This window comes from Lissotriton vulgaris, chromosome 1_1 (genome assembly GCF_964263255.1).
Source record: "Lissotriton vulgaris chromosome 1_1, aLisVul1.2, whole genome shotgun sequence".
NCBI lineage: Eukaryota > Metazoa > Chordata > Amphibia > Caudata > Salamandridae > Lissotriton > Lissotriton vulgaris.
Genome location: NC_141685.1, coordinates 377,496,960 through 377,569,048, shown reverse-complemented (window position 1 = coordinate 377,569,048; position 72,089 = coordinate 377,496,960). Strand labels below are relative to the sequence as shown.

Below are 72,089 nucleotides of genomic sequence, written 5' to 3'. Positions count from 1 at the left end.
GAGATACCCAAGATGGCCACTTCGATGGAGGAAGCAGCCCCCGTACTATGGGAGACATTGGAGCCTTTGACCAGTGTGTTGGGTGTAGAGAGCAAGCTTGATGCCGCATATAGCCATGTCTGAACTGGGGTGGCAGAGTGGGATAAAGAATGGTGATGGATCAAACCCAGATCTTTTGACTGGGTGGAGTGTTTGATTGGTTCAGATGCTCCGTCCATTACCACCCCCTTTTGTACCGCTTTTGGCCGCCATAAGTATGGCAGGGTATGCTCAGACGTGAGTCCCTTGCTCACTTTGCCACTGGATTCAAGCAAGCCAGGCTGAAGACGGCTGGAATGCCAGAAACCGATCCTCGGAAGCTTGTTTCTCAGCCAGGGAAGGCATGGCTTGGCAGTTCGGGCTGGACTGTTCCCATGAGGCACAGGGTCAGACTGATTTGCATATAGCCATGTCCGAACTGGGGTGGCAGAGTGGGCTAAAGAATGGTGATGGATCAAACCCAGATCTTTTGACTGGGTGTGAGTGTTTGATTGGTTCAGATGCTCCGTCCATTACCACCCCCTTTTGTTGACCAATTGGATTGTCAGGCCTACGATCGTTGCAGACTATGGAAGGACTACCTGATGCTCCCTTTCCTGAGACTTTTGATGGGAACTGTTGTCGGTTTGGAACTGCGTCACTCCCCTATACATCAGCACCTCTAAGATGGCGGACGAAACAACTTTGGGAATCCATGACGGTGTGGGGAGTCTTTGAACTTAGCGGAGTTCTCAACACACTCTGCTTCGGTTTGAACTTTGCTGCAGCTTTTCTGTGCATTGACTATCCTGCGGAAGCGACAGTTTGTCCGGAAGGGGCGCACATGTTTGATCGGAAGGGTCAAGGATGAGACTGTGTGATTGAGTTTGCCATCCGGTATTACTGGACACGGGTTTGCAACCACGATGCGTTCAGGAGGTGGGGCGGTGTTTGGAGTTTCCCCTGTTGCGCTACTTATTTGCAGTTTAATAGATTGAGACCTTAATCTGGGGAATTCTTGGCTTTGGCGGGGGGAGCGGAGACAGGTGGCATGTATGAAGATGCCCTCCTCCATTTTTCTACTTTTAGTACTTAGTTGGGGCGACAGGCACACTGCTAGTTGGGGTTAGGCGACAGCCATATGCAGGGGTGCAGGGTGGGGGGGATGGGTTTATTGTTTTGTCTTTGTTTTTATGGTTTCTTTTCTTCACTCTTTCACTTTCCTTTTTAGGTCGAGCCTAGACGAAAGCTTTTGCTGTCTAGGGCTCGACAACTTCGGGGGGAATGTGGACAGCAGACTGACACACGCTTCTCCTGCAGGAGATTTTACCTCGTGGGCGCGCACGGCGCCGTGCCCCTCTCGTGCCTCATTCCCGTGCGCAAATACTCACACAGCCACACTCACGCATGCGCACAGCCACACACATACACAGACCCACACACACACTGCATACACACACGCACCCCCCCTTAAACAGACCCACGCGCACAGAGACCCACGCACAGACACCCTTGAACACAGACACATGCGTACACGACCCCCCCCCCCACCACTCACCGGGCTCTTTCAGCGTGTTCCGTGTCTCCTCCGCAGCGCTGGCAGCCCCCACCCTCTCACTTAGCCCGGGCTGCTTTCTGTTTCTGTTCTGTTCTATCTTGGTTTTCTGTCAGGCTTCTTTAGAAGTGGGGTTGGTGCATGCCTGGTCTCCCTTAGGTCCCGCCCACCCATCGCCTGTTGCTCGTCACGTGTGCGTTGTGTCCTTGCTTCACACGAGACCCACTTCTCTCAGAGGCTTCCGTCGTGTCTCACCACCGCAGCTAGCCGCTTCAGTGCAGCTTTTGTGCATTTGGGTGTTTTCGGGTAGCGCTAGCCTGCTGCTTTGATGGCTTCGGTGTGCTTAGAGACATTATAGGGAAAAGAGCATGGCAAAGGCAGCTCATATGGTGTGTCTGCCGTGACCCCGAGCAGGCTGCAAACCACTCTCAGTCCTGCAAAGTATCCTGTATCAGACATTTGCGTGCGCTGTTCCGCTTCACCGCACTTAGATGTCAGTCACGCATTTGTAGCGCCTCCTTGACACCACCGTAGGTCACGGTGCAGAGGAAGAGGCAAGCAGTACCAAAATTGACGCCCTGGGCAAACACTTCTGATGAGCATGCAGCGGACCACCTGCTGCTCTAGGAGAGTTTCTTGAATAGTCTCAAGTGTGCTAAGTCTATATGGTAGGTCAAGAGTGTTGTGCCGAACCGGTGGCTCATTGCTGTGACCTATGAGCTTTCATTAGAGCACAGCTACTGCGGGCCGGCCAGGGGCATGGCAATCACGTTGACACAGTTGAGGTCACATGATTGCAACAAACAATGTATCTATAACTGAGTGTGCGGCAGGGCAAGCGGCAGTTATGTTATTTTTTTGTTTGACGCCGCAATCATTATTTAGGTGCCTCTTCCACAATGCGCGCCGGCGTTCAACTGGACAGTGAAATTGGTTGTTGAGTCATGGCAGAGGCAGCTGAGGGGTATGTGCAAGCCACTGTGTGACCGCTTGCACCACCGCAGTCTTGCCTCGGCCTCTTTGAGGCTCACCCAACCCAACCAGTGTTGGGGGCAGCTGACTCAGTGGTGAGTCTGCTACCGCCCTGTAGCAGAGCTAGGTGCTGCTTGCCACTTTTGACCCGCTGTCTGCTCTGTGCAGTGTACGGAGTGGTACAATCATGGTCCCGTGGTGGACAAGGGATCAACCAACTCCGGCCCGACCAAAGCCGTGCTGCCTGCATTGCAGCTGTGAGAGCATGTACCAGCCCGGGGGGGGGGGGGGGGGGGGAGAGACACCTGTTGCTGTCTTCGTTTGTCGCCTGCCTCAAATCCAAGTAAGTGAATTTATAAACTGTGAACTCAAAAAAATCTTTTAAATAAAAGTGATACCCATTTTACTGGCCAGATTTATAGCGGCCGAGTAGTCAAGAAAGCGATTAGGTAAACCTTGTTATTTTTACGTTTGTCAGAGCAAAACAAGAAATTAAAGAACACCTGCTGAAAATTTCTGTAGTGGAGTCTGCACCGTGGCTACATTCCGTTCCCCAGCGAGCGATGATGTGTGCTTGCATGTGAGGAGACCAAATCTGGAAAACAGACCCGCCTCTTTCTCTTCTTATCCCCCACTATAGCAGTCATTATTTATTCTCTGTACTTGAGATGAGCTAGTGGCAAGAACACTGCGCCAGATTTTGCAATAGATAATCTGACCGTAACACCGCAAAAGTTTACAGAAACATTCTTTTGTTTGCAGTGGCACGGCGCACACTGTCAATGAGTGGTGCAGATCGGAGTCCTCGTTTTGTTTAACAGTATGATCAGCTTAGAAGAGAACTAAAGTGCTTCAGTTTCTGGTGCTTTCCAGCAGTTTAAACATCTTATTATGGGTGTGACAGCTGATATTTATGTTTTCCTGGTTTTCATTGCCTGATTTTGGTTGCGAGAAAGTGTCACTCATAGTTGTTTAAATGTCACACATAATTACACTAAATTTATGAAAATGTCACACATGGCAATCTGAAATCTTGGAAGCTATGCACTCTTCACTGGGGAAGGAAGGGTTAGGTCCTCGCGCACCTTTTGCCCTAGTTTTGAAGTGCGATGCGGTTACCCACATACCAACAGTTTAGCGCTGGATTTTGTTCTTTGAGGCACTTTGCTACTGTCTGCATTTGATCACTTTGAATTTTCTTTAATGTAATGTTTCAAAAACTTTCCCTTAAGTTTAATTACGCAACCCCTGCAGATAACACACGCCAAGGGTTTAAATCACAAACCAGTTACGTGAAATAATGGATGTATTTACTCTGCAATTTCAGTTTTTCGCGCTGACATTACAGTAGTATTTATTCTACCCCCCAACCTTGTAACATATTCTTGTTGTCCTTTCTCTCCTAGAGCCTCTGATAACAACCCGCTGTACAATCAAAGAACACCCACATCACTCTAATGTTTACCAACACAGTGCCTTACTTGCCCAGCTCATAGAGGCTGCTTTCCCAAATGTTCTGTGCTGTTGGGGCAGTGGGTCCTCAATCTGGGAACGATTTACAAATAAAAGAATGAGCACATGTACTCACCAAAGACCACAGAATCTCCGTCTACCTGGGCAGCACCAGGGTCGCCGCCCAAGGCCCCGGCCTGGTCATAGGGAGACCGGTCCTGAGGCGGCGAGTGGGGGGCGCTGACGTGCGCCATGGGATAAGCTTTGGATCCTACACCCGTAGTTGTAGATCATTAAACAAGCATTTGCAATGCAATAGGTCTCGCATTAGGAAAGTTTGAGCTATTGGTATTGTAAATGACAAATTTTTTATTTATGTGTTGGTTTTGAAAGTCGCGAAATTAATAACTTTGTCATTTACAATGCCAATACTTTTAACTTTTGCAAATGTGACACCTATAGCATTTGTAATGCAATATGTGTTGTATTTACGTGACTTAGATGTATTGATATTACAAATAACAATGGCTTTTAATGTTTTAAAATAATTAATACTTAAATAAAAGTAGAGGGAGGGCGATAGATAGAGGGAGGGAGGGCGATAGATAGATGGAGGGAGGGAGGGCGATAGATAGAGGGCGATAGATAGAGGGAGGACGATAGATAGAGGGAGGGCGAGGTAAATTGGGTAAATGCGGACCCAGGGGCTATTTTAAGATGTTCTTGTATGCAAATGAGCCGTTTGAATGTGGTGCAGCATAGGTAGTACATTATATGATCATTGTTGGTAGCCATGGGATAAGCATGTGGCCAGCCAAAGGGTAATGCTGTCAGATTTCCTTTACCCTAATAATAATGAAGTGCGATGGCCTTTAAGCAAAATAAGAGGTGAAATAACTAGATATTAGTACTGTCCCCACTAATGTCTGAAAGTACTAATGCATGCATGACATGGCAAACAAAACCTATTCTGTGGTATGAAAACATTAATCTTTCTTGTTTTTTCCAAAAAGCATATTTAATGCACCTTTACTATGCCGCTCTGGACACGGAGGCTGAGATTTAGAGTGGCTTGGGGCACTAGAAGAAGCACCAATGAGCCACGGTTTAAGTGAGGGAATTCTAGTTTCTGAAAAGCAGAAGAAATCCACTGGTGTATTCTTGTGAGGCAGGCCTGCAAAGAGGCAATTAATAACAGATGGGTGTAATCCACACAAATAGTGAACTACAACACAGTGAGAGGTGACAGTGAGGTGAAAGCTCACAGAGATGTCATGCACAGGGTTAAATAGCACTGATGATGGGGTGGTACCGTTAAGAATCCTGCAAGTACGGGGCTGGGGGGAGGGTCGTAGTTTCAGTGAATAATAAATTGAGATCTTTCCAAAGGGAAGGCTAGCAGTAAAAACGCCACTATAGAGAAAAGGAGTGTTGTTAAAGCTCTAGGAATCTTTCAGGGCCTTAAGTATAGTTAATTTTATAGTTAATAACCTAATGCGGGTTTGCATGTTGTGCAAACATTATGTCACTGCGTTTTGCTTCCTCAAACCCAACCGTGATTTTTACTTAGGGTAATGTCGGAAGAGCAGCGAGGGAGGATAATATGGCATTGGCAAAATGGAGGGAGCCTTGGCTTCCATCAAAGTATATAAGGAAAATGAAAAGCAAAAAATTACACTCGACTCCTGTCAAAAACGTTGCATGGTGAGTTTGCTGTCCTTTTAAATCTGATTTCGCCACCCCTAACATGGCTGCTTCAAAGGGATGGGAGCCGAGCAGGGACGCGGTCTGAATGGAGGCAAATGGCGGTGAGACAGCCATCCTGGGAAAGAGACTGGCTATCCTAGGAACCTGGACAGTGGGCAGAAAAGAGGGACAATATAGGTACCTGCGAGTCATCATCTTGAAAATAAATAAAACACATCTACGCCTACGGAGCAGTGGATGAATCATTAAAGCGCGCTCCTTCAAACGTAGTTGTTATTATGTCCCGGGCGGAAGTCAGGCAGGCCGGGGGCGGGACGTGAAGACACACCGGAAGCCCGGGCGGGCTCCCGTGAGGTGAGAGCCTCGCACGCACAGAAGGATGAGACCGCCGCCGCCTGCAACGAGCCCTCGCCTGGAGACAAGTACCGGTGAGTGGGGGCCTTTGCCTAGCTGCCAGGGCGGGGGGGCATGTGTGTGCGCGTGGGGCGGCGGGGGGCTCTGTATGTGTGTGAGCGTGCGTGTGTGTATGTGTCTTGGAGTCTGTGTGTATGCGTGTGTGATGACTGCGGGGGGGCGGAGTGTGTGAGCGAGCGAGTGTCTGTGTGTATGCGCATGCATGTGTGTATGTGTGGGGATGTGCACGGTGAATGTGGACGGAGCCGACGTGCGCGTGCGCGAGGTCAAATCCACAGGCTAAAGCGCGTGGCACCCTCTTGTCCTAATCCCCCTGAAGTCGATGACTATAGTTCTCGAACTGGACTGGAGCATCCTACGGATGCTAGTCCAGCTCGGCCTAAAAAGAGATAACTTGTTGCTTGGCTTCTGTGTCATACATACAAAAGCTAGCCAATTTGGCAAGTGTGAAGGTTGTTGTGCCAGTGTTTTGGTTAGCCCTGAGAGCGAGACACACTGGAGTAGTTACTGCAAGCGTCTGTCCAACTGAGCAGGATAGGATATCTGGGGTCAGCTGTTCCAGAGTCATTGCAGGGCTCACTACTGGTAGAACTACACAAGCATTTGCAATGCAATAGCTCTCGCTTTTGCGAGAGTTTAAGCTATCGGCATTGTAAATTACATATCTTTTATTTATTGGTTTTAAAAATAAAGACATAACTAAGACATTGTCAATTACAATGCCAATAGCTCAAACTCTCGCAAATGCGAGACCTATTGCATTGCAAATGCTTGTATAAGTATAGTTGATGGATTATCCTGACTTTGTTGGCATTCCAGTATCTGGTGCTCATGCTTCTCCTATTATCCTGATTTTATGGGTGGGCAGACTCTGGGAGCTTGCACTTAATGTGAATTGTATATTGTACTGTGGCACATCCTGTTTCTCATACATTTGCGTAGGCGTCTCAGCCATTTCCTCTCTGCTTAGTATCCATCCTGTATCTACATTGGTTCGCCGTTTTATTATGTCTGAATGTATGGCACCCGATAGGTCTATTATTTTCTTTGTTTTGAAACTAATAAAAAGATTTTAAAAAAATGTATACACTAGACTTTATACAAGAATGGCAATCTTTGGTTCTGCAAAATATATGGCCATGCCACCCACTCCAGAAGTCCTTCAAGCAAGGACTCTTGAGAATTAAGTTCTCAAAACTGTGTAAAATCATCCTCACAAAAAGGAGCAGACACAAGGGGGCGGCTTTTGTAATACGGGTGGCTTTTATATTTACCATTCTTTAGCCAATCTATGGCCATGGCCAGGGATGAGAGAGCTCCTTTGCTTTCAGGAAGCACCAATTGAATTTAAAGTGATTGCAAGGGACTCGCAATTTCAGTTTCATGCATTTTTGTTTTTACAAATACGTGATGGATAACAGTCACAGGCTCTACTATAAATAGGCCTGATCCCCTAACACTACAGGAGCTCCAAAACATGGCAAGTGGAATGATTGCCATTGATCAACCAAGGCACACACTAGAAAAGCAGCTGGACACAGCTGGGAATAGAAACAAATCGAGCCACCACATGCAAGGAATGTAACCGACTGACCCTAGACACAGTGGTGTTCCCATTCCAATTATCAGACCAGCAGCACTTCAGCCACGAGCCTTTAAGCTCCAATGTGCTTAGGCTGTTGTATGGACAAATCTCAGCCATTCAAAGCAAACACCATTGCTGCGGTTATTTGCAATGGTGAGGGTAGGCGGAGCCCTTATTGACCAGAGAAGCCACCAGAGTGTATTCCACCTGTACATGTGGCGAATGTCTTGCCTGTCTTTGGAATTGGAAGGCTGCAGCTGTAGTCCACCAGTTACAAAGAAGCCCTTTCATAAAAAGCAGCAGCATATAGTCTTGCTTAATCTGCTTTACTCCGATTTGGTTTGGAACCAACACAACCATGATGATACACTTAGTCACCCTCCACCACTCTGTAAAACAAGCAAGCACAGTGAAACCTCGCAGAACCAGTGTCTGCAGGAGAAACCAGAGTCCCAGTCCCTCAAAATAAAGGTGCTGGTGGGGGTCACGAGTATTAATTAAAAGCTATGTCAATACTTAATAGATAATGATCACAGTGAGAGCTTAGGAGTGTTTACCATGTGGTGTACAGCAAGTGGCCCAGCGGACATTATGAATGGGGCAGTAGAGGCGCTCCGAGTGCTTGCATAGTAAGCTACAATTAAAAATAATTTGAGCATCAGAGGCATTGGCACGAGCAGGCATAAGGAAGGTTTATCTACTCTGCAGTAAGTGAGGTGATCTAATCACAATAGAAGCATAGGGCTGCACAGAGGCAGGGAGGCAGTTGAATTAAATCCCTGAAATTGACACCTGCCTACAATCAGTGTGTAATGAAGGCAGTGTGAGGAGCTGGGGGGTGTCACAACTTGCTCGAAGGACATTCTGCCTTTGCAGGAGTAACACAGCAGCAGTATGGGGACGGTCTCAAAGTTGCTTGCCAGGTGCAATGTTTTTACAGGACCAGGCAGCGGCAACTCTTGCTACAGTAGAGAAAGCATACGAGAAGCAAGCAAGGCCAAGGAATAAAGAGGACATGGTGTCCTCTTGCTGAAGCACATCACTGTTAGACGGTGGTTCTGACACAAGGGGCCGCCTGGATTTTTCGCTTTTTGAGCACCTAATTGTTGAGCTTTTACTGTGGGGGAGCCTCATAATCTGGGACTCATCCGCAGTGAACTCATAACGAAGAAGACTGCATGGGATGTTACTGGTTCCTAGCGTGCGCAGTACTGGAGCAGCTATAGAGTGAATGGTGTGGCAGGACTTATGCAGAATTGGGTGGTGACATGGAATAGGCTTTATACCCTGGGAAGGAACATGCCAGGGAAAGTCAGTGTGTTTTACTGTGTTTTCACTTCATTATTTCCCTATGGGGATGTGGGGCCCATGGCTAAAATGACTTCCACAAGGCCTACAGATTCCAGACACGCACTACAGTCCATTTTAGAGTAGGTGAAAATAAGTATTCTGCAGAGTCCAAAGTCATATGTACTGCTATTTCTGAGCCAGCCATGACCAGACCCAGGCTGAGGGTTGACCTCAGCTGGATGGATCGAGAACCTTTCTTCCACAAGCTAGGGCCTCCTCTCCACAAAGAAGAAGATGGGTGGAGCTACAGGCTCATCCATTAGCAGCTGTCACTGGGTGCCAGGCACCAGGCTGCACCAAGAAGGAAAGAGTTGGGTTTCAGAGGCCATATGACCAGAGACACTGGACGACTCCATTTTGAGCAAACCCAGAGGCTGGACAAGGAGGGTTCGAAGTGATGTGTCGCTGTTTGATTGGACCCACAGAGACTTTCTGCCAGCCCCTACACATCTTTTAAAAAGTACTTGCGCACAGTAAGAGAAGCTCTCTGGGGTGTGGTCTGCGGAGGCGAAAGGTGCTGGAGCCTGATGCAATGGGCAGTTGGGAAGACACCCCTGACTGCCCCCAAGCCCCTAACAGCGCCAGAAGAAGAGCCCAGGACCGGGGCGCAGAAGAGGCCTCTGCACAGGGAGAAGAGGCGCAGGAGGAGAGCCAGGCGAAAGGCTGGCGCAGGGAGCCAGTGTAGACCGCTCCCTGCAGAAGGCACCCTCTTGGAGACCCGGAGGGTGAAGGAGAATGCTCCCAGTGGCTGTGGGGCACCGCCAGGAGCAAGAAGACACGAAAATGGCGCAGATCTGACCTCCAGTGGCTGAGATATGGCCCCCAGAAGGTGAGCGACCTTTGACTTGTGGCCCCCTGATGGCCAAGCGCGTGATGCTCCGCTGCCAGTCTAGAAAAGGCACCCGGGGTGGGTCAGGTCCCAGGGACTGCCCTCCAAGGAGGAGCCAGGGGTCTGGGTGGGACCGGGACCCCCACCGAGGCCCGAGAAAGCGTCAGGAACTTGAAGTGCCCCATGATGCCTTGCAAGGCATGAGGAATGGATTTTGTTTGGCGTTTTGGTTGCCCCCAGAGGAGAGGGGTCACCCTTGAGTGTGAAAAGGTGCTGGGGGAGCTGCTGGAGCAGCGCAGTCTCGCCCCCAGCAGAAACCAAAGTCCCACCCTAAGTTTGAGGATTTAAAAAGAATAACCCCTCAAAACTCAGCAAAGATTGCATCACCTCCTAGGCTGGAACTTTTGTTCTACAGCTGGGGGTTCATTGAGAAGTGCATCAAAGATTGAAGGGCTAAGTTGGAGATGTCTCGAGAAGGGCATCCCCTGGAGGTGAAATGGCTTAATTGCACTGAAATGCATTAATTAATGGTTATTTCTTTTAGAGGGGCTGATGTTCAATGTGAAGTACTGGTGTAAGATGATGTCACAAGCAAAGTGGATTTAAGTGGCTAGACACTCCTGCTAGGGTGTCTGACGGTATTTACAACTTAATCCTGTGATCATCTGTGATGCCTTTAGGGGCTGCAATTGCAATGCATTTTTAATGATATCCAAATGTGCTGAGTACAGTCATTCTAAAGTGTGCGTAAACATGTAGTCTTGCTGCTGCGCTTAGGTGAAGACCCCAGACTGTTAGCCCTTAAGACGTAGAGGGGTATACTTTAGGGTCAGTAGTAGAGGCTTGGTCAGGGTCATGTGTCACCAAGGCAGATGTATCCCTGTTTAATGCTTGTTGAGGTAATAAGAGGGGAACGCCACTGGGATGGTGCCAGTGCGCAGGGGCCTCGCTCCAGGATAGGTTCAACTAATTTCATTGGGGGCAAGATGATGTGCATACATGGGAGTGGTACTAGACTACACCAGCCCCCCTGCAGGAGGGGTGGAGATGTTATGCAATGTCACAAAGTAATTTAACAGCTTATGTATATTTGTAAATTGGTGTATAGTATTGAGTGGTGCGCGTGTTTAATAAATGTACTCTTACTTTTATAAAGCAAAGTACAGACTGGACAATCAATTATTGAGTGTTATTTTTGCGCACCTGCAAATGGCGATTACTAGCTCACACCACCTCCCTTGAGTAAGCCTCAGACTGCTCTGCAAAGCTACCCTCTGAGAGTCAGGCGCTGCCCTAGGGTGTTTAGTTCCCAGTGAAGGACAAATGTGTCATGTTATTTGTGCAGGCCTCACAGATGCTGCCTCGTTTTCCAACAATCACCAAAACAGGAACAGTAAATAATGCAACTTTCCACGAAATGCCACAGGGGGGGTCAAAGCTCACCCAAGTAATGGCAAGCAATCAAACACACAAGAGCCAAACGGCTGAAGGGATTAACCAAACCCCACTCTGTACTATTGGTTACATGTACATACTGCCTAAAGTATTGGTAGAACAGTCTTCCTAATCACCATAGCAGCTTAGTTATGCTTAAAAAGACCCAGAATTGGGTGAACTGTAGTTCATAGCATCTGGAACAAAAGGCACAAAATTAAGTCTATACAGAGACCTACTGTGACACCCAGAAACCCATTGATGGATCTAAGAGAAAATTAGCGAGAAAGGCCTTGGTGGCCACGTTAAGTGCCAACAACTTATTGTGTACTGTGGGTGTGTACTGATCTCTCTATCCCTATACACAAGTCATTCTAAAGCATGATTCCTCACTGCACTCTTCATTTCAGCATTGATATATCGCACATTTAAGCTGTGGAAAAAACACAAAAATCAGCTTAAAATGTCCCCAGAAAGAACATACTCACTAAAGAAATTCTACAAAGAACCAGACAATCACCGGCACCACAATGAGAACACAGAGACAAGGCTAAAGAGATACCAAGTAGAAATACAAAGATATCACCAAATTTCCTGTACAGTATCCATGATCAAAAAAGTCACATACTACTTCCAGAACGACGACGAACAAGTTACTCACATTTGACACGACAGGGATAATGAAGCTGAACAGTCCGGATTTACACTAAGTGGTGAGTTACAGGCTCAAATATAGCAGTATATTGTAAATAAAAGAAACTGAATGATCAGTCCCTGCTAAAACTTTAAAGATTATTAGGACTTTATTCACAAATAGGTAAATAAAAATAAAATTACAATAAATCAGGTGGTGCTAGCACCTTCTGGGCCAATGATACATATCACACTATTTGATTATGTTCAGGCATTACATTCATGTTAAGCTCTATGGCCAGAGACTGCCAAGTTTGTACTTCACGCGGCCAAAGTGGGATTTCTTGGCACAGGGATAATCCAAAACACTATACTAAACGTTTAAGTCTTTTAAGGCCAGCTGAGGAAAGTTGTGAAGCTTAACAAGGAGCTCAACCTACATCTGAACAAGAAATCAATTCCCTTGAACCTTACATATCTTTGATCATGGCAGGTTTAAAGAGGGCTGCCAAGCTCAGTGTGCTTGTGAGGTTATGGTGACCTAATCTATTACCCTGATACTGGAGTAACGTCCCCTAAAGTTTTTAGGAACCAAAGAGCTGCAAAAGAGATCGAGGCAATTGGAAGAGAATGTAGACATTTTAATAAAAGCAAGGCTTGACTATCTTGAGGCTTTAGTCATTTATCTAGCTGCAGCAGTCGGCGTCTTAATACTGTCCACTTAAGTGCATATAAACATGTCGGAGGTGCGACCCATTGATAAACCATGAACTGAGATGAATGATGGGGTCTGGCTGCTGCCCGTATGTACCTGCCTGCCTTTCAGAGTGCAAGGCTAGGCATATCAGTGTTGCAATTCCTGAAATATATATTTCTCAGCAAAAACAGTTGCAATAAAGTGGTAAACCTAAAAACTTTGTTTTGTAACATTACCAGGGAAGTTGGTTGGTGGGGGTGGTGTTCAAATACACTGCATTCAACTGGACCCTGTTGAGTAAGTCCAGGACCCAACTGGTCTCCTCAAAGTTTTGAGTAATGCAAGTAACCACAAAGGCATTCCCAGAGTTACAAAAATCCAGGGACCCGTATCTTTTTCAATTGGCTGGGGGGCACTCATAGGCTTTATCACTCCCTACATGGAACCAGGGGCCCAAACATTAAGATGCTTATTTGCACGTAAAGTAAGAGCTACTGACTAGCGTAAAACAGTTGGGAACTGGTTTGATCATCTGCAGGCAACATGCTGCAGCCCTAGAACAAGGGACGAAGAGAGAACATCTCTTGACCATTCTGGGGCTGGATGAGGGTAGATTGAATCAGTCTGGGTACTCCGCATGCCCAGAATGGTGCAAGCTCACAAATATTTCACTCTCAAAATGTGTTCTACTGCTCCTTGAGCCCAGAATGCCCTTGATACTTCATGGATAGCTGTAGTCCACTTTGGGGCATGGAGCTAGGGCTTCCTGCCTGCTCACTCACCCCAACTAACTATGCAGATTCAGTGGGCTTGGTCTCACTCTCTTCTCAGTGGTCTTCTTGTCACTCCTCAAAATATTTCTTCAAAATAAAGGTTATACAACCTGATTAAGGGTCACAAAAAATACAGATCTATAAACATTCCTGTGTGGTAACTGGAGTAGCAAGAGAACTTTCAGCGAGAAAGGCACAATTGTTATGCTTTACCTGGACATAGGTATATGCACTGGATCACCAACGTCCTATAAAATCCATGGCTCACCCTCCAGCCCCCTTCCTCAAAAGGTCTTACTGAGCATGCGCTCGGCCTGATTTTGATGTTGCCGAATGGTTGTTGGTCTTAACACTGGGTGGTCTCTTTGCAGAAACAAAACCAGATGACTGAGGTAGCATCCGTTCACATCTTTGGTATATGTTGATAAAAACATCTCAAACACTCAATTGCTCCAAAACAAGAAATAACAAATGTCAGATCTTTTCCCTACCACGTTACGCTCTGTCCCCAAAGGCAGAATTCTTTGTGAAGTATTTTCAAGATGCAATTGTTACAATAGTAGGCTTTTATTAAAGCCAACAAAAATTCTTAATGTAAAAAAAAAAATGACTAAGCAAAATGCAATGACCAATGTAATCAAGTGATCAAATCTAGTTATAAAAAAATGAATATTTTATTTTCCGTTTGCCCAAGCGCAAAATTAAAAGGTACAGAAATTGCACTGTTTGAGATGCTGAAAATTGTTAAAATACCTTTTAACGGGAAAAAGAAAACAAAGTCGTGAATGTCTTATTATGAGTTTATGATCGTTTTTACAAGCCTGTAACAAAGTAAAACACAATTTATCTCTGTTAAGGCCACTGCATTCAAAAAGGTACAATATGTTGGGAGGTAAGTAAAGTTAAGATCCGTTAATGTATGCAAGGGGAAAAGTTCAATGCAACCCAATTTATATCCAAACAGCTCTCCACTGAAGACAAAACTCAAGCATTACCAGCATTTCTCACTTTGACCAAAAAAAGTATCCTGGGAGTAAGTGCAAAATGCAAAATCAATAGACAGAAAAAATGCTGACCAAACAGCATCTTTAAAAATACAAAATATTTATATTACTGAACTATTAACATGTGATGTTTATGTTTGAAAAACTTTGAAACCACACAGATGATTATAAAAATCAAGTCCATGGCTTCCAAGTAAGATTACTAATTTAGTTCGCTTCATTCTTTGATGCTTCATCGAAGTTTTCTACGAGATCTGGGGAGAGAAACAAAAGGGCAATCAATACGGTTGTAAAATATTCTTGCACCTTGCAAGATGACAGTTTGTGTAAACCCATGCACGCAACAAATAATCACCCATAAAACTCCTGCATAATGAAATTTAAAGGAAGACTACAAACAAATGGGACTGAAGTGAAAAATAGAAACAAGTTTGCAACTATCTACTAATTAATTAGGACCAGTACTCCTTCAATGTCTTTTCAGATTATTGTGGAAGGTAGAGAATAGCTCACTGTGCCTGTGAAATACAAGATACCTGCAAAAAGGGTGACAACTAATGTAGTAAATGGATGGGTGAACAGTACAACAACTGGACTCCATATTGCTGGGATCAGGGACCAAATTAATGAAGGGAGCACCTGGAGGATCAGACCATTTCAAAAGCAGATGTGCTGGTGGAAAACATAGCATTTCTGTTAGAAGGTGCAATAAGGTAAGTGTCTAAAATAGTGGATAAAAGGTGATCGTTGTACAGTGTTCAACAACGCAAGTCCCGATCCCTTGGATTTTAAACAAAGGCTGCCACTGAGAAAGCTGTATGGTGTGCGACAATAGTAGTTTACCAAGCAATCAATCCACTTGTAGAGCACGCTACTCACCCGTGGGGGTCTCAAGGCGCTGGGGGCGGTCCGCTACTGCTCGAAGAGCCAGGTCTTTAGGTGTTTCCTGAATGTGAGGTAGTCCTAGGTCAGTCGCAGGTGGGCGGGGAGGTAGTTCCATGTCTTGGCCGCCAGGTAGGAGAAGGATCTCCCTCCGGCGGTGGTTCTGCGGATCCGTGGGACCTGGCGACGATTGTGGAGCGGAGTTTGCATGTTGGAGTGTAGAACGTGAGGCGGTTGTTTAGGTATTCGGGACCTTTCTCGTGGAGTGCTTTGTGGGTGAGGAGCCTGAACGTGATCCTTTTGTTGATGGGGAGCCAGTGCAGGTCTCTAAGGTGGGCTGATATGTGGCTGTGGCGGGGGATGTCGAGGATGAGTTCTGTATGCGTTGGAGTATTTTCTGAAGTTTGACTGTGGTTCCTGCGTATAGGGCATTCCCGTAGTCTAGTTGGCTGGTGACGAGGGCCTGGGCGACCGTCTTTCTGGTTCCGGTAGGGATCCACCCGAAGATCTTAAGGAGCATGCGCAGGGTGTTGAAGCATGAAAATGAGATGGCGTTGACTTGCTTGGTCATCTTGAGGAGTCCAGGATGAATCCCAGGTTGCGTGCGTGGTCAGTGGGTGTCTGTGCGGTGCCCAGTTCTGTGGGCCACCAGGAGTAGTCCCAGGCGGATGGGGATGGTCCAAGGATGAGGACCTCCGTCTTGTCTGAGGTCAGTTTCAGACGGCGAGTTTCATCCATTCAGCGACGTTTTTCATTCCTTCCTGTTGAAAGGTTGTCGGCGTAAGAGATGATGTTGAGGTTGTGTTTGCGTGCAATGGTGGAGGGGGGGCTCATGTAGATATTGAAGAGGGTTGGGCTGAGCGATGAGCCTTGGGGTTCGCCGCAGATTTGGGTGGCCGCGGAGCGGAAGGGAGGGAGGCAGACTCTCTGGGTTCTGTCTGAGAGGAACGAGGTGATCCAGTCCAGGGCTTTACCTTGGATTCCGGCGTTGTGGAGGCGGGTTATTGGGGTGCGATGGCAGACTATCAAAGGCAGCTGAGAGGTCTAGGAGGATGAGGGTGTTGGTTTCCCAGTTTTCGAGTAGGGTCCTGATGTAGTCTGTGGCTGCGTTGAGGGAGATATCGTGCAGTGGCTGGCTCGAAATCTGGACTGGGATGGGTCGAGGGATCCATTGGCCTCGAGGAATGCGGTCAGCTGTTTGACGATCTTCTCAAATCCCTTTCGCCAGGAAGGGAAGAAGAGAGATGGGGCGGAAGTTTGAGGTCTTTAGGGTCCGCTGTGGTTTTCTTCAGTAGGGCGTTGATCTCTGCGTGCTTCCAGCTCTCTGGGAAGGTAGCAGACGCGAGAGAGTGGTTTATGACGTTCCATAGGTGGGGAGCGATGATGGTGTCAGCTTTGTTGAAGAGGTGGTGAGGGCATGGGTCGGAAGGTGAGCCGGAGTAGATGGTGTTCATAGCGTGGGCAGTGTCTTCTGTGCTGATGGGAGTCCAAGTGCCGAGGGTGGTTGTAGGGGCGTTGGTTCGGTGGCTGGGGGCAGAGTCTGGGCGCCGAAGCCGTTTTGGATATCTGCGATCTTGCGGTGAAAGTATGTGGCGAGGGAGTTGCAGAGGTCTTGCGACGGTGTGATGTTGTTGCTGTTGTCGTTGGGACTGGAGATCTCTTTTACGATGCTGAAGAGTTCCTTGCTGCTGTGTGTTGTCCAGCCGTTCTTTGAACTATGTCTTTTTGGCGGTGCGGATCAGCTGGTGGTGTTCGAGGACGGTCATGTTTTCTGTCGTCTGTTCGCGGCGCCAGGTTCTCGCGAGGGATCGGCAGGATTTCTTCGATTCTTTGAGGTCGGTGAACCATGTTGTTTTCCTGTTGCCAGGCTTGCATGGAGGGTTCTTCAGTGGTGCAAGGGCGTCGGCGCAGTCGACCATCCACTGTGTGAGTTTGCGGGCTGCGTCGTTGGTGTCAGTGCTGGCGATAGGTGGGTTCTGATTCAGTGATGTGGTTAGCTGGTCTGTGGTGACTTTGCTCCAGCATCTACGGGGGGGGGAGAGGATCTGTTGCGGGCGGTGGTGGGATGTGGTCTTCTTAAAGGTTAAGTGGGCACAGCTGTGGTCGGTCCAGTGGAGTGGCTGAAGGCAACGTGGCTGCTGGCGGAGAAGATTGGGTCGAGCGTGTGGCCGGCTTAGTGGGTGGGTGTGTTCACCAGTTGCTCGAGTGAGGTTGGCGACGTTGTCGAGCAGGATGGTGGTGTTTTTGTTGTTCCAGGTGGAAGTTCAGGTCCCCTAGGAGGATGTAGTCTGATGAGGCGAGGGCATGTGGGCTGATTAAGTCGGCGATGGCTTCACTGAATTGTGTGCGTGGGTCTGGGGGTCTGTAGACGAGGGTTCCTCTGAGGGTGGTCTTGGGGTCGGTGTGGATCTGGTGTTGGGCGGTGGTGAGGGCATTTTCGGAGTTGTCGTGACGTTGATGGTGTTCCTGTAGATGATGGAGAATCCTCCTCCGGTTTGGTTAATGCGGTCCTTGCAGGTGATCTTGTAGCCGTCCGGGGTGGCTATGGCAATGTCAGTGGCTGAGGAGGCGCTCATCCAGGTTTGTGAGGAAGGCGACGTCTGGTGCTGTTGTATCGAGGAGGTCCCAGAGTTCGATGGCTTGCTTGTGGACGGAGCGGGTGTTGAGCAGGATGCACTTGAGGTGGTGGTTGTTGCCTGGTCTGGGTGGTGAGACGTAGGTTCGGCGCAGGTGAATTTGCAGGTTTGGCAGTAGAAGGGTCCGTGGGTGCGCTTCGGAGTGGCTTGGTAGCAGGCGGCTGGTCGGCCGGTGTTGAGTGCGTGGAGGAGTCTTATCTCAGCCGGGTTCCTTGGTTTTGGCGGGGGCCAGGTGTTCTGGCACTGGGCGCGGTCTAGGCGCAGACTGGCTTGCCTTTGGTGCGCCTTCGGCGTGCCAGCATCGCAGCTGCTGCGCAGCCTCCATAAGGAGGGCTATCGGAGGGGGGAGCAGCTGGGAGGAGAGGGGGGGTGGGGGCACCGGGAGGCAGCAGCGGGAATCGCGAGGGGAGCCGGTGGGGGGCAGAGGGGGTGAGGCCACGGGCACAGGGGTGACGAGAAGGAAGAGGAGAACAGTGGGGAAGAAGGAAGTCAGAACAGGGGCACAGAAATGAAAGGAGGCAAGAACAGTCCGAGGCAGAGGACTGCAACGAGACAGACTACCCAGCGGCGGCACAGGAGGACCGTGTGGCAGCTGAGGGGGCGACCTACCTGGTGACCGGGTCAAGGAGTCCACATATGAAGAAAATTAAAGATTTCATAGAATGTGCATAGAAGATAGTGAAAAGATATATGGGTTAGAGGATTACGTCCGGGAAAATATGGAGGGTGTTTAGAACAGTGGCACAAGTTAAAGGAATTAGATAACGGATAAGGAAGAAGTAGCAGACTAGTTGTGAGCTAAATGGCTTTCAACTCGTTGAAGTGGACATACATTAAATTAAGACAGAATGGAGAGGAAGAGCCCCAGAAACCCTTTAATATTCAGGTTCTGTGTAAAGACTTAGGAAATTGTAACAGCACGAAGTTTAGTACAGAGGCTTTCACTTTTTCTTCAAAACAACCAGGTCATCCGATTCACAAATCATAATAGTCTCCTTCATACATCTTAGTTGACAAATAGAAAGTCACCCCCATTTTATCTTCAATGTCGCATGCTCATTAGGTCTGACATTTAATGGTGCGCTAGAAGCACTCCTGGAGAACAATGTATTCTATACATATTCAAAAGGGCCTTGGTTTAGTCTACAATAACTACTTGTCTCTCTGGCTCCAGCACTTTCAATCACTCACTCCAGACATACATCCTAATATCTTGGATCATCCCACTGGAGCATTTTAGTCTCACTATCTTCCAACTGGCTGCATCCTTCTACTTTGTTTGTAATGCATGAGGTACTATTTTACATATGAAAAGTTGATCTCACTTTTCTTTTACCAATGGTTTGTATACACAAAACAGTCCTTTATTATGCCTTCCACTAAAATTGGATTTTTCATAGCTTTTGTCAGCACCAGAGTGCTAGCATCAAACTTACTGACTTTGCCAAAGCTATTTTGATTTTCTGTAGATGCCAGGCATTTTAAGGTCAATAGTTCATGGACAATGAACACGCACTAAATTCTTGCATTATTCACAGAGGATTTTGGAGACAGTATTACAGAACATGCATTAATTTGGTTATTGAGTCAAATTAAGCTACTATCTTTGTGCCTTCTAACTGTTGTCATATTGTAGTCAACGGGGTGCTCTATAGTTACCTGGAACATCGTCATCCTCTTCATCAATGTCTTCAGGTTTTGGTGTTTTACTATCCAACACTGCAACAAAAAGGATTAATTATATAGTTATCACAAAAAGTATCCAGAAACTCTCCAATTATCATTCACGGATCGGGGGGAGGAGGGCGCTTGGGCAACTTGAACACTGCAGAAGATTGGTTTTGTCAGTTATAAATAGGCATGTCTAGTTTGTAAACAATTTGCTTAGATTCGCTCCTTAAACCTTAACTGTTGCACAAATTCCGCTGCGGGAGTTTAATTGAGTGGGCTGGGCCGCGTCAGCCAACAGACGTGCGCAGCTCTACCGAGGTAGTGCTTGTGACGTCCGTTGGCGACGCCCGCACGCAAAGGGGTTAAGTAAAACCATGAGAAAGTTTGCAAAAAACAAACAAAAAAACCTCACCTGTACAAAACAATAGAATTTACTTTCGAACTGACCACACAAGGCTTTCACAAAAATAATCTAGAGTGAAGAGCAATTCTGCAAAATCCGAAGTAATATGTACCATTGAGGAAAGTGGACTAGTTTTCCCCTCTGTGTGCCCAAGCATGGATAAATGGAGAACACCACATCTGTCAGCCCAATTACTACATGGATTCATCAAGTCCTGAAGAGGAGTTCATACATTTTGGAAATTGGGTGGAGTCAGAAATGGAATCCTTATTAAGAACCTAACAAACGCCACAATGGTGGCCCTGGAGTTATGTAAGGTTCAGAGGGTCCTCTGTTGAGCTTAGCAAAATATCAGAAAGAAAGAAATCTGCAAGCAAGATCCGAAATTAACATTTAAAGATATCCAGGCTTGCTTGATTTCCTCACAGGTCTTCTGTGGGGAATGAAAACGTGGTTAAATGTCATAAGAAAGAAAGACTCCACTAGCATCTCTATGTATTCTTTAATATATAATTATTCAACCCTCCCGCAAGCACCCAACCCACACTGCGCACCTCAACTCCTAAACCACTAATGAGATTTACATCAAATTACAAAATGATCTTTCTGGCCCAAGACCTAGCTTTCTGCCAATTTTAGTGTAATTAAGTGTTTCGGGCTATAGCCGTGTCTAAAAACAGTAACATTCTGACTGACATTACATGGGGAAAAAACGTTTTGGGATTCCCACCTTTTTCCTCAGCCCCGGCTTGACAATTACCCAAAAACTTTCCATGCAGAACTAGGCAACGTGGAGCACTTTTGGGCGGGGGGGGGGGGGGGGGGGCGCAGGGGATGGAGGGGAGGACTGACTATTCGTCAAACTGCACCAAAATTATGAGCAAAACAAACAAGCATTTACAATGCAACGGTCTCGCCTTTGTAAAAGTTAGAGTTATTGGCATTGTAATGACAACTTTTTTATTTATGTGTTGGTTGTGAAATCAGATGAATAAATGTGATTGTCATTTACAGTGCCAATAGCTTAATCTCTTGTAACATGTCAGACCTATTGCATTTGCACACACACACAGAGCCACACACACACACACACACACAGAGCCACACACACACACACACAGAGCCACACACACACACACACGAATGTGGTGGCGGTGGATGTGGCGGTGGTGGGGGATGTGGTGGATGTGGTGAATGTGGTGGATGTGGTGAATGTGGTGGATGTGGTGGATGTGGTGAATGTGGTGGTGATGGTGGATGTGCTGGTGATGGTGGATGTGCTGGTGATGGTGGATGTGCTGGTGATGGTGGATGTGCTGGTGATGGTGGATGTGCTGGTCTCCCCCACCCCAAGCACATTAGTGTAAGAGCAGAGAGAAAGTTATCTGTGCATGTTCAATATGAAGTAGCAAGCTGTACGTATACAAACAGTTACAGTAATCGATACTTGCGCATACGCAAAGCATGAGCAATTAGTGCGGTGAAACGGAGGTTTAACAAGCACATTTAATAGCTCAGTCAGTAAATGCATCACATAGAAAAATGACACTGCTTGTAAATAAGGAGCTTTTGCCGTTTGAACAGGTCTGTGCATATTGTATTAGCTGTACACGCATGCACGGACTGTACAATTAAGGTACTCGGCTGTGGCTAGTACCCTATATTTGAATGCATGGCCCATTAGCAGTTCGTACACATGCATTCTATACATGCACTTTTCGATCAGTCTGTGCATGCGCTGTTTACACGCGTAGGTGGTGCGAGGCAAGTGTACATGCTAAAGGTGCTCTAATAAACACTGTCGGTCTCATCGTGACAGAGTGCAGTTGGCCTTGGTAATCAGTGCCACGCCTCTGCTGTTGGATAAAAGGAGTAAACAGGGATGCGTTTAACGAACGTGTATGAAACCAGGCGATGCGCGGAGATGATAAAAGAAGGAGCCGGGGCTGCGTCATAAAGAGCACAATGGGGTATGAAACATAAGGCACTGGGCTTGTGTCGATGAAGTGATAAACGATGGAGACGCTGCTGCCCCAAGGAGCAAGAACGGGTATGAAACTCAGGGTATGTCTGAGGACGGGATAAAAGGAGAAGCCGCGGCTGCCGCAAAGGAGGCAGGCGCGGGTAGGAAAGTTAAGGCAGTGGTGGTGGAGTGATAAAAGAAGGAGCAGAAACTGTCCCGTGAAAGGGTATAGCACATAAGGCATGGGGTAAGGAAGTTATAAAAGAATGAGCCGCCGCTTTCCCATGGAATTGATAAAAGGAGGAGTCACGGCTGCCCATGAAAGTACATGGGAGGTTTTGCGCAACGGATAAGCACCCTGGCCGAGTAAGATTTACAGAGAGAGGAGAGCTGGTGCGGGCGTCGGTCGGGGCGTGTCCCGCCACGTGTAGGGAAGACACAAACCCGCATGTTCCACAGCGCTCCTCAGGCGCGGGAAGTCTCTGTCAGAGGTCAGAGCGCGGCTCAGGGGAGTACTGGTGACGAGTGCAGAAAATGTAACTGCCAGAACCAGTAGAATCCAGGGCGCAAACGTATTGAAGGCAGAGGGCGCTATGTATCAATATCGTGGCTCTCAGCACTTGCTTGAAGTAGACCTGAGAAAAGGACCGCAGGCAGTGTATATCACACCAAAAACGCTCTTTGAAACAAATGGCAATAAAACGCCACGGCGTGCAACTGCTTATCTCGCAGTTTCTTAGCGCAGTACACCATCGCGTATTATGTTTCTTTGGGGCAGTTTTATATACCGCAACCTCGACCCGAAGGTAACGGTGAGCAACAGTTATATCACACAAGGAAATATTTATTTTCTTGTAAGCACGGGGAGATTATGTGATGTGTTACGCAAAGAAGCCCCTCCCGCCCGGCGTCGACGACACTTCCGTTGCCAGGCAACGGCCCCACCGGCACCAATCCCAGCGCGGTTCCTCGTCTGACGTCAGAGGAGCTGCGCTCGGGATTTGTGAGGCTACCGAACTTCCTGGGCTGCGGCGGTGTTTACGGGGAGGCAACTTTTAATTTACATACAATGCCGCTGTGGGAGGCGGCGGTGATTTCAGACAGCGCACCTTCTAGCACAGTGCTTTCACATGCGTAAGGGGAGAGGAGCCCGGGGAGAGGAGCCCGGGGAGTGGAGCCCGGGGAGTGGAGCCCGGGGAGTGGAGCCCGGGGAGTGGAGCCCGGGGAGTGGAGCCCGGGGAGTGGAGCCCGGGGAGTGGAGCCCGGGGAGTGGAGCCCGGGGAGTGGAGCCCGGGGAGTGGAGCCCGGGGAGTGGAGCCCGGGGAGTGGGGTGGGGGTGTACGCGCGTGTGTCTGTTTGAGTGTGTCTGTGCGTGCGTCTGTCTGTCTGTCTAAGGGGGGGTGCGTGTGTGTGTGTATGCAGCGTGTGTCTGTTTAAGGGGGGGTGTGTGTGTGTGTATGTGCGCATGCGTGAGTGTGGCTTAGTTTGAGAATGGGAAAATGAGGCACGGCGACGTGCGCGCTCACGAGTTAGAATCTCCGGCAGGAGACGCTCGTGACAGTCTGCTGTCCACTTTCCCCCGAAAGTGATTACATAAGTTGTCTCGCCCTAGACAGCAAAAAGCTTCGCTTTTTGCTTTCGTCTAGGCGAGACCTAAAAAAGCTTTGTCTATGGGAAAGGTTGATCCTAATTATCTACTAGCTATCACAATTAGTGAAAAATATATACATACATTATATATTTCCTGCGTTCACCCCGCTAAGGATTCTAAGCAGAAGGGTAGCAGCGGTCAAGAAGGGAGACTCGAGGGGGCACGGAGTTGATGCACCTGGCTTACCTCCCATCGAAATCCTACAGCTGTGCTTCCCACGGACACACTCTCTGGCAATATCACCCCATTTGGCATGTATCCAGTCCCGTTTTGCTGAACATTGGGACATTATGGGATTTGCAGTTCCACTACACGGAGCTGCATTTGGATGCGGACTACATTGAGGGGGCGGAGTATAGAGGTCAAAACAACAGAGGGGAAGGACTGTATTCACCACGCAGCGCTAGGAGCAGTTGGAGAGGGGCGCTGAGGAAGGCTGATAACGCCGAAATGCATCCGCCTGAGCCATCTGTTCAATAAAGTGCTCCTGATTGTCTCCCTTGGGTCACGGCCTTTTTCTTTGGAGGAGGTAGCTATATATATATATATATATATATATATATATATATATATATATATATATATATATATATATATACACACACACACACAAAAAAAAGACTTCTCTAGTGACATTTCTAAAGGTTTGCTCTATTTTTTAAACAAAATACCTGTAGCAGTCATGATCTTCACTTTTTCGCTAGTTTTAACAAACATCCTTGCAAAATACATTTACATCTTAAAGCAAATTGCCTTTTTAGAGACAGAAATGAGGTATTTGTTAAGACATCATGTAATCAGCTGTTCACGAATACAAAGCAATTAGAATACATGTGTTTAACCCCATACATCCATGGCATACTAAGCCATATGGGTCTCAAAATGCTATAATTCTATGGCAATACCAGAGATGTTCAGACTTTAAACAAATGCGAGCTGAAACCACTATGGTTAGAAGTAAAATGAACAGTGCTCCAATCAATCTCTCTAGACAAGCCCAGACAAACGAGAAATTTAATTTTAAGATTCAAAGCTAGTTCACAATGCAAACCTACTCTTCAACTGACCATGTACATTGTGAGATACTTCACATACCTTGTCTTGGAAACGTTTCCGCTAACTTCCTAAGACTCGATAAACTGTCGGCGCCGAGTTGACTTAAAATGCCAGGAAGCATTTCTGTGATTTGTTTAGGCTCTGCGTGCCCAGTAATTGCGAAGGTGTTAGCCGAAAGAGAAGCCTGGACCTTTGGGTTGTTGAAATGAATAACTGTTCCATCATCTTTTATCATGTTTACCTGTCAAAATACACAAAACAAGGCACAAATGTTGGATTTAAAAGAATACATAGCATTGATTCTCAACTTCAACGTGTTTACCAACTCAGTCATAAAAGATCATATTAAAATTATAATGTAATCCGTTTTAATGACCAAAGACTTGCATTGTTTTAAACTGTCCTGATAGCAGCCAATTCACCTTGCTTATCTAAAATGGTACAGTTTTTATGGTGACTAGTATCATGCATTATGGTCTGTTAATGCGGGCAAACATTCTAAACCTAGCACTCCTGGACCATCGGGGAGTTGAAATGAGTACAGAGTAGTTTTGCTGTGCAATAACCGTTGTAGAAGTTAAGGCGCAAAAAACAGAAGGCACCACTGGAAATAAGATGCCCAATAGAATTTATCATTCAAAAGAAGCATAAATAAGACGGAAGCAGCATTTTACAAATAGAAATAAAAATACAAATAGACCGGCTTAGGCACACGCGCAGACACTAGACTCCTGAGGCAGGAGCCGTATTTAGCGTCTGTTGTAATTTTTAAAGAATTTGATCTTTAGTTTTAAAATAGTTCTTCATTTGTATGGTCTCCCTTACCTTATTTGCGCCGCATTTTCAAACTTTTACTCTGCTCCTAGGGCTTGGGAAACTCTGTTTGAGGGCAAGGGCGGGAGTTGTGGCAGCCATCTTGGGGAGGAATAGACGAGGCTAGCGGACTAGCGTCTGGATCCTCGCCCTACTGGCCACCTCTTTACTTGGCTACAAATAAGGACATCTGTGCGTGCGCGCCTAAGGCAAGCCCGTCTGCGCCCGTCTGTGACTAGGGGCCAGAGACCTTGCTTCTGCACGACCCAATTTATCCGCTATAGCTCAGTTGCCCTCCGTGCCTTCGATCCTCCAGTGCTGGAAGCCTGCAAGCACGTCTTTATGCCCCACAAGCTCCCCACCTTCTGTCTACACTGTAGATTCCAGATTGGTAAGGACTCCTCGGTTTCTTCCACCGAACAGCCTAGTTTAAAGATGTTCTTAATTAATTGTAGATCTTTACCATGCCATTCTGCGGAAATCTCCATGCTACTTCAGGATGAGGTATCAGAGGTCTTGTTTCTGACAGAAACTTGTCTCTCATCCAACTCTGAACCGGACCTAGTTCAAGCGATACCCCTGGGCTATGCTATTACCAGATTAGACCGCCCTGTAGGGAAGGGCGGCGGAATTGCAATAATTTACAAACATGGACTCATCTGCCGAATATTGGGGAGCCCTGCTTCCGATTGTGAGAACGTCGCCTTCTCCATTACATTTAGTTCTGTTCTGACATTTTCAGGCTTGCTGATATATAGACCCCCAGGGCCTGCGTCGAACATCTGCAAAACCATCCCGGAGGTGGCTGCCAATTTAACTAGTTCCTCTAGCAACCCCTCCATTTTGGGAGATTTCAATTTTCATTTTGACGATGTAATGTAATGTATAGGCATTTATATAGCGCACTACTTACCCGGAGGGTCCCAAGGCGCTTCGACCGCTGCGAAACCCTTCCTGGCTTCCCTGAGAGATGGTCCCTTAATGGGTATCTCCAGGGTGAGACAAGGCATCCCTGGCGGTCTGGTGGGGCCGTTAGTGAAGATGAGGCAAGCTAATGCCCAGAGTTGCCGAGTGTGATCGCTGATCAGAGTGGGCACCGAGGCGAGAGAATTATCGAGTCCGCTGACCCTGGTCCAGAAACCTGCCGCGCCGGGAATCGAACCCTGGTCCCGGGCTGTCCTCTGCTCTCGGGTCTGCCGCCTCTAACCAGTGAGCCACACTACGATCCCTCTGCCGTTGAACTCATTAAAGACCTTATGGTCTATCAGTTGACACAAAAGCTCAATACACCTACCCACAGGAAGGGACACCTGTTGAATGCAATCTTTTCTAACTTGGATACCCTGGTGGTTGAAAATCCCATCCCCATACCATGGTCAGACCATTTTTTGATACCCTTCACTTTGTCGCCATTTGGCAACACGACACAGAGCTCCCCTCTTTGTGAAATCTAGACCCTGGTCCAAACTGCCTGTGGACCAATGGGCCAAGCTTTTGGGATCCACTAAACCGACATTTTCGGCTGATGTAGCTACAGCCAACAGAAACTTTAATCCATGGCTTGTAGATTCTGTAGATACCCTTATTCCCAAAAGGGAAATAAAAGTGAAGATCAAAAACTCAAAAAAACCTTGGTATACAGCTGCCCTCCATGAGCTTAAACGAACTGTAAAAAACTGGTGTGGAGAAAAAGACTTTTCTCCAGTTACAAAAGGAACAATACAGGAAGTGTATTAATACCTATAAAGCAGAATTTAGATCCGCTCATGCCACTTTCTATGAAGAAAAAAATCTTAACCTCATTAACTCCCCGTGTGAGATTTTTAATATTGTAAAAACTCTCGCAAAGCTCCCCCCTAATCCCACTGTTCCAGACACTTCAGGAACACAGAGCAATATTTTGGCAGCTTTTTTCCTTACCAAAATTGATACCATCTTCTCTTTTCCCCAGATAAATAAGGTTCTGGTACCCTCTCTTCCAGGCAGATCCCAGCCGCTTCTACACTCACTTCCACTTTTAGAACTGTCAGAGTTGGAAATTGTTTGCCAAAGTCAAGAGCGGATCTAAAGACCCTGTTCCCATACGAATGCTCACCCAAGTAGCGGGGGTAGTTCTTCCTGTGATTTTAGATCTAGTTAACTCCTCACTTGCATCAGGAGTGGTCCCCCCGGCATGGAAGGAAGCAATGGTGAAGGCCTTGCTGAAGAAACCCTCCCTTGACCCATTGGTCCTAGGAAACTATCGTCCAATTTCACTCCTGCCTGGGATCAGCAAAATCACCGAAAAACATGTCAATGCAATACTTTCCCTTTTTCTAGAGACACATAATATCCAACAAACCCAGACAGGTTTTCACCCTCTCCAGGGAACAGAAACTGCCCTGATCTCTGTTGTGGAAAAAGCTAGGAAAGTAGTGGACTCGGGCGGCACTGCGGTGCTGCTAGACCTCAGTGCAGCTTTTGACACTGTTAACCATCAGATTTTAATCCAAAGGCTCCTCGACTTAGGTATCTCTGGATCCGCATTGGCATGGTTCCAATCGTTCCTGGAGAACAAGTCTTCCATAATGAAGCTATTTCCAAGAGAACCCCCTCTGCTGTGGAGTTCCTCTGGGCTCTTTGAGCCTACTCTTTTTAACGCTTATACTTGTACTCTAGCGGAGGCAGTTGTCTCGTTTGGCATTCATATCGTCACGTATGCTGACGATACGCAACTAGTGATTGGACTCAATACATCTTATAGTAACCCTCCCGATCCCTATAGGTGCCTCCAAGAGGTAGCCTGTTGGATGAGAGACTCTCTTGAAACTCAAGGGGGACAAGAGTGAAATCATGGTCTTGGGAAACCAGTCACCGCTCAAAGGAGATTTGGCCTTCCATCTTAGGTCCTGCCCCTTCGCCTAAACCCCAGCTTAAGAGTTTGGGTGTCTGGTTGGACCAGGACCTGTCTTTCAAATCTCAAGCTAGGAAGACAGCCGCCACGTGTTTTGGCATCCTTCAAACTGCCCGTAAAATTATCCCTATTCTTCAGTTTGAAGCTAGGAAAATCATGGTACAGGCCTTGGTCCTGTCCAGGTTGGACTATGCCAACGCGCTATACTTTGGGTCCCCGCTGGCCACCATTGCCAGACTTCAAACCAGGCTGCCCGATTACTGTTGAATGTTCCCAAAATACAAAAATCGACCAGACCGGCTCTTAAGGCTCTACATTGGCTTCCTATCCAGGAGTGCATTAATTTTAAGTCATTATGTATCGCTCATAAATCCTTATAAGATCTAGGTCCGCCTATTCTTAAGAACATTGTACAGCAGTATGAGCCTAATAGAATTCTCCATTCCAACTCACTAATGCTGGCATCTGTTCCTATAATTAAAAAAGCCAGAAGTGAGGGAGGAGCCAAGATGGCCGACAGGACGGACGCGTAGGCTCCCAGCTCCGCGAGCCTCTTCTTCCCACGCCGGTATCCTGCCATTAATCCTGGAAAACTGCCGCGGCGCCACGACCGCATGACCGTGCAGATCAAGCCCGCGTTCCTCCGAGGACTCTACCTGCCGTGGAGGCGAAGTTACAGTAGCGAGAGCCGCCCGCCATTGTATCCCCCCGGACCCCGCACTGCTGGCCGCGGCGAAACGACGGAGCACCCGGCGGACTGACACGGGAGGCAATGCAGCTCTCACCAGAACTGCCGCTGGTGGAATGAAACGACGAGGTCTTCCCTTTACATTCGGGGGCTCTCTGGACTTGGATGCGGCGGGCGCTGGCAGTATGGGACCCCTACCCCTTTGTCTTTTGGAGTGACTCGACTGAAGGGCTGGCTCGGCTCCGGTTGGCGGCGCCGCCTGCGCCGGGGGCTGCCTTCAGAATAGCCGCGAGGGGTCACCTGCCGTCTGCCTCCCTGCTCTGCGGTCTGCTCCCCTGCCGGCGCCCCCGCCTGCTGCACTTCGTATTTTGATCGTCCTTCCCCCCCCCCCCCCCCTGTTTTTGGATCGCGGCGGTTAAGATGGCGGTCCCGAGGGTAGGGGGGACGATTGCTCCTTTGTCCCCTGGAAGTGCCGCCTTGCCTGCACTACCTTGCTCCGGTGAACCGGGGACACCGACCCCAATATTATACTGCGTGGCCCCGCAGCGAGCCCCGACTTGTGCAGATGTCCTGGCGGCTCTCGTGGCTCTTGGTTCCGCATGTCGGCGGGTTACCAGTGAGTTGTGTCGCAAGTTTGACGAGGCGATGCTTGCACCGGGACACCAGCTGCCTGCAACAATCCCTGGCCCGGATACTATGTTTCCGCTGGTGCCTATCACGGAGCTGCTGGATTCTGGTGACAATGTTGCCGACCTGCCTACTGTCACGAAGGGGGATACGTTGTTTCTTTCTCCCTCGCACTCTGATGCTCAGCCTCCGCCATTACTGTTTTTGCATGGTCCTTTGATGTCCCGGCGGCCGGACTCCCTTGCCGTCCCTGCAACTGGAACTTCGCCCTTTCTCCAGTCGGTGGTACTTTTCCCCGTGTGTGCTGGGAAGCCTCCCCTTATTATCAGTTCTCCCCTTGTGGAACGGGACCCTGTATGTCTTTCTTCTTGGTTTTCTCCTCGTTGGGTGCCGCCATCTTGTCCCTTTGTCCTGCCTTTGGCACGGTTCCTGCGGTGGCCATTTTTGGAAGGACTGCAACGCTCAGGCCAGGGGTGATGTATTCGTGTACTGTCTCTGTCTGCCATGCCGCTGGATATCGGGACCCTCGATCTACTCTGGAACTCATGACGGCGCTTTGATTTGACCAGCATGGGGTTGTACTTGGTGGACATGGCTGCTGATTTCTGTTTGCGAGATGGGGGGGACGGTGTGCGGGCGGGCCTGGTGTATGTGCAGAAAGGGGGGCCCCTGCTGTGGTTTTCTTCAATTGCTGGTTCGCATTTTGGATCGTATCACTCTTTGATGTACTGGGAGGCAACAGGGTTGCTTGGTTTGTGATGTATCTGATTTGGTCTCTGGTGGGTCGTGGTTGTCGGGAGGGAGTTTAGGTGCGGACTGGGAGCCTGGGTAATATTGTTTTTTGGCCCTCCTCCGGGCTTCTGTATTATGGGAGTGGGATTGGACTTTCTTCTCTTACTCTCATACTTCAGTTACTATCGTGTCTCCTTTTTTCTCTCCTTTTCTTTCTTACTCTAAATTTCGGGTTTATTGGGCGACAGACACACTGCTGGGGGGGGGGTAGGCCGTAGCCTCTGCATGCGTGTAGGGTGGTGGGTTGGGGGATGGGTTTTCTTATTTTCGGTTTCTATGGTGCCTTGTTTTTCTCTTTTTATGTTTTTCTCTTTCTTCTTGCCTTGGACCTGTGACGGGACTGTGGGCGGGTGGCAGGCGGTGCGCATCTGATGGTAGACTTATCCTGACACCCCTGTCGACTGTATTTGACCCCTCTGCTGCCCGCGGAACCTTGAATTGTATGTCATTATCAGCTTGGTGGCCATGTCGCCACCGTTGCATTTACTCCTGCACAGGCCCTGATTTACTATTCTCTAATTTCTTTTGTGCTCTACACTGTGACAGAAATGTTGGACGTTAATTGCTGCGTAAGAAAAACCTTTACAAATTAACCTTATAGCTCCTGCGACGCGATATCAAGTTTATTAATGGTGTAACTTTGCGATGTCAGCCTGTGTTCCTTACGTGCTATCGTGTCATCAGATTGTTTGCGAGTGTGCTGCTACAGTTTCTTTCGTGGCCGGCCCGAGGGTTGTAGGCCCGTATATGTACTTTTGCAAATGCACAATAAAGGTTTTCCAAAAAAAAAAAAAAAAAAAAAAAAAAAAGCCAGAAGTAGAGGCCGACTGTTCTATCTTAATGCTGCAAAACTATGGAACTCCCTTCCACTTTCCCTCCGGGCCGAACCTAATCATCTTTCCTTTCGCAAATCTCTTAAAACGTGGCTATTCCCTTAATTCCCGCTGTTCATCTGCCCTGGTTTCTACAAGCGCTGGGATGCCTTTGGATAGCCATGCGCGATATATATACACACACTAATTCAATTAAATTCAAAGAACCATGCTGAGTGCCATCTCCCTAGTCACTTGGAAGGGCGTGAGACAATGCAGTGACCACGAGGTTCAAGTGCAAACAAAAGTTTACCTGACCTACCAATTAAGAACAGATGATTTCCATTTTTACAAGCCGGATAAAGGAGGACAGCATACCATAACACAGTACAATGTACTCAGGGGCCACAAGTAATTCGGTCCACACCACCCTTTACAACTTTTTGTGCTAAATAACGGTGCCCGAGATTACATAAGGTTAGCTTTAATTTGAACGTGGCCAAAGGTGTAATTTAACAGATTTCTCTGCAGATTTCTTCAATGTTTTAACGCAGAGAATAACATGCTAACTATTGAAGAGAGGTTGGGAACTTGTTTGCATTCATGATGGGGAAGTAGGTTGTGTAGAGGTGTTGAAGGATGCATACTGGACCAAGCATTATTCCCGTTAGGACTTGAAGTACCCATTTTGTAAAATAGCAATCAAAGAATTAAAAGTTAAAGGATGGTGAGTGCACATATTACATCTCGATGATCATGCATATTTATATAGAGTGATAAATGTCACAGTTCTACCGGTCAGACTACCCTGAGTGGCCTTACTGCTGCTGCTAGCCCAATGTTGTTCAATGAGAGCTCAGTGTTGTGCAGCCACGGACACGCATGATTCAGAAATGGGAAACTTTGAGAACAAAACACCTTTACCAGTGGTGCAATCTATAGATTTCAGAGAAGAGAATATCATCCATAGCTGGTGATAAATTACGTGACTCACAGTTAAACCAGGTTATAACAAATAAGGTGGGGAGAGGAGGTAATCTTCCGGCTAGAGCCGTCGATCACGAAGCTGGTGAACCGGGTTCGAGTCTCGTCAGGGACACAACATCCTGCGATTCTGGGCAAATCACTTAATCTCCCTGAGCATAACAAAAATGAACGAGTCTGTCTAACGAAACCGGTGCGCATGTAAAGTGCTCTGATACCTTTGGGTCGAGTCTATATATATATATATATATACACACACACACACACACACACACACACACTAAAAAGGAGGGCAAAATATGCATGGCTACAAATGTAGAAGGAACAACAGCAGCGTGTGGACAGAGTAACTTGTGTAGATCAGCGAGGTTGAAAGGTGAGAGCATGTATAAGAAACAATATTTGGCTAAACTAACAGGTATCCCTTTTGCCCTAGTGGTCGAGTCATTAAATTCACACCAACAAAATGATGCAAATGCAGTTTAATAAACCAATCCAAAATAAACTGGTAACTTAAATTAAGTTTTCTAAAACAAAAGCCTATCCTGTAGGGTGAAGTAACCCCCCACCCACATCCAAAAAACACATTAAGACCGATGGGCTTGGAGCAATGGACAGGGGGTGTGGTACAGGGAAGGATTGAACCTGCTTGAGGCTGAGCCAGAGAGCCCCTCCCGACCCAAATAAACAGGAAGGAGTGGGGAAAACAAAGGAGGGTGGGGGGGGGGCGAATATGAGAGCAGCACGGAGGATTGAGTGTTTGAGGACGTGAAGCAGCACCCAAATAAAAGCTAGAAATTATGCTTTCCTGTGGAGCGCTTAAAGAAAAAAGTACCCCCCCCCCTTAAACGGAGCAGTGAAAGGATACCAGTCATGCAAGCAAAAGGATGGTAAGTAGGTTGTGTTCCAAGGAAGGACAGAACAGATGGACAAGGAAAGCCATTGTAATGGGTTTGGTGCAATAGGCTTTCGCCCAGCCGAACACACAAAGCTGTATGGTAGGCAAAATGTAAAAGCAACATTTATGAATCAAGTGTTTGGGTCAGTATTCATAAACAAATGCAACAAAGAACAGCAGAGGTCAGGTTGACAGAATCACAAACCATCCTGTGTTATAATGTCAACATCTTAAGAGTATTTCGTAAGCACAGGTCTGAAGTAACTGGACTAGCAACAGCTATCTGAACTGAGATGGATAGTGCCACACTCTTCCAAATGAGTCAAGAAGTGGTTAATGGCAAGTGAACCTGCCTTAAATGAACAGAGATGGAAAGCCAACAGCCAGTACCTGAAATTAATAGTTTACTTGAACCTGGTAAAGAGATTAAGGCAAGTAATTCGAGATTCTATTTTTAGTGCACGTTTTACACACCAGAAGATGGAGAATTTGGTAAGCAAAGTTCATTTAGAGCAAGTCTGACGCCAAAAAAACAAGTCCTAGTCCAGTGCTAGTTCTTGGAGAAAAGAATACCATGAATAGTCATAGTTCAGTTTCTTCCTCTTTAAACCAAAGAACATGAAATAAACACAAAATACTGTTTAACAAGCTGAACGTGCTATCTGTGTAACATTTTTATGCATCCAAGAGCCAAGAACTACGTTTGGGATAGACTCAAATTAAGATGTTAAGTCAAACAGCAAAAAACAGAAGTGGTTAAAGAAGAAAGAAGTTTGCGTTACATAGGGAGAAGTAAAGCCAGCAAATAAGTCAACACAACACATCAGTGGTGAGAACTCATATGGAATAATACAATCAGCCCTGGATGCCGCTTCACAAAATGATTACCCAGAGAAGGTAACCGCAAAATAGTCAGGTGGTTTAAAATCACAAGTTCAAAGGATGTATGACAATGCACTTAAAGATTTGAATAGGACAGAAACATTTGGATTTGGGAATTAACAGTAGAAAAAATAAAAAACTTCACAGTGAAAGTGCACTGCCAAACACAGATTCAAGGAGGACGATAAAAAAATTAAAAAAACACTTTGGAATAACATTTGGATATTTCCCCCATGAGAAGGGACGTGAAAACATTAAACTCACCAGAAGTAGGAGTAATAGACAGTTAATTAGCATAAGGCAGATAAGAACATGACGGGGTTAAGAAACGAATAGTAAAGATCAGATCTAGGAAAGGCTGGACAAGTTCAGCTTGTCAAAAGAAGGAACAGGCGGACTACATTATTCGAGCTGTCTTTTGCTACAAATTCTACATTTCACAGCTGTTACCGAAATCCGGAGTTGAAAAACTAGGGAGAGCTGTTATCGACATCCGGGGTTAAACAAACTAGGGATATCTGAACCAAAAATTTAGATGGTCCCTTTCAGAACTCATATGCAGTAAACAGCAAAGAAATGTTCAACAAAATGTAAAAACGATGTTGAGTTAAACAAAAGCAGATCTCACAACATAACCTCTAACATTAATAGGATTAGCAGAAATATGCATTGGTCTAAACAAGGTGCTTTTCAGAAATGTCCACCACTACAGGGCCATGCATACAGTTTTATGGACAAGGCAGACAGAGTTGCACTAGTTCTGTATAAAAAAAGTCACAAAAACACTACCTCTTCAATTCCAGCTATATTATTTACTGCTAGCTTTTTTAGAGAACTCTGTAGTTTTTTGTCATCAGCTGTTGCTGTTCGGTGTACGACTTTCTTCTTTCTGCGAGCTGTCCCCTGAGTAAACACAAGGAAAGAGTATTAGTCAGCAAGTCCAGAGATTTCACAGCTGCTTCTGCATGCGTTTAAAAGCATCACAGAAAACACTACAAAAGAAAGTGCTGACTTCAACATTAAAATTGAACTCTGCTCTGAATGCAGACAACTGTCATTCCCCAATTGCAAGCACCGGCAGTTGTGAATGAACCAACTGCTTTCAATACACATTTGTCCACACTTCTCACCTAAAGCTAGGCGCTTTGTCCATAGATCGAACAACAGTTTTTTACTCACGTTTTGGCCTAGTATTTAGATTAATTTACCCACAAAGTGGTTTTAGCAAAATTCCATACTAAGCGAGGCAACAATGAAGCTAAAAAATTAAAAACCTTTCTTTAATGACAGGGAATAGTGGGAGGGAGGTCGGGGTGAGTCGACTATTGATGACATGAATGTACTGTGAATTAAGAAAAAGCAAATAAAAAGGTTTATAAAAAAAATTAAAAACCTTTAAAGATCATAACTTACTTTTGTTTTATAAGCAAGTTTTCATTTTTAGCAGACCTGCTTCTTTTGAATAGTTCTAGAATACTGTTGAAATAATTTGAATTTGTCGGGCCGTTGATGAATGGTTCCCAAGAAGTATTTACACCTTTGTTACACAAATACTCCCCGTAAAAAACAGTTCTTAAAATCAAGTAGGCCCTCATTTCAAACCAATGTGCTTCTCTCTAGCTTAAGCACCTACATCAAATAACGTGTTGGCGTGCGCCGAAATGGACTTTAGAATCACAACTGAATCCCTAAAACATTTAACGGACGAACACATTAACCTGGGGAGTCACACATTTAACACTGTATCTGCAACTTTCCCCCACAGAACTGCGAAAACGCTAAAAAAAAAAAAAAAAGAGAGAATATGATAGTTAAGATTGGGATAGAATCTCAAGTGTGCTTTGGAAGAGACTGAGAATAACTGCACCCACCCTCAACGCAAACAGAACAGGTTACTTAGTGCACTGTTATGGTTAGATACCACAGTTATCAAGCACCTCTAGATACACTGCTATTGTTAAACATTCCACCAATCTATACAGGACTGCTCAAAATGCACTAAGTGCTTAGGATACAATTATATTTGTTGATATTGCTGGACAGGATTTTACCTACAAACTACTGGGATTTCTATACTCCTCACAATTGTAAACACCTTAGAGAACGCCCTTACTAGGGATCCAGTCTGAGATACAGATGCATACATACCTTGTTCTCTTACTCTACACTGAGCAGATCTCATGAATCAGTGTATGTGACTAACCACCTGGTGGATGCCTATATAATCAAATAGACTTTGGAACAATGTGGGGTCTTGCTTTACACATGGATACATGACCATTTGACTACTTATGTCAACCACTATAAATGTGTATTTTGTTAAGACAAAAATATTAACTGATTAGCGTGCTATTCAGTGCTCCCATATAACTGCACAATTGCTCTGTACGTTAGTATCTTACAAAGTATCTGACAGTGCTAACTAATTGAAGAGTAGGTGAAGATGGCCATAACATTTTAGACCACTGGTTGGCTATAAAAGGCAAATAAAGAGAATCATGTTTTCTGGTGCTACTAATTATGATCGATCATATGGGTGCGAGAAACAAAAAAACACAATGAATAAAGTGTTTTGACTGTATTCATTTATATGCGTGCCTCAAGACATTTTTCTGTAAACCAGGCAGAATAAAAAAAATGTTGACTAGGTTAAAAACATTGAGAATAAACTGTACATATCTATATATATATATTGGCCTTACCTTTCCCCCTATCCGAACCTGAGCCTGAAGCTTGGCTAGCTTTTCTTGATTCATTATTAAATCTGAAACGAGACACATTGTTAATACCGCTCTCATTACTCCAGGTCTTAAATTATGGCACACAAAGGGATTATGCTGAAGACAAGCACAATTTAATAGAAGAAACTAGAGTAATCACAAAATAATAACTAAAAATATGCAGTACAAGATTTTTCACAACAATAGGGTAACGAACCCTTGTGTTCCTCAGAATCTGGACACTTAATGGAGTTCTGTAAAGTGGTTCTGTTGGAGAATTTTCACAGATCTGAATATGTGGCTAACAGTTACCAACCATGTAGGAGTGTGTACCGTGCGTTCAATGCTTATAACGAAGGGAACCTCTTACGCGGCCTTCTCCATAAACTTACAAATCCTTGTATAAAAATAATACGACAATCATTGTATACAACTCAATACAAGTCATTAAGACGTGCTCAGAAACTACATCACAACATATTTGAAATGTTATACTTTACAAATATGTTATATGCCCATTCAATCGACCGCTGTTTGATCTTCTAACAAGCAGTAAAAAAAGCAATCTACAGTTAAAGTAAAAAAACATTTTCGAAGTCTTACACATTAATCCAAGAGGGCAAGTGACTAGTAAGACCTCACCGTATTCATTGATTGGCAGAATTCAGGAAGGGGACGACCTAAAGCTGCCTTGTATGGCAGACATGTCAAATAAACATGCTACGAATATCGTGGAGTATGCAAACACAACCTGGAAGCAGTTTTAGAACAAGTTATTGCTTGTTGTATTAACGTTTGTACACCTACGTGCATCTTCACTGAGCTACACCCACATACATGCCAATGGCTTGAAGGTTCAGTCCCTTCAAATGGGTGGATGTCTAGTAGTGAACAACTCTTGCATCCGCATTTCTGAAGCTGTAATATCCACTGGCTCGCAATCCACATGTCAAATGCCTAAAGCGTTCAGGTCAGCCGGCACCCACTCCTTTACCCACAGTGCCTGTGAGATCATATTTCAGTGGACACGTCCGAGAAAGAAATACAAGCATCTGCCCTCTCAAGATGGAGGCAGGAATGTTACTGTGCTCGAGTATTTCCTCCCCCTTCTGCCAATGGAGGCCAAAGAAACAGTGGCCCGGGCTTTGATCCTTTCGCGGTTGGATTATTCCAACGCGCTTTTAGTTGGTTGTCCAGGCTATTTGATAAAAAAGTTACAGGTAGTCCAAAAAGCGGCTGCTCGGCTCCTACTGGGCCTCTCTTCCAGGCAGAGCGTGCGGGTCCATCCCCGCCACCTTCATTGGCTCGCAGTTGAGGCCCGTTTGAAATTTAAAATGTTGGTCATTGTCCAACGGGCCTTGTATGGATTGGGCCCACTATCTGCAGAAGCGTTTTACTTTTTATTCCCCTACTAGGACTCTGCGGTCTTCGGACCAACTCCTTATCCAGACTCCGCGTTTTTTGCGCCATAGGTTAGGTGGCTGCTCTTTCACCCGTAAAGCTGGCCTAGCCTGGAATGAGCTTCCTCTTGCTCTTAGGAAGGTTGCTGATCCGGCTGTCTTTAAAAAGAGGCTAAAAACACTATTGTTCTGAGCCAATTCTTTTAGAGGCTTTGCCTGCTGTGTTGGTGGGCGAGGGTTCATGGTAACAACGCTGGGATACTCCGAGTAACTGTGCGCTTTAGAAATGCAGGATAACATAACATGAGCTGTAGAGAACAGAGTCTGCAAAGAAGATAGGAGACATTTTTGCCTCATCTGCGTCCCGCCTTCCTCCGCATCAATCCTGCTCGTTCGCCGGACTAACGCCAGGAAACAGGTGGTGTGCCAGTCATAGTTCATTTCCAATGAATGATGGCTGCACCTGCCATACCACCAAGCAATAGGGTACAGAATTTGCACAGAAGTAGGTGGATATGGGTAGGGCAAGTTGTGTGCACAGGTCATTTTGAACACATCTAAACTCCTTTTGTAAACTAATTGGCCTTTAGTATTGATCCCTTTTCAAACATAGGAACAAATCAAAGAGAGTACATACAGGAAAGACATAAGCGACAATGCACTATTAATCATTTACCACCTAATCAAAAATAAATAATTTACGAGGCAACAATCTGCTTACAATAAGTTTTTCAATTAACATTTAATTGAACATAAGCAACTCCATGAAAGCAGACATTCACTCAATAGCATAAAAGTTTATATATTCCACAACAGTATTCTACAAACTAATTCCAAAAAGAACAAGCATTAGAAATGCAATAGGTCTCGCAGCATTAGAGTTAGTGCTTTTAGAATTGTTTATGGGTTTTTTTGTAAATCTTTAGCATGAGGGTGAGTGAGGGTGAGGGGTTGAGGGTGAGTGAGGGTGAGGCGGAGGGGTTGAGGGTGAGTGAGGGTGAGTGAGGGGTTGAGGGTGAGTGAGGGTGAGGGGTTGAGGGTGGGTGAGGGGTTGAGGGTGAGTGAGGGTGAGTGTGAGTGAGGGTGAGTGAGGGTGGGTGAGTGTGAGTGAGGGTGAGTGCGGGTGAGTGTGGGTGAGGGGTTGAGGGTGAGTGAGGGTGAGGGGTTGAGGGTGAGTGAGGGTGAGGGGTTGAGGGTGAGTGAGGATGAGGGGTTGAGGGTGGGTGAGGGTGAGGGTGAGTGAGGGTGAGTGTGAGTGAGGGTGAGTGAGGGTGAGGGTGAGTGAGGGTGAGTGTGAGTGAGGGTGAGTGAGGGTGAGGGTGGGTGAGGGTGAGTGAAGGTGGGTGAGGGGTTGAGGGTGATTGAGGGTGAGGCGTTGAGGGTGAGTGAGGGTGAGGGGTTGAGGGTGAGGGGTTGAGGGTGAGTGAGGGTGAGGGGTTGAGGGTGAGTGAGGATGAGTGAGAGTGAGGGTGAGTGAGGGGTTGAGGGTGAGTGAGAGTGAGGGTGAGTGAGAGTGAGAGTGAGAGTGAGAGTGAGAGTGAGAGTGAGAGTGAGAGTGAGAGTGAGTGAGAGTGAGAGTGAGTGAGAGTGAGAGTGAGTGAGTGAGAGTGAGTGAGTGAGAGTGAGTGAGAGTGAGTGAGAGTGAGTGAGAGTGAGTGAGAGTGAGTGAGTGAGAGTGAGTGAGTGAGAGTGAGTGAGGGTGGGTGAGGGTGAGTGAGGGGTTGAGGGTGAGTGAGAGTGAGAGTGAGAGTGAGTGAGAGTGAGTGAGAGTGAGAGTGAGTGAGAGTGAGTGAGAGTGAGTGAGAGTGAGTGAGTGAGAGTGAGTGAGTGAGAGTGAGTGAGTGAGAGTGAGTGAGGGTGGGTGAGGGTGAGTGAGGGGTTGAGGGTGAGTGAGAGTGAGGGTGGGTGAGGGTGAGTGAGGGGTTGAGGGTGAGTGAGAGTGAGGGTGAGTGAGAGTGAGAGTGAGAGTGAGAGTGAGAGTGAGAGTGAGTGAGAGTGAGTGAGAGTGAGTGAGAGTGAGTGAGAGTGAGAGTGAGTGAGAGTGAGTGAGAGTGAGAGTGAGTGAGAGTGAGAGTGAGTGAGAGTGAGTGAGAGTGAGTGAGAGTGAGAGTGAGTGAGAGTGAGTGAGAGTGAGAGTGAGTGAGAGTGAGAGTGAGTGAGAGTGAGAGTGAGTGAGAGTGAGTGAGTGAGAGTGAGAGTGAGTGAGAGTGAGTGAGTGAGAGTGAGAGTGAGTGAGAGTGAGTGAGAGTGAGTGAGGGTGGGTGAGGGTGGGTGAGGGTGAGTGAGGGTGAGGGTGAGGGTGAGTGAGGGTGAGGGTGAGTGAGGGTGAGTGAGGGTGAGGGAGAGTGAGGGTGGGTGAGGGTGAGGGTGAGTGAGGGTGAGTGAGAGTGAGTGAGAGTGAGTGAGAGTGAGTGAGGGTGGGTGAGGGTGAGGGTGAGTGAGGGTGAGGGTGAGTGAGAGTGAGGGTGAGGGTGGGTGAGGGTGAGTGAGGGTGAGTGAGGGTGAGTGAGGGTGAGTGAGGGTGAGTGAGGGTGAGTGAGGGTGAGTGAGGGTGAGTGAGGGTGAGTGAGGGTGAGTGAGAGTGAGGGTGGGTGAGGGTGAGGGTGAGTGAGGGTGAGTGAGGGTGAGGGTGAGTGAGGGTGAGTGAGGGTGAGTGAGGGTGAGTGAGGGTGAGTGAGGGTGAGTGAGGGTGAGTGAGGGTGAGTGAGGGTGAGTGAGGGTGAGTGAGAGTGAGGGTGAGGGTGAGGGTGAGTGAGGGTGAGGCGTTGAGGGTGGGCAGAGAGAGTGAGGGGGCGGATGCATATTGTAGTGTGCTCGCTAGGAGTGGGCAGGATGCCACAATGTAGTCATTGCTAGGTGCGAGTATCAGGGAAGTGGATGAAGGGGCATGAGCTAGAATGTCAATGCAGTGGGTGTGTGGGTGAGATTGTCCTAAGTGCATGGGTGTTCATGCTAGGGGTGTGTGGGTGTTATGTGGGCGGCAGTGGTTATTTGGGCAGGTGCCAGCAGTATGAGTATACGTTTTGTGGATTTAGTAGCAAGGATATGTGTGGTTGGTAGGTTGCAGGGAGATGAATGCTGGGCGTGAGTGCCGGGGGGGGGGGGGGGTCGGTGTTAGTGCTGTGATTGTAGGGTCTGAATGTAGGTGTGCATGTGGCCGACAGTCATGGCTTAGGGTGTCGAAGGGAGAGCGTCAGGCCGCGTGGGAGCCAGGGCTCGCCTCTTCTGGGAAGGGCAGGCAGAAGCACACACTGCTGGTGTCTCTCCAGAGCCGCAGGAGCGGCCCGCCCTGAGCCATCAGACTGGAATCTCCCCCTGGAGCCAGCGGGGCTGGGCTGCTCCCAGGTACGGAAGGAGGTCAGGCACCAGCAGGGCCTGCGAGCCAGCTGCAGAGAGAGACATCTGAGCCAGGGCGGGATGTGAGGCTGAAACCGCAGTAGAAACAGATACACAACGAAAAGGAAGGGAGGGGGCAGAGAGGGAGGATGACACCACACAGGGAAACAAACAATAGCGAGAGAGGGGAAAAAGACCGGGAGAGGAAGCATCTCAGAGGAGAGAGTGACATGCGATGAGGGGGACAGTGGCTTCCCATGAAGAGAAACGCATATACAACAGAGAGAAAGTGACAGAGATGAAGGGAATGGGAAAAATGCCCAGCAGGGGCCTATTTAAAAGTATTCTCTCAGGGATAAAAGAAAGCCGATGAGGAAGGGGGTGTTTGGATTGAAGGAGCGATAGGAGGGGAGGAAGGATTCAAGAGTGAAAAAAATGCGACACGGAGGGGAGGGGGCGGAGCGGGGAGGGGGCGGAGAGGGGAGAGGTGCGACACGGAAGAGAGGGGAGGGGGGAGGAGAAATGAGCAAGGATATGTGTGGTTGGTAGGTTGCAGGGAGATGAATGCTGGGCGTGAGTGCCGGGGGGGGGGGGGGGGGGAGGGGCAGAGGGGTCGGTGTTAGTGCTGTGATTGTAGGGTCTGAATGTAGGTGTGCATGTGGCCGACAGTCATGGCTTAGGGTGTCGAAGGGAGAGCGTCAGGCCGCGTGGGAGCCAGGGCTCGCCTCTTCTGGGAAGGGCAGGCAGAAGCACACACTGCTGGTGTCTCTCCAGAGCCGCAGGAGCGGCCCGCCCTGAGCCATCAGACTGGAATCTCCCCCTGGAGCCAGCGGGGCTGGGCTGCTCCCAGGCACGGAAGGAGGTCAGGCACCAGCAGGGCCTGCGAGCCAGCTGCAGAGAGAGACATCTGAGCCGGAGATGTGAGCTGAGGTGTTAGTCCTTTATCAAAGGGAAATAGAGCGTGTTAGGCCTACGTTGAGGAAGCTACCTGTCTCTTTACAGGAAATTGGGCTTGTTTAGTGTACGGCTAAGGACGCTTTGCCGTAAACAGAAGTATCTAGGCAACGTCTCTCAGATCGGGTCAGTTACGGTGACAGTTGCCGATCGGGGAACAGTTACGGGTATTTTTAGAAAGCGGAAAGTATCAAAGAAGTAGAGTTAAATAAAGGAAAAAATTTAAGAATTAAGTTGAAAGATTAGGGAATCAAAATACTAGACGGACGGAAGAGAGGGGAGGGGGGAGGAGAAATGCGACACGGAGGGAAGGGGAGGGGGCGGAGCGGGGAGGGGGCGGAGAGGGGAGAGGTGCGACACGGCGTTAGACGGAAGGAAGAGAGGGGAGGGGGAGGAGATAGAGAAATGCGACACGGCGGGAGGGGGCGGAGCGGGGGAGAGGGTGTGTGTGTGTTGTTAGGAGACGGACGTGCACGCGCACGCGCTTTTAAGGTCAATGCGCATGCGCATAAGCTCAATGCGCATGCGCATTGACCTTAAAAGTCACGGGCACTGCAAGGAATCGCCACGATTCCTTGCAGTGTGGATAAAGTGTGGATAACTCGCAATAGTCTCGCTTGCTCGATGCGCATGCGCATCGACAGGCGAGACCTAAAAACCAGTCAACATGTGATTCGCGGCTCGAAATGCAGCTTTATCTGGGCTATCAAATTAATCGAATAGAAATAAATTAAATAAACTAGCAAGGAGCATTTAATCTGATTTATACAGAACGACGTCTTACTGTAAAACAGATATGGCTTAATCCATTGAAGAGGACAATGTTAAGAAAAAAACACATTTTGTAGCAACAAGCATAGATTCACCTCCGAAAAGCTACAAAGATGTATTCTAGATGGATTTTTTGATGCACAATTAAATGAAAAGTCCAAATTAACTTAATGCCATTTGGTACACCACTGAACCACTGTCTTCTCTAAAAAAAAATAATCCCTGGTTCGCCTGACGGGGTACCCTTGTTTTCTTATACTCCAGAACCTTAACCTAAGAGAAAACTAAACTAGAGAAAATCACAAAATTGAATAAACTGCCAACTATTATTCCACTAACATAGGGTACAAGGTCTAAGACCATCTTATAAAACCAACAAGCGGGGCAAAAACAACGCGCCATAAAAAACGCACGCACGTTTGCAAATTTATCCTTAGGAGGCAAATGAGCAAATAACACCAACGTCATTAAGTCTGCCTGGACTAATCATGTGGCCAATTCCATGGCGTCACTGACTGGAAAGACACAAAAATCAAACCCTAGTCTGTCTGACTTCACTGGCTGTATCTACAACAGTCATCACATGCGAATAAAAATACAAATAAAAGTCAGATCGTGACCCTGGACCGAACGGCATACATGCAGCAGCTTTTTAATTTTTTTTTAACAAATATGGACTACTGGGCGAAGATTGTGACTCCATTGTTTAATCAAGGTCTATCCTTCAACTCCATTGCAGAATCCATGAGATACTATCTTCCATTCAGTTTTAAATAAGGGATCAGCAGGGAATCCAGCAAATTAGTGGCCAATGGACTTAACAGCTGCTGAAGCCATATACAATAAAATGACTTTAAGACAGTGCATGAAAAGTTGCTTACACATAGCTGGATCTTAGCTCTACTTTTGACTGGTCAGAGGAAATCTCCGGCGGAGGTTTGTTAGAAATGGGAGTGGATTCCCCATTAGTGCATTTTCTAGGACAATTACATGCAGACTGGACGAATTAGGTTTGGGCCGCATGCTGAACGCACTACCCTAATAAGATCAAGTGTGTGGGGCAAGGGTGTGTGTTGGATCCCTTTCTTTTTTGTCTATATATTAACATCCATAACACATTGCTAACACTAGGGGAGGCTGTCTCCCACACTTATATGCTGATGATTGCACCTTCTGGTCAATAACTGGTGCAGGCATCAGAAAGTACTGGGCTGATTTTATATCAACAGCAATAAACGTCTGTGTCCCAACTTTCACGTATCACGTATCTGAGGTGTGCCTTTTGACAAATGTAACTTGGTGCATTTAACAAAAGTTATTAAAACCCAATTTGAACAAAGAGAGACAATTTTTACGTTTGTTGAGAAGTTAGGCTCCAAACCCCTAGGTGTGGTTATTAATTGTTTTTACAAAGGTCTATTTAATGAATTTAATAAAAACTACTTGGCCATGGGACAGTTGCTTCATAAGTCGACCTGTCTTGTAATAAAAATATAAAAATAAAAAAACTTCCTTTTAGTGCGACGACAAATTAGCTCAACAATCCCATCACAGCTCTGATAACAGCCCCTCGGATTATGCCGGGGTTCATACTATACTAAGGTTTAAATACTAGCAATGCCCTTCTATTGCCACCTGTGCACATCGGGCTGGAGGCAACAGTAAGCAATAGTTCCAGGGTTGACATGCCATTTTGAGCTTGCAAACTTAACGTGCATGTTTTGGGGGTTTTCACAATGTCTTCCCTAACTTTTTCCCATACTGAGAAAGGCTGGAAATGTACTCCTGACTAGACAAAAACTCTTCCAAGGTTGGGAAAAAAAGTGGTTGAAAGGGAAGTAAACTTGTTAACTCTCAGATTTTCACATGAGCAATCTACACATGCACATTTGCTAAAACGCAGCTCACAAATATTTTCTAGGAGTACGATGTGGTCTACTTCTGTAAATTCTTGTGAATTAACGAAAGCCTTAAATCGGCACTAAAGCAAGGACATAGACAATGGGCGTACTTTAATCATTTGGGGCTCTAATGTTAACCAAGACCCCCTCTATATATATATTTTTTAAATTCTATCCGTCTCAATCAGCTGGCTTCTCTGAGTGACTACTTGCTGCTCTTTCACAAGGAGCACAGCAGCATACAAAGTTTTGTTCAGTAGTAGGAACTACTATGGCAATATGAGCTTTGAGAACAAGAAATATATTTTTGCTAATGTGTGTTATAATGGTGAGGGCTGGGCAGCTCCACAACCATAAAGTTTTACAAAAACCATTTCAAAATAAGACATTAACAAAACAAAACAAGCATTTGCAATGCAATAGGTCTCCCATTAGGAAAGTTTCAGCTATTGGTATTGTAAATGACAATTATTTTTATTTGTCTGTTCGTTTTGAAAATAGCGAAATTAATAGCTTTGTCATTTACGATGCCAATAGTTTTAACCTTCACAAATGTGACACCTATAGCATTTGTAATGCAATATGCGTCTTAGATGTATTGATATTACAAATAAAGGCAGAGCCCATTAAACTAGATATTGACCTTTCATGCTCTATCCCCCGCAGTCAACCACTAATTTGGAAAGAATACAAAACCTGCCCAGGCAAGTTTCCAGCAATATTCGGTTATGTACAGTAGTCCGGCTCTACACCTTCACTATTAAGTGGAATGAACGTCCGCTATAAGCCTTAACATACAGATCACTAACGTTATTGCAGCTCTGGTTGCAGCAGAGCTGCTAGCAGCACGCAGAAATGGATTTAGTAAGGCAAGTTAAGTTACTGCAAAATGCGTATCGTCGCTAACACTTAAATGCCTCGTACGGAGAAGTCTTAATTCTAGTGCACATTGAGGCGCTATACTTAAAGCTCTTGCTCCAGGACTTGAGCAAAGACTTTATGCTCATCTAAAAAAACTGAGAATCCTGGAAGCTCAACATGATGCTTCTGGCAACCAGAGCGGCAGTGGCAGGGACCCCTGCTTGGTGTGGTGGGAATGCCTCGTCACACAATGGACTCTCCTCACAGGTGGCAGAAGCAGAGCTTTAGCCTCCGGTGTCGCTGCTTCATTGCCATGCAGTAGCAGAGTAACAAGCCGGTGTAGCTGCTTCATTGCCATGCAGTGGCAGAGTAACAAGCCAGTTATCATGAGGAACCCACTTGGACTGGGTTGTTATTAAAGATGGACAAAATTTTAGTTTAATAAATCAAACACACAAGAGTTTTATACAGCGTACATCTCAACCACATGTACTTCAAGATGCTCATATATGACAAAATGAAGAAAAAGGAGGCAAAGTGAAATTACACAATTGCCTAGGATCGCGCAATTTGGTCAAGTGGGGAAGTCCTGATTAATCCCAGGTTTTATGGTTTCACATTGTACAATTCAAATTCATTCCAGTTCAATAATTAAGTTACTTCTGTTTTACGCTTGACTCTCCCAAGGTAGTGTTACAAAGCAGAGAAGGCTTACCCCAAGGTGCAGAAGAGGGATTGTGACTAAGATACAGCATAACAAAATGTTCCACTGCCACAGTGCTGGTATAAATGGGTCCCTTGGGTACACCACAGCCCATACTTTGTGGCCCCTGGGGAAATGTTGCGAGTACCCTTGATGTAGTTCTTCCAAAACAAGGACTTTCTTTGTATTCTGGGACTTGACGTTCTGGTTTTCTTGGTTTATTGGGACTACAATTCCTCGCAGCAGGCAACGAAAAGTACCTGGACTTGAACTATTCATCTATGGAACTGGGTAACCTGAATGCTGGTTACTGGCACAATCCTAGACCCGCTGGCACCTCGAGCACAAATCTGGTCTATGTGAAAATGGCCCCTTTGCAGGATACATTTACACCACCACCTGGGTATAAATTAGCACAACAATAAAATGTACACATTAGTGCCTAGGAGTGTTAACGTTTTTATGACATTCAGTCAACAGTTCAAATCCGGGCAATGAGTTCGGCAGATAAATAGAGTACATAAAATGGGGCAACAGGCACGACTGGTATTTACAGCACCTAGAGCCAGTATTAACTTGTGTATGAAGCTCTAAATTAAAATGAATTATAAATATGTTGGACAGGACTCGTTTGAACCAACCAATGACGTATGGGCTCTAATGCAATTAAGCCACCCCACCCCCCACACAGTTGTTTGAATTGTAAACTACAGCAATAATCAGGGATCAGTGGGCCCCTCAAGCCTCTGTGGCCGGTACCACTGCCCCTGCTGCACGAATGAACACACTACGCTCCTGCTTTCACCATGAGCTGAACTAAGTTTCCAATTTAGTCTTATTTTCTGAAGCTTACATACACTGCTGCTCCCCGAGAGGGTGAGACTAGCTCACTCGAAATTGGGAAAAGCTTTTCTCACTGTAAAATGTCAACCGATCGGCTTTGTCAATTAAGCAATGCAGAAAGTGTCCTGGAAGCGAGTTTTCAGGGCAAATGAACCGCTACATTCAATGGCGTTTTCCCTCCAGAAATGAGCACAGAGACATTATTTAAGGAGTTTTATGTGGTTTCATAATTACTGTTTAGAGTATTACATATTCCCTTGAAAATATGTGTGCGGTACTGTGGTTTTGCATATGAATATGTGGTGCACAGACCTTTATATTTCAGGTTAGGTCCTGGGGCTCTCAGATTACATGGAGGAATAGCTCCAGTTTAGGTATTTTCCGTTGCATGCTGGTAGGAATTGTAGTCCTGAAGAACCCATACTAGAGAAAGGCAGAGTTCTGGTGTCGCCGTACGCTCCAAACCCCTCCCAAGGCCGCGTCCCTGTCTGCTTTTCACCTATCGACCCTATCTGTGTTTTGAGAGTCCTTGTAATTAAATCGCCTTTCAAAATGAGGTTCATTACTTGGAGGAGGGAAGTGGGGGAAGGGGGGAGGGGGCAGGCAGGACAGGACAATGTAAAATTAAATATGCCACAAACTGTAAAAAGGATAAATAATAATTTTAAAAAACACAACTTGCGAGGTGTTGCGGTTTAACCCCTCCCATGCTGGTGACGGAACCGCTTCGTCACCAGCCACGGACACGCTGTGCTGATGGCGGAGCGGTTCCGTCACGGCCCGCTCGGCGCGCCTGCGTGGCGCGGATTCAGCGCCTGCGCTGGACGTTCTGTTGAGCAGGCGGGGCCGTGATGGAAGCACTCAGTCATCAGCACAGCGCACCGAGGCTCGTGACGGAGCGGTTCAGTCACGAGCATGGGAGCGCCGCGCGGCCCCCCACCCTCCTAGCGGCGGAATTGCCGCCGAAGCGAAGGGATTAGTAACAGTTTTCTTTTAGGCCCTCGAGACATAACAGGGCGAGAGGCGCAGCTCCTGCATAATGAGGCGGTGTCCGTGTGTGTGTGCGTGGCAGCGACGGTGTCCGTGTGTGCGTGGCAGCGACGGTGTCCGTGTGTGCGTGGCAGCGACGGTGTCCGTGTGTGCGTGGCAGCGACGGTGTCCGTGTGTGCGTGGCAGCGACGGTGTCCGTGTGTGCGTGGCAGTGGTGGTGTGTGCGTGGCAGCGACGGTGTCCGTGTGTGCGTGCATGCCAGTGGTGCTTTCAGTGTGCACATAAAATAAAGTAACAATTAACAGGAGTACAGCCTCTTAACCCAGGTGAGAGCGGGCGTAGTTTGCAACAGAAATAATGTCTCAACTGGAGATTATTAAGGAGGGACAATTTGAGGGCAGTGCTGTAGTAAATGGCAGGGTAAATTTGTGGTGTGTGAACGTGAAGGAATCGATTGAAAGTCCAGCGGGATGGTGAGGGAGTGAATCCATAGTAGCAGAGGAGTGAAACCTCTGTGCTGCGGGAAGACGAGTAAAGCATCCGGAGCCCGACTTGCATGGATGGTAGTGGTGGTGTCAGTGTGTGCATGGTGTTCATGTCAGTGGCGGTTTCCGTGTGTGCATGATAGTGTTGGTATGCATAGGCCACAGATGGCGTTAGTGTGCATCCAAGGTCTGTTCCAGTGTGAATAATTCTACGAAAGGATTCGTGTTTGCACTGCCATCAGTACAAGCATGTCAATAACAGTGCCAGTGTGTGCAAGGCTGTAATGGTGTCAGCATGGACAAGAGAACAAATACCAAGGTGTTCCTAAATGTGATGGTGTGTGTATGTGGATTTTTTAAAGCGTGGACCTATCTAACTATTAGTGGTTGGTGTAAGGAAGAGAGGAGACTGGGTGGACACAGGGGAAGGTATTAATGGGGACGGAGGTGTAATACCTCACGACGGTAGGGAAATAGAGATGGGTTCAATGGAGCACACTTGTGATAAGCCCGGTATTCACACTTTCCACTACAATGAGATTCGGCTCACGGGCCAGGGTCTCCAGCTCTTGCTGCAGGGTAAAGGGGTGGTGGGTGGCAGCTGGGACCGCGGGGCTCCTTTACATTTTTGGGGTGTAAATGGAGTATGGCTGTAGACTAATCCTCTGCTTACTGCACTCCCTGCTCTCTTGCCTGCCGATGCTGCTTCTGTGTGTCTAGCATGATAGTGTTGGTATTTACACTGTAGTGATGGGATGGATGTGTTAATGAGTGTCAGTGCAGGTGCGTGCTTCTGCGTGATGGCTTTAGTGGGTGCTTGAGAGTGTGCGGACGGAAGTGGTTGTGTGAGCCTGCAGACGTGTGATTGTGCCCCTGTGTGAGCTGGCATCCTGGCGCTTGCTGTGTGTGCACTTTAGTGCTAATGCGTGAGTACATAGGAGCGATGAGTGAACTATTTACACAACGGTGTGAGCTCGTCCACTGGAGCGATGGGGAAGTGAAGTACGGGTGCGCGTGTGATTAGGAGAGGTGTGAGTGTATGCTTGGTGCGTAGAGTGGTAGAGTGCGTAGCAGATCATTAAGATGATAGAAATGCTTATGGTGCGTTCACTGAACAGCTGATATAAGTGCTGTATGTCGTTAGCGCGTGCTTGTGTCAAGTGATGAGGTAAATGCCGGCTGTTCTAGTGCCAACTCTGAATAGTGGAAAGAGATAGGCTGAGTCCTAGTGAGGTTAAGAGTGCAACCTGGCCATTACAGTAAGGAACCCATGTGCCCCAGGGAGTTGCGGTCTACTCAGCAGCTATGAATGGGGGGAGGGGCTTGCACCCCCTGCACAGAGATAGGAAGGGGTTATGGGAGAACCTGTCCGTGCACGATCACATCAATCCGGATGCCGTAAACCTTGATCAGTGTGCAAAGAACAAACAAGTTAACAGCTGACACCTGTAAGTAATGACTTATGCCCCCCCCCGCAGCTTTTCAGTATACGTGTTTAAATAAGTCGCCGACAATCAGGGTTAAAAGAAAAAAAAAAAAAAACAAGAAACAAGACTTGAGCAAAACCGAAACCTGTTGTGGGCGGGACTTCCGTCTTCTAAAGCCCACGGAGTGCCAAGCCAGAGGAGCAGTGGTGACGCGGGGCTCCCATGCCCGAGGAAGAGCCCCGCGGAGGCTGCAGAAGTCCAGAGTGGCACCGATGCGGTGAGTGGGACTTAGTTGTAGGGGGGAGTGAAGGGGGGGGGGGGGGGGTGTGTCTGTGCGCTCGTGTGTGTGCTCCTGTGTGCGAGCGCGCTGCGGCGGGGGGAGGGGTCTGTGCGCTCGTGTGTGCGCGCACGTGTGTCTGCTTACAAGGAGCTAAAAGGGAGACAGGAGATGGTGAACGCACGCTCGACCTGATCAGATTCCCGAGGCTGAGCGTGCCCATCTCATGGTCTCCCTTTTAGCTCCCTGTAAGCAGAGCTGACAGCAATAGGTCTCGCTGCGACAGGGCTTTCGCCCTGTATCGCAGGGCGAGACCTAAAAAGCTGACCACCAATGTCAGACCTATTGGCTTTATTAACGCTTGTTTATTTTCATGTTTCTATAATCTTGTTGAAACTGGTTACACATTTTCCAATATAAATATTATGGGAATAACAGCATGCCTCAATGAAGCTCAGCCTCCGCAGCCCTGAAAAACTACATTGGATACTAATCCAGAAGAGGATCCCATTCAAGATCCTCCTATTTGTTTTCTGATCTTTTATCAAACCAATCTGTATTTTAATAGCTGAGCTTATCACCTCGGGGGTATCCACACACTGAGGGATGGGGAGCCTTAGACAAAGAACCAAGTTTCTAGCTCTTTCCTGAACTCCGCGAGTAAAGGGGAGGCTTTGAGGTCAAATGGTAGGTCATTCCAGGACTTGACTGCCAAGAAGGATAAGGATCGACCTTTGAAAAGGACGATGCCGCCGTCTGTCCTGGTGAGTTTGGTCCCATGGCTGAATTTGATTCAGTCACTGGCTGTGAAGACTGGGTAGCGGGTGTGTCCTGTGCTTTGTGTGGAGCCGGTAACTAGTTGCGTGGGTTCAATGTTGCTCATGCTTTTCAGGAGGTTGGCGGAATTGGTGTCGCCGTGGCTGAGGTTTAGGTCGCTGAGGAAGATGTAGTGATTGGAGTAGATTAGCGGGGGTGGGTCTCTCTGTATCATCTTGTAGCAGTGGGGTGTTGCAGTTGCCAAGTCAGGAGGATGACTATGGCGTGAGCCAGGTCTCAGTATCATGTCGGGGTGGAGTTGGTGATGGTGTTGCAGATTTCTGTGGTGTGCCTGCTCATGGATCAAACGTTGAGCAGCATGCACCGAGTTGTTCCGAACGGGTGGAGGCTGGCTGTGTAGGTATGGCGAGGGCTTCAGAGTTGCAGGTTAACTGGCAGTGGTGGCAGAAGGAGGATCCTTCAGTGAATGTTGGGAATTAAAGTCAGCAGTTGTTGCCTAGAGAACTGCTTTCTCTTGCAGTACCTCCACTTGTGGGTTCGAGGCTTAGACCCAGGATGCTATATTGAGTGACAGCGCACTCTATAAAATTCCACATTCATTCATTTTACTAAGTGATGCTTCAAAGAAATAGGCCCTTAATATTTCACTGTACTTTGGCAAAATGCCCCCGTTGCATTTTTTGTGAACATTTTATTTTGAAAGCAAAGTATCATCAGTCTTGCTTTCTAACTTCTGCAAATATTTCAATCTAATTAGAGCATTCTGGAAGCATTATACGTAGCCTTACATTAAGCTTTGCAACTGTGGGTACACAGTTTTATATTGGAACCACTGTCTGTAGCGCAGTCAAAGCCTTACATTTCTTTAGAGAGCTCAGCCTAAAAATAAAGGCTTTGCATTGATGAACCATAAATATAAAGTTTGTACAGCATTAACATAAGGCCACTAACATTAACAACTGCAGACTCCGATTCATAATGTGGTACTGTATACAGGCAGTCAAAGGGTTTGTGCTGCAGTGGGTTGGGCCTATTTGCCCTATGGACAACATTAACCAACACTTGCTGTCCTTGATCACAAACAATATGTGCTGGGCGTCGGGCTATAGAATTCCACACCCCGGCTTATTTAAAACTGAATACGTCTGCATAATGGTCCACAAATTAATTTCGGCCGCAGTAACACTGAGGAATATGGTGGGCAAATAAGGTTTGGAAAAGTGACTCATGTATCTTGTCTTAGTCTTTTAATGAGTTTTAGTTATCAAGTATTTAACATGGGACTGGATTACTTTTCCATAGTGTTACTCCTGTAACCTCTATACGCATAAATCACTGATTTCAATTAAATAGCGGGATACTTAACTGTTGCAAAATAATTTTGTTTTATTGCCCGTCACTTTATGAAATCATGCAACCTTAATTTATAACTGCTTTGATACAATGTCAGTACATTATTAATTTTATGTTATGTATTCTTTATATAGCTCATAGAACCATAAAAGATAAAATTGATAGTGGCCATTGGACATAGATGTAGAAGGTATATACAATAAACTTCGAATCAAAGTTAATGCCACGAAATGTTTATGGTGGCTAACACCTCCCTCCGAAGGTCCACTTCGGTGTACTTTACGTCCAAGGTAAAGGCATCTCTCGTAACATCTTGCCAACCACGTTCTTATTGTATTTCGGACATTTGTGACACCAAATCTCAAATGGACCTGCGTTTATAAATCTTCACTGTTTGAAGGTAAAGGCTCCAGGCTGTTAAACGAGAGTTCAATACACTAACTCGACATGGTAATAGTAACCTTGAACAGCAAATGACTAAGTATGCACTCAAAACATCAGTCTTTTGACAGCTGTCATCTAGCATTGGTGCATATCCACATGGTTCAATCAACTCAGTTACATTTACCTAGACCACATTGCAACTTCTAAAAGCAAGGAGCCCATGTGGTACTGAGCGCTAGCATGCTGATAAGTTGCAATTTTTGCAAAGGTTCACAGAAAAGGTATACATGGTTGCAATTAATTTTGCTACGCCACTTAAGACACTGAAATTGTGTTTCACAACAGTTTATGTTGCAGGTATCCATATTAACACTAATAGACTAGGGGCCAGATGTAGGCAAGTATATTTTACCGATTCATAAATACCGAATTTTACCGATTCAGTATTTATGAATCGGTAAAATAGAAGAGGGGAGATGTAGATAGAATTGGTAATTGAATTACCGATTCGGTAAGAATCGGTACCGATTTGGTAATGCCCATTGATTCCTACGGGCATTGAAGCCCATAGGAATCAATGGGCATTACCGAATCGGTATTTACCGATTCGGTAAATACCGAATGTTGCAAGGGTGCAGGGGGTGTCACTTTGACACCCTCTAGCACCCTGATTTCAGGCATGTGGGACATGTGGCACACAGACATGCCCTAAGGGTATGCCTGTGTCACATGCCATAGGTGTGCATGCACACATGTGCTTGCATACCTGGAATCGGTATTTTACCACCCAATTGGATTGGGTGGTAAAATACCGATTCGGTAAGGCCTGTGGGACTCAGAAGAGTCCCACCTACATCTCAAAATTACCGATTCGGTAAATCTACTGATTCGGTAAAATAGGCCACCTACATCTAGAATGGCCATTTACCAGTCGGTAACCGACGAATCGGCTGTTACCGGTCGGTAAATGTCGACCTACATCTGGCCCTAAATGCTTAAAAGATCTGCTTGGCAGAAAACCTTTAGCACCGTGTTCTCCTTTCTAAGGTAATTAAATAGAATCATGTGTAGGGAGTCGGTGTGTTGCAAGTTCCTCTGTGTAGACGCAACGCGGAGGAACTTGCAACACACAGACTCCCTACACGTGATTCTATGTAATTACCTTGGCAAGGAAAACACGGTGCAAATAAAAGGGAGATTGGAGAAAGGTCAGACTTAACCAGCAGACCTTGGGGTATGAAATATTGGACAAATAGGTAAGATATATCACCACAGGATTTCAAATAGCTTTGAATTATTGGAGCTCTTAAGATAAGTGATAGAATCACCGGCCCAAAGAAATAGTTTAACCAATAAGACAGTGGTCAACTTGCGCCCAAGTTTAAGGATTTGAGACCAATAGATGTGCTTATGCCCGAGAGCATTACTAAATTGTAGTCTTGAAAAAGAAGGTCCTAATAATATTTTACCTTCGAAACGAGTCGACGCTCGCTTACCACAAACCCAACGCTCTCAAACAACCCCAGATACTATTGAGCTTTGACAGACTGCGGGTCTGGGTTTAGCCTTTGACAGTGGTTGTGGAAATAGATAACAAAAATGTATGTCTTGTTTCTCTCGGACTGTTTTTAAAGTATTATTTGTGTTAGGCACTTTGTGCCTTGATTAAATGCTTTTAACTGTTTTAGAGTGATGTTAATAAAATCAATTACATTAAAGTTTAGAATTCCCAGAGGACGCTCCGTTTATATTCCTGTTTGAACTCTAGTCCTTTGGGTCATAAAGGATCCCTCTCATTTTTTGAAGATCAAAACAAACCAGGATAGACCATAAACATAAAAGTAGAAACTAAAACTTAGTTCAAACCCAGGTGTACAGCAGCAAAAAACACTCATTATTGTACAGCGTCTACAAAGACATGGACCATCACTGCGGATCAGGGGTTAAACTTATCCCTGTGCTAATGGATTTGCATAGGGATCAGACTTAGGAGTCGTGTGATTATTAGCAAACACTAGCAGTTTGCCCACAAAAACTCCGCTCAAATCTGCTGAAATGTATTGGGAAAAAAACAGGCTAAGCGTGGAATTCAGTGTGTTAAGAACGGATCTGCATGTTATGCCCCATTTTTCTTTATAAAAACTCAGAATGCAGTATTTATCACACGTGGTAAGTTCTTCACCCTATTCCAACCAACATGTAACGAAAGAGCCTTAGAATTCAAACTAAACGTAAGACAATAAAAACTCACTAAGATGCAGTGCCCATAATTACATTTCAGGTGGTTTTGGAGACCCAATGAAAAATAGTGTCAGTGTCTTATCACGAGCACATTCGGCGTGTTTTTGTTTGTATTCTGCATGCGTAGTCCTGTATTCTTTGTTAAAACAAAGATTCAAGCACTAGAAAGTACATTATAAAACCTGCAAAGACAGGGGCAAATAAACACTATGGAATCTCAATGAGAATTAATTGAGAAAAACCAAAACGAGAAACTAGGGCCCCATTAACAGACTTGTTACAGCATTAACATTATTCCACACGTTATGGCTGACGAAAAGTACGCAAATTAATGTTTAATTAGATAACCCCTCCTACGCTCTGCTGTGATGAAGTATAGATTAAGGACGGTAAGACTGGTTCTTGCCTGATAAACGTCGATCACAATTGTCCAATACCTGCTCGCTGCATTAAAAGGGCGAGGTAGGGAACGCCTTAAAACAATTAAAGTCGCTTCTCATGAAACGTGAGCATGCACATTAACTCCTGCACGCTCTCGGGATCCTCTACCAAAATAGATCAGTGGAGTCGCTGGATGGAGACCAGCTGAAGTCCATGCCCCAGCTCTATTTGCCCTGGCCCCACCACCGAAGTGGATGAACGTGTCAAGAAACAACATGGAACAGATACTGCGATATGCACATTTACTTGCCAACCTGCCTTACATTGCAAAGCAACGTTTGAGGCCTTAAACGAGCCTGCATGTTTGTTTAAAATGTGTAAAACGGACTTTCCAAGTGTGTTCATAGGTGTACTTATTTACATATACATACTAAAAATCAGATTTAAAACACACACACACATACTCTAAATTACCCTCTGCAGCATCAAAGTTCTGTGGCCCAAAGTGTCTTCTAAGTCAGTCAGAAGTATTTCTGATAATTGAATGTGTCGGGATGGATAGACAGTGAAATAATCAAAGACTGTCTAGGGAACTCTATCTACCCTATCTTAAGGAAAGGGGATCGAAAGTAACAAGAAAAAGACAAAGTCGAGGGCGGACTGCGACGCCCACGACAGTGGGGTAAAGAAATGGTCATGGGGCCAACACTGGTGTTGGTGGGGAAAGGTAGAGAATAAGCAAAAGACACAATCAACGAGTGGCACCACAGAGAGGACTCTCGAGAAGGGCGAAGCTGGCAGCCAAGGAAAGGACACCACAACCCAGTAACCGGTTAAAGAGAGAAGTTCATGGGGCTCAGTGACAGGCCTTTTGGCAGCTCCTCCTCTCAGGCTGCAGGCTCCAGAACACACTCCCGTCCGTTCTGCAGCGCGTGCAGCTCATACTTCAGACAGGAGCATTCCTCTTACCCGGAGTATTAAAGGCCCACCTAAGATCACCAACAAACGACCCCCAAACCACTCTGACCTGTGACCGAAGATCTCCGCAGCGACACGCGGTAAGTAAGATGGCGATACGGGAGGAGAAGCCTGGGAGAGACGGTGACGTAAAAAGCACGTGACTTGCTCTGCTCTATCCGCACCCCTTTGGTGGACAAGTAATGGGAATAGACATAGGACAGAGGTACATTGAAATAGAAAATGGACTATTGAAAATCGAGGGGTAAAGTCACGGAAAAAATAGCTAGGCGCGTCTCATGTCAGAAAACGGGTCATTAAAATAGAAAACGGACAAAGGGAGAAAAGAAAGCATGTTACATAAAACATAAAAAAGGGACTGGATGAACGAACCAAAACATAGCTGCAAAGGCTTTAGATGGATGTGTGACATTTTCATGGCTTCAGTGTACTATTGAGTGACATCCAGTGCCAGCTGTGTGTGACAGAGTGCCACTTTCTCAAGAATTAAACTAATCAATAAAGTCCATGGGAACTGATATATTAAGAATTACATCCTTTTGAGCTACGAGGAGCTTTAAAAAGATCTTGAAACTGCTGCAGAGCATCTAAAGTGAAAGGTCACTATTTATCACAAGTATTGGTGAAATGAAATAGAGAGACTTTGGTGGAGAAACGTAGATTTAATATCAGGCAACTTCACTCACAATAGATGACCGCTGGTCAGCAGGAGCCGCGGAGTCAACCTACTCTACAACCGGCAATCCTGAGTACCTTTGACACATCCGCAGGGCAAATATAACCAGAACAAAATATAGTGATGGAGCGAGATATTGAATAATGCTTTGTTCAACCTCGCAAAGTTAAACTTCCATAATATAACCGTATTAATAGCATGTGTTGAAATAATGAACCAATCTAGATTAAAATTGCATACATTACACGCAGGACTAATGTGCTTTCATGTTGCACTTGCAAGTTCGTAAAAAATAATAAACTAACCTTGTCTATCGTTATTGTCAGTATTAAATGCGGCTGTTTTATTAATAGCATTTGCTATATTCGTGTGCATATGTTTTGTCGTGTCTTTTCTGTGGCAAAAGCTCGTGGAGAATCCTGGAGTCCTGAAAGAAGAGGTTTTTATATATGCTGTTTTTTGTGCTTTGCTAGGTAACATAATTAACTTGGTTAATATTTAGCAAAGGGGTGGGAAACAGAATGGGTTTCAATTCTTTAATTAATTACTGTCTTGTGTTTGTTTAAATACTAGTTCTCGAGTGGGCCTAAGAAAATGGCTGACTGGCAGTGCTGGAAAATGCGAAACTTGACCAGAGTGAAGTCTTCACTCACATGCAGAAAAAAAGAGCTTTTTGCTAAACAATGGAATAATAAGCAGAACTGTTTTTAGTCGAGTTGTACGTGTTCTTGGAGAAGAGCACCAAGGACAAAAAGCCTGAATCGTCTGCCAAGATTAGGAAATAAAAGTTTTGCGTTCGGTCAAATGTTTCTTTTCTGAGGAAGCTAGAAGGATGGAATCTAAGAACAATAAGGGCTTATGATTGTCGTGTACACGGCACTCAGTAATTACTCGGGACACAGATCGGGTAGGTGTACATGTGATTCTTTATTTCGGTTTCTCATCAGTCCGTCAGGGCACGTCTGTCCTCGTCCTCGTCCTGCTGCATAATGTCCTTTCCTGTCCCCCGACAGGAAGTGGTGTCCGGTGACCTGGTCACCACCCTGTGACCCACAGGGTCCTAGTGTCCAGCGTCTGTCGTCATCTGTCTTGGTCATCACATCTCCCCCCTTGTTACAACAAATACTTTCCCCATGCACAAGTCCTTGCCCACACTGTGGAACGCCTGTGAGACGGTGCGGGAGAGAGAGAGAGAGAGAGAGAGAGAGAGAGAGAGAGAGAGAGAGAGAGAGAGAGAGAGAGAGAGAGAGAGAGAGAGAGAGAGAGAGAGAGTCTCTACATTTCTTCTAACAGTCTCTTTGTCTTTTTGCATTCTCTTCTTGGTCTTTGTTCTCCGCTCTGCTCTGGTCCTCCACCTTCTTCTTTGTGTGTTGTCACTTCTCCGTTTGTTCCTTGCTCTCTTTCCTCCACTTCCGCTGTTGTTATTGCTCTTTCTCCTTCTTCCGTTTTTGAGCTCCTTGAAATGTGAGCTGTTTCTTGTTATCTTCCGATGGTCTGAGACCGCGGTCACCATTGACCCGTTTACTCCAGTTACTACCAGCGGCTCCTTTGAAAAAGGGCTGTCGGATTTTCTTTGCTGTGTTTGCTTCACTATTACTATGTCTCCTTCCTTTAGTTGGTGTTCAGCTGCATGTCTCTTTTTGTCAGCATATTCTTTCATTTTCTTTTTTTCTTTGTTGTCTCTTTCTGCGATCTCTTGTCTGTTGATGTCTGCTGTGGCTTCTCTCTGTGGTAGCCTCGTCTTGCTTGTTCTTCCTAATACCAGTTCTGCTGGGCATTTGCCCGTGGTGCTGTGAGGGGTGTTCCTATAGTCTCGTAGTACTTGACACAGCGCTTGTCCAATGGAAATCTGTGTCAATTTTGCTCGCTGGATGGCCCTTTTGATGGTCCCCATAAATCTTTCTGCCATTCCGTTGGCTTGTGGCCACAGTGGGGTTATTTTCCTGTGTTTGATCCCCAGGTAGTCCATGAACCTGCAGAACTCTTCTCCTGAAAATGGAGGGCCATTGTCTGTTTTCAGTGTTTGTGGTGAGCCCCAGGCAGCAAAGATGTCGTCCAGCACTGGTAAGGTGGCGTTTGCCGATGTCGATGCCACTTCCCTCACTACTGGAAATCTTGAAAATTCGTCAATGACTACCAGCAGGTACTTTCCAGTCTCTAGTGGCCCATAGAAGTCTGCCGCTAGTTCAGTCCATACTGCCAAAGGCAGTTCCGACATCCTCAGCGGCGTGGGCTTACTGGATGATCCAGTTACTTGACAGGTGTGACATTGTGACACTTCTTCCTCTACCATGCTGTCTAGTCCTGGGAACCACACTCTTTCTCTCAGCATCTTCTTTGTCGCTACTATTCCTCTATGCGACTCATGTGCTATCTTAACTGTTCTCTTTCGTAGTCGAAGTGGTATTACTATCCTTGAACCTCTCATCAGGACTCAGTTCTCTGTCTCCGACAATTCTTCGCCTATCTTTTTGAACGCCAACAGTTCTTCTTTGTCAACTCCTTCTTCTGTGATGGTGTTGCTATTGTTGTGTCTCCATCTCTGTAGCCTCACTATCGTTCCTATTGTCTTCATTGTCGGATCTCTTTTTGTCTCTTGCTCCAGTTCTTCACTTGTTATTGACGCTGGAGTGTTTTGTTTCACGATGAAATTGAGGTATTCTTCTGCCATTGTGGTACTATTACTCCGATACGGGAGCGGGTGTCGCGACATGTAGTCGGCTGGATTTTGATCTTTGCCTGGTTTGTGTACTATCTTGAAGTTATAGTCCATCAGCCTTATCCCCCACCTTTCTATTCTCGGTGGTATTTTTGCCTTTGGGTTGCCATAGATAGTCACTAGCGCTTGGTGGTCTGTCACTATTGTGAACGGCTTTCCATATATGAACATGTGGTAGTGCTCACATGCCCATACCACCGCCAAGCTCTCCTTTTCTGGTTGAGAGTAGGCTCTCTCAACATCGGACAGGCTTTTGCTTCCGTATGCTACTATTTGTCGAGGTGAATCTTTCCCAGGTTTGTGTTGTGCTAGTATTGCGCCCAGGCCTACCGGGCTGGCGTCTACTGTTAGTTCTGTGCATAGGTTCGGGTCAAAGTATGCTAGGTGGTCGACTGCTGTCACTGATGCTCTTATCTCTTCAAACGCTTTTGTGAATTCTGTGGTCCATTCGAATGGGTGCCCTTGTTTTGTCAGTTCTCTCAAGGGTGTGCTCACCGTTGCGAAGTCTTTTATGTACCTCGCGCAGTAGCTGGCGAGGCCAAGAAACGAGCGCACGTCGGCGACGTCTTTTGGTTCACTCGCTTTTTCGAGCGTGTCTATCTTACTCTTGTCAGGCCTCATTCCTTTTCGTGAGAATATGTGTCCAAAAAACACTAGTTCTTCTCTCCCCAGCTCGCATTTCTTCTTGTTTACTGTCAGGCCCACCTCTACTAGCCGTGAGCATACTTCCCTCAGTGCCGTGTCATGCTCCCCGTCTGACTTCCCAAAGACCAGGATGTCATCGCTGTAGTTTAGACTGTTCGTTATCGGTCTTATTATCTGCCTGATCGTTTCTTGGAATATTTCTGCTGCTGAAGATATTCCAAAACTCAGCCTTTTGTAACGAAACAGTCCAAGGTGCGTCGAGAAGGTCGTTATGTATCTGGATTGCTCATCTAGCTCCAATTGATGATATCCCTTGCACAGGTCTAGTTTGGAAAATGTTCTCATTCCCAGTCAGGCAGCTTATCATGTCGTCCAGATGTGGCCCTGGGTGCCTTTCTCTTTCGATGGCTGTGTTCGGTATTCTCATGTCCACGCAGATCCTTATCTGCGTAGTGTCTTTCTTTGGTACAGCCACTATTGGGGACACCCATGGCGTTGGTCCTTCTGCAGGCTCAATGATGTCCTGGGACAGTAACGCCTTTATTTCTTCCTCTACTTGAGGTTGTAGATGTATTGGTACCCTTCGGTGGTGCTGTGCAACTGGCCTGACAGCCTCATTTATGTGTAATGTTATTTGTTTTCCTTTAAGATTTCCTAGTCCTTCCGTTAGCTTCGGGAATTCCTGTAGTATGCTCTCTTTTTCTGACATGTGATACATCATTTTCAGTAGTCCCATTACTTTTGCTGTTACGTTGCTTAGTAGACATGGTGCTGGAATGTCTCCTCGTAACACATGTATTTCTTCTACGACGGTTTTGCCTTTGTGCGTCATGGTGTCCGTGAATTTTCCCATGTTGGTTACAGGATTTTGTGCACCCCATGTAAATACTCTTACACTTGATGGTTGTAGCGGCGGCTTCTTCTTCATCTTGTCATATTCTGTGGCACACATGATGTTGCACGTGGCTCCGCTGTCCAGTACAAATTTTGTTTGATGTGGCCCTACTTCAATTGTCACCCAATCCGTCTTCTTTATTGACTTCCTGTCTATTAGCCTGATATGTTCTTCTTCATGCCCTTCATCCGTGGTCATGAGATATAGGCGTTCTACTTTTCTTGTTATTTCTTCCTCTTCTTCTTCTGATTCCCCCGACGAGCTCCTCTCCGTCGCGTCCATGTGCCTTACATGTTTTGTTGTTGTTGTTCTTGGTTTTCCTGGCCTGCCACGTTCACTTTTGAATTGCCCACCTTGGCACATAGTAGCAAAATGGTTGCTTCTGTTACATTTTCTGCATGTTTGGCCAAATGCTGGGCATGGTCCTCTGTGAGGGAATTCCAGGCCGCACCTGTAGCATTGGGAACTTTGTTTCTTCGCCGCTTGTTCCTTGTGTCCTCCTTTCCAGTTCCCTTTCTTGCCGGTGTCTGTCATTCTATGTATTTGTTCTCCCTTTCGATCCATCTGTTTCGCTTGTATCATTGCTCTTGCTTCTGCCCTCGCAAGATCAAGAATTTTTTCCAAAGTGATCGGTTCTTTTAGTAGTCTTGTGCGAAATTCCGTGTCTCGGCAGCCTTCTATCAGTTTGAGACGAAGTGCCTGTTCGTTGTCGTACTTTTCAAATTCGCAATATGCTACTAGCTTTCTCAGCCTCGTTGCGAAGTCATCCATTGACTCTTCTGGCTGCTGATATGCCATGTGGAAAGAATATCTCTCAAAGTCGACATTTCTTTGCGGGTCGAACTTGGCCGTCAGACACTTTTTTAATTTGTCATAGGTTTCTAATTCACTCGGTGGTAGTGTTATGAGGAGGTCCTCCACCTCATCCCCCACTAAGTTTAAGAGTAGATCTAACTTTTTCTCAGCTACCACGTCAGTCACCTTCATGTATCGTTCAAATTTTATGATCCACTTTTCCCACCGGATGCCCACTTGTGGCTCCGATACGACGAAAGGCACTGGTCTGCGGAATTGTGCACTCTGCGATTTTGTGTCTGGCATTTTCTTTAGACTCTTTTATTTCTAGTTATTTCTCTTGATATCTCCTTTATTCTTTCTTTACTATTCTTCTTTTGTGGTGACACTTTTGTCCCCCTTTTTTTTTTATTTCTTTGAGTCTTTCTTTTATTTTCTATCTTTGTTTATTCTTTATCTTCTGTTCTTTGTCTTTGCCTGTGCTTTTTTCCTTTTTCCTTGCAATCGGCGCTTTTTTCTTCGTTTTCGATCTTTTCCTGACTTTAAGATGGCCGCCCAACTTTCCTGCTTCCTGATTGGCCCACGCGCCTGACTTTAAGATGGCCGCCGAGACTCTCGCGAGACTTCTTAGCCAATCCGGGCGCTGCCTGACTTCAAGATGGCCGCCACGCTTATTCTACGTTTTGATTGGCTCCCACGCCTGGCCCCAATATGGCCGCCGAGACTCTCGCGAGAGCTCGCCCTGGCTTTGAGCTCTTCAAACTTCGCGCTCTTCGCGCTAGCGCTTACCGGCTTTGTTGTTTTTTTCTTTTGCGGCGGTCGGGGTGGGCTCCCACGTCGCTGCTGATGTCTGGACGGCGCTTCACTCTTCCCTCTTCTTCTTGGCCGCACCGCGATCCAGGGTGGGCTCCTGGTTTTAAATCGCGATTCCTGGATTTCTGCACGCAGGGACCGGATCCCACCTTCGTCGCCAGATGTCGTGTACACGGCACTCAGTAATTACTCGGGACACAGATCGGGTAGGTGTACATGTGATTCTTTATTTCGGTTTCTCATCAGTCCGTCAGGGCACGTCTTTCCTCGTCCTGCTGCATAATGTCCTTTCCTGTCCCCCGACAGGAAGTGGTGTCCGGTGACCTGGTCACCACCCTGTGACCCACAGGGTCCTAGTGTCCAGCGTCTGTCGTCATCTGTCTTGGTCATCACAATGATGTGCCCCGGACTTGGTCAGGAAAGAATGACATAAGGATGGTCTGACATCTGTCAGCCAATGGGAACTCTGATGGCAAGGAAAAGTGTACTTTTTGAGAATATTAGCTAGTAAGAAAGGTATAAAAACTGGCCTTACAGGCAGGAGGGGGCTCTTGCTTCCCGCTTCTTGAATGACGTGCTGACGGACTTTTGGCGCACGTAAGGATAGCTGTCTTTATTAATTATACTTTTAGAGACTTTAGACAGGGAAATAGAATTTAGGGAATGAGAACTTTATTTTGCTTTTATTCATGCTAAATGATTTACTTTAAAATGTCAGACTAATAAGCCTATCCTTGAATGATACTTTCAAATTGCTAATAAAATAATGGCTTCTGAATAAAGAATGCTCTTTTTTGAATAAAATAAAGTTAATAAATTAGATTTTTGAAACAACAAGCTGGTCTTCTTTATTCATGGTCTAGTTATCATTATTAGATCCATTCACCTATGTGACTTAATTAATGTCGTATGATCAAAACCATGGTAAGATTTATTAAACTGCAGTTGTATATAATTTTGTAAATAATTTATGAATAGAGTGTTTTAATTAGGTCACATGATTCAGACGCTCAAAAATTGTCTCCTTAGTTTATGGGCCTAGGCAGTGATTTATGATTAATGGTGAGTATTGTGGAGATGAGTAGCGTTTGTGAGACAGTTATTCATTAGGAGCACTGGATCAATAGCAACTCTTGAATCTAAACAGTGATGGTGGTATGTCTCGAGGTGGAACGCACGAGAGGGAATCGAGCACGCCACAAGCCACACCAGGTCAGCTCTGTCACACAAGCACAATCTACAACACAACTCTTGTTTGTGTGTTTTAAAACAAGGTGTACTTTGTATGCTGGGGTTTGTATGCTTATACTGAATGATGGGAGAAGAGAAAACTACTAGTCCCAGCAAAGTGTTTTGAATTAAAACGTTTAAACCCTCAGTTACAATTCACATAGAGCACACAACAGGTAGCAGCTGAGGATTGCATACATTACAGTCCTGAGGATTGCGTACATTACAGTCCTTGGTGTGATGTAACGTGAGAATGTGAGCCACCCTCTGACACAAATGTCCTCTCATTTATAACTTATATAACTTAAGGACATTAAATGCTGCTCAGTCTGCAGATTCTCACACCTCCCACATTGGATTATTTTCTTTTAATTATTACTGAGTATTACTGCATCAGTTCACAGTCAGGTCCTCTTGTATTGATCAGTTACCTGGCTGTGTCTTTTTTACTGGCATGACCAGTATTTTATTGATCTGGTTGATACAAAAATTGTGAAAAGCACCTAATGCCAGAATTTTTCCCCTAATCAGTACATACTATAAAAGTAGAAATAAGCAGAAGGCATCTTGCAATGTTTTGGACTTGCAAAGTTAATGATCAGTGGCTGATAGTTAGAGTAAACAAAGACAGAAAGGGCATCATAAATATGAATACACTTTATAAAGACTATTATAATAACTTTCTATGCCACGCTTGAGCCTTAAAACTATATAAACAAATGGCAGGCATTTATTTGGAAATTGCGGCAACCGTACTTATCAGTGGGAAATGCTGGTGTGTCAGAGTAATCTCAGCGCTGATTGTTGTCGCCATTAAAAGCGGCTGGCATCCGTCATAACTTAGGCAGGGGCATTGGCAGATGCATTTTCTCAGTCTCTTGAGGCACAGTCAGGGCAGATACAAGTCGACCAGCCATGCAAGTCAGGCATCAGTCCAGTTGTTCATATGTTAATGGCCTCAGTCATGCCGCTGGTTAGTTGCTTCAGGGAGAGGCTGTCTTGGCCCCGGGGAAGAGGAATACAAAATGTGCAAATATTTGTGACAAAAATGTTCAATTCTTTTAAGGACACTGGGGCGAGGATTATGCTTTCTCATTTCTTTACTACTAGACAGCAGCCAATGAAAGAAACATTTTCATAAACACTACATTACCCATGAGTACCAATGAGTCACCTGATCAACAATAGAGTATATCCATATATAAACACACACAACAGTAATAGAGTCCTCTTTCTTTTAATATCCACTCAACAGTTAAATCTGATAAGCAAATAACTTGATCATGTAGAACCATTGATCCGACAGGAGCTCTTCCAGAAAAAATCAACTTGGTGCCCAACGGGCCCAACACTCGATCTCGCACCTTGTCAGTTCGACAAAGTCCCCCACAATCTTTTGCAGAATGCTTACGCTGAAGCTCTGAATTGTCCCTCTTTACTTGCTATCCACACCCGAAATTGCAAAGGAGAAAATGACTGTTATTCTGGTCTCAAGACTCATGTCAAAAGGTAATGACAATAAGGATAATATTTCGGGAGGGAGAAAAAAGAAGCATATACAAAAAATCCTACAATGCAAAGACATTTAACTGGGTGGGATTATCCTCGCCTCCGTGACCTTAATAGAATTGAAAATTTGTGTTGCAAATTTTGTATTCCATGCCAGGACTGGAGGCTCCGATTATGCTTGTTTAAAGCTTAGCCACCACTGCAGAAGCCACATCAACAATATGTTTGTAATAAAATGCTTTAAAAGTGATCTCTGTAGACTAATCAGCCTCCTTCATTATATCTGCCAGGTTGATTTCCAAGTTGAAAGATTTTGAGGCCACAGCCCCGCAAGCCGAGTGGGCTCCAAATTTAGACACATCAATGCCTGCCTCGCTCATGAGCCAATGCACCTATCTCAACAGGGAGGCTGGGGTCACTGAGCGAAAGGGCTTTTGCAGTGTAATCAACAATTGACCTCTCATGTCAGAAAAAAACTCCGTTGTACTTACCTCATACGCTTTCAAGCATTGTACAACACATAGCTTAGGGTTATCTTGAAAAGCTTGGTATGATACCGATGAGGTGTTGCATTTGGTTTGTTTTGTAAGGGAAAAACTAACACCTTCTGGCGAAAAACTGCGCCCTGCTAGGTCCAGCGCACGGACATCAGATGCTCGTTTACAAGGGACCAGACACAGCAACATGGTCCACTTGGCCGATAATTGTTTCCTAGATAGATTCTTATTGGAAGGCCAAGATTCCAAAAATCTTAGAACAGTGGATACGTCCCAATAAACTAAGTATTTAGGAGAAGGGGGTCTGACCATTCTGATACCTCTAAGAAGTTTGTATACTAAAGGATGTTCATCCACTGGTTTACCATCTACTCACCCATGACCTGCCGTAATAGCTGACCTGAAATTATTCACCATCCTATAAGCCATTCCAGACGAGGTGATGGAGGATAGAAAGTTGACAATTAGGGAAATATGTGTGTTAACAGAATCAATCTACCATTCACTACACCAGCTGCATCATCGATACCAAGCAGAAGAGTATCGTTTATGGGTATTGGCTGACCATGCCTCATTGGTAAACTTGTGAGCGTCTCTTGAAAGACCAGGGACGTGCCATCTATCCCGGAAACTCTACACACTACCAGAGATAGTTATGTTATGTTATGTTAATAGGGTACTTTTATAGCGCACAGCTACTCCGAAGAGTGTCCTGGCGCTTAAGATTGTCACGGACCCAGAGTGGAAGGCAAAATGGGATGAATTACTGGGTGAAAAGCAGGGTCTTCAGATCCTTCCTGAATGCCAGCAGGTTGGTGTTGGATCTGAGTGACAGAGGAGAGCATTCCACAACCGAGGGGCGAAATGTTTAAAAGAACGCCCCCCGCAGCGCGCACGTCGGATCACCGGGGTGACCGCCATGGCCTGGGTAGAGGATCGCAAAGATCTAGAAGGCAGATAGAAACTAATCAGTTTCCGGAGATAAAAGGCACCTGTACCATGAAGGGCTTTGAAGGCAATGGTCAAGGCCTTAAAAGTGATATGCTTCCTAATAGGCAGCCAGTGAAGAGTCCTGAGAAGGTTGCTGGCCCTGGCTCTCCTAGTGAGGCCAAAGATGGCCCGGGCCGCTGAGTTTGGAACAACCTGGAGACGCGCAAGAAGGAAGTCCGGAAGGCCTAGGTACAGGACGTTGGAATAGTCCAGGCGAGAGCCTATCAGGGCCTGTACCGTGACCTTTCTATGCTCTAGAGATAAGAGCGGCAGAAACTTCCTTAGCATCTTTAAGATCGTAAAACATTTGCCGGCCAGACCAGCCACCTGGGCTTTGAAGGAGAGGCTGTTATCAATCTGAATACCCAGATTTTTAGCAGCCCCCGAATCGCTGGCAGGAGGGAACATGGCAGTGGGCCACCATTCCTTCCACCTGGGGTCCGCAGGGCTGCCGAAGAAGAGCACTTCGGACTTGTCGGAGTTGCACTTGAGGCTGTTCTGACCAAACCTGTTAACCTGTCAAACACTGCCCCAAACACTGGACGCCCCATCAAAATCGGAGCCCTTGTCGCACGTGAACAGAAGTTGGGTATCGTCCGCGTACGACACGATCTGGGCCCCAAAATCCTCCGCCAGAGGGGTCATATAGATGTTAAAGAGTGAAGGGCTCAAAATTGAGCCCTGCGGAACTCCGACCTCCAAAGGCGGCATTGCGGCAGAGAAAGGGGGGGCCCAGACCGTTTGCTGGCGATTTGAGAGAAACTACCTAAACCATCGGAACACCGTCCCCCTCAGACCAATCTCCCAGAGTCTTGAAAGGAGAGGGTCATGGGGGACGGTGTCGAAAGCCGCAGAGAGATCAAGCATAACCAACATGGCTTTGCCTCCTCTGTCCAAGGTTTCCTTGACAGCCTCGGTGACCTCGAGCAAAGCTGTTTCCATGCTCAGATTGGAGCGGAAACCGGACTGCGACTGATGGAGTATGTCGTTCGTCTCAAGAAAGTGCGTCAGGGTGGTATGGACATGTTTCTCAACCACTTTCGCAAGCGCAGGCAGGAGGGTGATGGGTCTATAGTTGGCATGGGATTTAGGGTCTAGGTGGGTTTTTGTTAGAAGTGGCAAGATTAGAGCCTGTTTCCACGGCTGGGGGACCTCACCCATAATAAGAGAAAGGTTAAGTATCAGGTTAATAAGATGGTTGAGAGTAGGGGCCATTTGCGCAAGGAATTTAGCAGGACAAGGGTCTAACGGGGAACCAGATTTTAGTTTGGAAAGGAGATCCAAAGAGGCCTGTATGGTCAGAGATGGGAAGTTCCAGAGGGCAGGGCCCAGGATATCAGGCAGGGGCAGGGGGACCGCAAATTCAGAGTAGTAGACGTGCCTGCAGTTCTAAGGGAGGCTTGGATGGTCCGAATTTTGCTGGCAAAAAAGTCAGCGAATTCGGAGATCCATGACTCCGAATGCGTGGATCTGGGAGTGCACCAAGGAGGGGAAATAAAGTCCTTGACTATCCTGAAAATTTCCTTACAGGAGCTGGAAGCATCTTCATCCTTCTGGCCAGATAGGACTTTTTGCCAGCTGTGATGTCGTGGTGATAATCTCTAACCACTGCCCTATAAGTTTCCTTAGAGCTAGCATCATAGTGCTAACCCAACTCTATCCCCGAAGGTCAAGGAACAGATTCCACCGATGTGGAAGAAGGATCGGGGGAGCGCACAACATTTCCAGAAGTACCGGGTACCATGCGGGTGCTCTCCATAGAGGAGTGACCAAAATCAATTTCGCCCCTTGACGGCGTGTCTGTGCCAATACTCTGGGGATCATCATGAAGGGAGGAAACGCGTAACACAGTGTGGTTGGCCAAATCTGGAGAAAATCGTCCATGGACTGTGCCTCTGGGTTTGGACGCCCACTGTAAAATGCTGAAACTTGTCTGTTGAGACGTGACACAAACAGGTCTAGATAGCAGGGTCCCCAATGGAGATTCAGTCCCCGGAAAATCAAAGAATGGAGTCTCCATTAGCTGAAGTCCTGTAGATATTGGGAATCCCAATCCGCTACTGTGTTGTTGGAGCCCGGAAGATATTCCGCCTCAACCGAAATCTGGTGTTGTAGACTGAAGTGCCAAAAATCCTTGGCGATCTCCGCTAACACGTGGGACCTCATCCTTCCCAGTTTGTTCACATATCTTACTGCCGACACATTGTCCATGCGGAGCAAGATACAACAGCCCATCTTCCGTGTGGAGAGACTGCGGATCGCAAATGATCCAGCTAGGAGTTCCAGGCAGTTTATGTGTGAGGCTAGTTCATCTCAGTACCAACGACCCCCCTGGAGAACTGTAAGCAGCAGGTTCCCCAACCTCAACTGCTGGCATCCGACTCAATCACTACCTCTGTCACTGAGCCAAAAATGTCTCTGCCGTTCCAAGCCTCCATGTGGTCCAGCCACCACAACATCTCCACCCTCGCCTCCTCTGAGAGGAGAATCTGATCTGCATAAGTGAGGCCTTTCCGGAGCGCTCGGTAGTGGAGGGGGGCAGGAAAGATTGCTTGTATCGAAGAGGCCAGCAGCCCCACCACCCAGGCTACTGACCTCAATAATACAATCTGCTTGTTCAGGATCAATCTCAATTTTTTCCTGCTCGACCTGACCTTCTGTGCTTGGAGGAGTAGCATGCACAGACGAGCATCGATCTGAAACACCAGAAATTCTATGGACTGTCTCAGTGTTAGGACAGATTTCTGAGAGTTCACAATGAACCCTAAGCTTTATAGGAGCTTGATCGCCAAATCTAGATGGGTTACCACCAGTTGTGGACAGTGTGCCATTATTATTATGTCGTCCAAATAGATGATGAACCGTAACACTTGGGCCCTCAAGAATTCTACCACCGGTCGAAGAAGTTTCATAAAGCACCAAGGTGCCGACGAGAGACTGAAGGGAAGAACTTTGTACTCGAAGCAAACTCCTTCCCAGCAGAACTGCAGAAAACACCGATGTGGCACGAAAATGGGAACGGACAGATATGCGTCCTTCAGGTCCAAATGGGCCATCCAGTCTCCTTCTTGGAGAAGGTCGCGAAGAAGATGGATCCCCTTGATCTTGAAGTGCCGATAGACCACCCAACCATTGAACTCCTTGAGATTCAAAACTAGTCTGACATTTCCAGAAATACCGGGAACCATGATTGTGCTCTCCATAGAGGATTGACCATAATCAATTTCGCTCCTTGACGGCGTGTTTGTGCCAATACTCTGGGGATCATCATGAAGGGAGGAAACGCATAACACAATGTGGTCGAACAAATCTTGAGAAAATCTTCCGTGGCCTGTGCCTCTGGGTCTGGACACCAACTGTAAAATGCTGGAACTCGTCTGTTGAGACGTGACACAAACAGGTCTAGATATCAGGGTCCCCAATGGAGATTCAGTGTCCAGAAAATCAAAGAATGGAGTCTCCATTAGCTGAAGTCCTGTAGATATTGGGAATCCTAATCTGCTACTGTGTTGTTACAGCCTGGAAGATATTCCGCCACAACCGAAATCCGGTGTTCTAGACAGAAGTGACAAAAATCCTTGGCGATCTCTGCTAACACGTGGGACCTCTTCCCTCCCAGTTTGTTCACGTATGATACTGCCGACACATTGTCCATGCGGAGCAAGATACAACAGTCCGTCTTCCGTGGGGAGAGACTGTGGATTGCAAATAATCCCGCTAGGAGTTCCAGGCAGTTTATGTGTAAGGCTAGTTCATCTCGGGACCAACGACCCCCCATGTAGATCTGTCCACAACAGGTTCCCCAACCCCAACGGCTGGCATCCGACTCAATCACTACATCTGTTGCTGAGCCAAAAATGGCTCTGCAGTTCCAAGCCTCCATGTGGTCTAGCCACCACAACATCTCCACCCTCGCCTCCTCTGAGAGGAGAATATGATCTGCGTATCTGAGGCCTTTCCAGAGATGCTCAATCTTTAATCTCTGAAGCGCTCGGTAGTGGAGGGGGCCAGGAAAGATTGCTTGTATCGAAGAGGCCAGCAGCCCCACCACCTGGGCTACTGAGCTCAATGATACAATCTGCTTTTTTAGGATCAATCTCAAGTTTCTTCTGATTGACCTGACCTTCTCTGCTGGGAGGAGTAGCTGACACAGACGAGAATCGATCTGAAACCCCAGAAATTCTATTGACTGTATCAGTGTCAGGACCGATTTCTTAGATTTCACAATGAACCCTAAGCTTTGTAGGAGCTTGATCGCCAAACTTAGATGGGTTACCACCAGTTGTGGACAGCGTGCCATGATTATTATGTCATCCAAATAGATGATGAACTGTAACACTTGGGCCCTCAAGAATTCTACCGCCAGTCGAAGGAGCTTCGTGAAGCACCAAGGTGCCGACGAGAGACTGAAGGGAAGAAGTTTGTACTCGAAGCAAACTCCTTCCCAGCAGTACTGCAGAAAAC

General features: G+C 46.4%; 1 protein-coding gene across 1 annotated transcript; it reads right to left on the bottom strand.

Moving 5' to 3' along the window:
* Positions 1-14,069: 14,069 nt before the first annotated feature.
* Positions 14,070-57,037, bottom strand: BTF3L4 (basic transcription factor 3 like 4). Its single transcript, XM_086952439.1, has 6 exons — positions 56,906-57,037; positions 36,777-36,838; positions 34,864-34,977; positions 24,725-24,926; positions 19,601-19,660; positions 14,070-14,677 (listed from the first exon to the last, which is right to left on the bottom strand). Exons 2-6 carry the CDS (start codon positions 36,828-36,830, stop codon positions 14,631-14,633), a joined length of 477 nt encoding a protein of 158 aa, XP_086808565.1. The 5' UTR covers positions 36,831-36,838; positions 56,906-57,037; the 3' UTR covers positions 14,070-14,630.
* Between the last annotated feature and the right edge of the window lie 15,052 nt (positions 57,038-72,089).

What these genes read in the sequence shown, in the direction of transcription:
- BTF3L4 (XM_086952439.1), bottom strand. Translation starts at nt 36,830, where the DNA reads ATGAATCAAGAAAAGCTAGCCAAGCTTCAGGCTCAGGTTCGGATAGGG. An exon ending in AGGTTCGGATAGGGGGAAAG is followed by an intron (nt 34,978 to 36,776) that starts GTAAGGCCAATA and finishes GTGTTTACTCAG; the next exon opens with GGGACAGCTCGCAGAAAGAA. An exon ending in ATATAGCTGGAATTGAAGAG is followed by an intron (nt 24,927 to 34,863) that starts GTAGTGTTTTTG and finishes GTATTTTGACAG; the next exon opens with GTAAACATGATAAAAGATGA.